Genomic DNA, 72,089 nt, shown 5'->3' with positions numbered 1-72,089 from the left:
GCTGAAGTTTCCCCCATTCTAAGTCAATGGGGTTTTTGGGCGTCGTTTTTTGCGAATTACGTCGCAATGGTAACGCGGATCGGAAAGAAAAGTAATAGCACACCATTCCCGGCCGAGCCGCACGTTTTGATGTATATATTGCGGCGGTGGCGTAAATTGTGCGGCAGTTATTACGTGCCGAAATTTGTGGGATCATTATTAAGTGTGCCTGCTATGCAATAGCAGAACACTTATTGTAATCCGCCATACTTAAGTCAGTCAGTCAGTCAGTAAGTAAGTAAGTAATGTTCTTGCAAATTGAATGGGGGAAATTTCGGCATGTAATAACTGCCGCACGATTTACGCCACCCCCGCAATATACACATCAAAACGTGCGGCTCGGCCGGGAATGGTGTGCTATTACTTTTCTTTCCGATCCGCGATACGATTGCGATGTAATTCGCAAAAAACGACGCCCAAAAACCCCATTGGCTTAGAATGGGGGACTCCGAAAAAAAACCAGAAACTTTGGCGCCACATAACTCTGCCATACTTTTGCCTAGCAACGTGATTTAAAGCCATACTGTGTAAGATGCCCAACTAGTGGTCATTAGCCCTATAGCAAACCGCGGTCGCGTCCGCGTCTTTCGGACGTTTTTCGTACCTTCAGACCCCCGCGTCTGCCTCCACCTCGCTGAGATCTATCTTTTAAGGGGTCCCTTGTTCCTGTGCGTTCAGTAATTCCAGAGATACGGACTCCTTCACCCTGCCTGGTAGGCGAAATTACCTAGAGAAGGGATGGTACAAACGGGCGACAACAAATATGGCTGCCATAGCGACCCCACTTCAAGATGCGCTGTGATTGGCCGGCAGTTGTATAACCCTCGCTGTGATTGGCCGGTAGTGTGATGACGCAATTTTGGCGCGAGATCCGGTCCACGGCAAGGATCTCAGTTTACATACAGAGAAGGCTTTACAGGCTGAAATTCACGGCGCGGATCTTCTAAAACTTTTGTGATTTAATAGTTAGGAGAATTTTAAGATTTGTTTTATAAAAAAAGTTACATAGTACAACTTTAAACTTTAAAATGCACACACAACTTTGGTCTTTTTCCGGCCAATAGGGATGAGCTGTAATTGATTAAGCCCCGCCCCCTCTGTAACAGGAAGTGCCTCTATAACTCATGAACCGTTTGTCGTACAGACTCGCGGCTGGTGTCATAATTTTTTTTTTTTCTCAAAATTTTTTTTTCTCAAAATTTTTTTTTCTCAAAACATTTTTTTTCTCAAAACATTTTTTTTCTTAAAATTTTTTTTTTCTCAAATTTTTTTTTTCTCAAAAATGTTTTTTTCTCAAAAATGTTTTTTTCTCAAAATTATTTTTTTCTCAAATTTTTTTTTTCTCAATTTTTTTTTCTCAAAACATTTTTTTTCTCAAAATTTTTTTTTCTCAATTTTTTTTTCTCACATTTTTTTTTCTCAATTTTTTTTTTCTCAATTTTTTTTTCCTCAAAAAAATGTTTTTTTCTCAAAAAACTTTTTTTTTTCTCAAAAAACTTTTTTTTTTTCACAAAACTGTCGTTAAAGTGCGACCCGTGATAACGGCCAAAAATGCGCCAAAACGCCACTAATTAGTCGAAATGGCTGACTTCCTGTTTGGTTTCTGATTGGCTGCTGGCCTTGTGACGTGGGTAGAGCTGCGAGGGCCCGGTCATCGCTGCTTGCAGCTTTAATTCATTAATCGTCCATGACCTTAATTGGGGCCTATTTCGCCAAACAGGAAGTGCCCCTCACCAAACAGGAAGTGACCCTTGATCTCGTGAACCGTTTGTCATACAGACACGCGGGTTGCGTCAAATGACAAGATTAAGAGTCCTTAAACTTAATTGGGGCCTATTTCGCCAAACAGGAAGTGCCCCTCACCAAACAGGAAGTGACCCGTTTTCTCGTGAACCGTTTGTCGTACAGACATGTGGGTGGTGTCATATGAAGAACAATAATGTTAACGTTTATGCAAAAAAATGCTAATGTTAATAACGCTAATGCTAACACCAACCGATACACAAGGTTGCACAGACTTAGCGAGCTGCAGGCACACTTAAAATTTCTTAGAAATTTTCTTTTCTAGTTATTATTATCATTAAGTATGGCGGATTACAACTAGAAAAGAAAATTTCGAAGAAATTTTAAGTGTGCCTGCAGCTCGCTAAGTGTGTGCAACCTTGTATGTGTTAACATTAGCATCTTTGTTAGCATTAGCATTTGTTAGCATTAGCATGTGTTAGCATTAGCAATATGGTTTCTTGTTTTTAAGAAATAGGCTCCTCCCACAAGTTCCGCAAGGCGATTACGTTGTCCCGTCGCTCCCGAGATCGTTTGTGTTTCGTTTTGAGAGGGTCGTTCCCCCTGAAAAAACACGTTTTGGCATGAAACGGTTACGTTTTGTGCGTTTGTGGTGCCCCCTATGGGTGGAAGTGGAAATGCTTTTGGGTATATGTTCAGTATAGCGCCCCCCACTTGTGGTTAACATTTGGTGTTGACTGGATGTTTCGTTTGTGATTTATGGCTACTTCTTACAAAACGGGCTCCTCCCGCTAACTTTGGAACCCTGTTACGGAAGAACGGTATGGACTATCAAAATATCGTTTAAATATGTTTATCGCATGAGTGCATAGATCGTGTGTATCGATTTTTGTGACATTTGGAGAAAATATGTAGGAAAAGGAGCAAAAAGTGTGTTTTGAAGAAAATTCAAAATGGCGGAAAATCTATCCTGACGCAAATGGGCGTGGCCTATATGAGGAGATGCGTCATGACCCAAGGAATCCGACCCACGGTTCAAGAGTTACAGGCCGAAAGGTAAAGTGGACTGTTATAGCGCCACCATGAGGCCAACTGACGAAATTATTTTTTATTTAATCCTTGATATCATTATAAATCTCCTCTCCAAGTTTTGAAACTGTAGCCCCTATGGTTTGCGAGAAAAAAAATATTGAATGTGAGTTTTTGCGATTCCCATTATAAGTCAATGGGTAAAATTCATTCACTAATAAATTAATATCAATTAAACGATACAACTTTTCTCTTAGAAAAGTAATAGCACACCATTCCCGGCCGAGCCGCACGTTTTGATGTATATATTGCGGTGGTGGCGTAAATCGTGCGGCAGTTATTACGGCTCCAAATTTGTGGGATCATTATTATTAATTAATTAAGTATGGGGGAGTACAATAAGTGTTTTGCCATTGCATGGCAGGCACACTTAATAAGTGTTCTGCTATTGCATAGCAGGCACACTTAACTAGAAAAGAAAATTTCTAAGAAATTTTAAGTGTGCCTGCAGCTCGCTAAGTCTGTGCAACCTTGTGTAGCGGTTGGTGTTAGTGTTTCGTTTTGAGAGGGTCGTTCCCCCTGAAAAACACGTTTTGGCATGAAACGGTTACATTTTGCACGTTTGTGGTGCCCCCTATGGTTCGAAGTGGAAATGCTTTTGGGTATATGTTCAGTATAGCGCCCCCCACTTGTGGTTAAAATTTGGTGTTGACTGGATGTTTCGTTTGTGATTTATGGCTACTTCTTACAAAACGGGCTCCTCCCGCTAACTTTGGAACCCTGTTACGGAAGAACGGTATGGACTATCAAAATATCGTTTACATATGTTTATTGCATGAGTCCATAGATCGTGTGTATCGATTTTTATGACATTTGGAGAAAATATGTAGGAAAAGGAGCAAAAAGTGTATTTTGAAGAAAATTCAAAATGGCGGAAAATCTATCCTGACGCAAATGGGCGTGGCCTATATGAGGAGATGCGTCATGACCCAAGGAATCCAGGGAAAAAGGATTGGGGGGGGTCGAAGTGGGGGGGTGGGGCGCGGTCGAAATGGGGGGGGTCGAAGTGGGGGGGGGGGGGGTCGAAGTGGGGGGGTGGGGCGCGGTCGAAATGGGGAGGGGTCGAAGTGGGGGGGGGGGGGGTCGATTTGGGGGGGGGGTCGAAATGGGGGGGGGGGGGCGAAATGGAAATCTGTCCCCGGCAATTACATCTACTATGTTAAATATTTTCTGGGGGAGGACCCCCAGATGAGAAGTCATTATAAAGGATGTCTTACTTTGCTTCAGTCATCAAATCTGTACACCTACATTTGGCATTTTAAGGCTGAAATTGTAGCCATGCTAGTAAAGCAAGCCTGATAAAAGTATCAAACATGCACAAAATTCAACAGAACACAGGAAAATATATCTGTTAAGATGTTTTGGGGGAAGGACCACCAGACCCCTGTTGGGGAGTTCCGTGCACCCCCTAAAAAATAAATTTCCTGGATTCTCCTGGACTGACAGTCCAATGTTGACAACCCTGCTCATTGGCGAGGTGTCTTAGCAAGTTGATTTGGCGAGTTGGAAATTTGGCGAGTGGACCTGTATTCGCGGGAACCAATAGTGGAATGTAGTTTTGGGAACGTGTATGGTGAATGGAGGGTTTGGGAATTAATAAGGAGGAGATGTAAGATGGTGATTTTTTTAATAAGGCTTTATAGATAGGTATAGATGTACCAGTGGTGGTCTCGCCTCATAGAGAGAGAGGGCCAACCGACTGTTGTATACAGGGTGCAATGATTAAAGACTACCCCTCACACTATAAGATTTGAAAAAGACTCCCCAAAGACTGTAGAATGATTTTTCAAAGATTTCAGTTGTTAGATGTGAGATGCCTCTAAAGATTTTGTAAAGACATGGTTCAAGATTCCCTTTTATTTGCTGAAATATGCCTATTATATAGCCTTGTGTTCCTAAATAAATTATAATATTATTATAAAGCATTAGGCTAACCATAAATGAAAATAGCCGATACAAGCTCAGTCACAGCACGTCGCATCACAGTATTGCAGTATTGATACTTTTACTTGATTACTTTTTGCATCACTGCACATCCAGTGCACACACACACACACACACCACCCACACACACACACACACACACACACACACACACACACACACACACACACACACACACACACACACACACACACCGAGCTCCGCCTTCCTCCCTCAGCCCTCAAGAGGGCGATTGATTGATTGATTGAAGAATTTATTAGAAGTTTGCAATAGAAAAAAGTACAGTTTCATGACAGTACAAATCACTGGTACCAGGTCAACTAAAAGGAGATCCTAGAAAGCCGAGGCTTATTTCCACAGGAACCACATCTCATATAACATTGAAAGACAGACGGATAGAACATAGTACTTTATCTAGGATAATATCAGTTTCAAAAGCATAACATCAAATACAAAGGCAGAAAAAAGAATAATAAAAAAGGGGGGGGGGGGGGGGCTTAGTCTATTTACAAGTCACGGGTAGCAGCTGTCTGAAGGTGACTTTTCATACCAATTTTGAAGGAGGCTAGGGATTTGCTCTCCTTTAGGGCTTGAGGAAGGGCGTTCCACATGTTGATGGTGTAGCAGGAGAACGAGTTAGAGCCTTGTTTAGTGTTAAATCTACGTTGATGATGATTAGTGGAGCTGCCTCTGGTGTTGTGGTCGTGAACATCCTTGACCTTTAAGAAGTAGTTTGTCAGGTACATGGGAATCTTGGAGGTGTAGTGTATCTTGTACACCAGGCCCATTGCAAGATGCTGTACTCTGTCAGCTACTTTGAGCCATCCCACGCTTTCGTGGTGATGATCAGTAAGGTGGGTCAGAGGAGGGAGACCAAGCACAACCCTAATTAGTTTGTTTTGGGCTGTTTGAAGCTTTAACTTTAAGGCGGCTGGGGCGTCGCGATACCAGACAAGGACTCCGTAATCAATGAGGGGCCCAATAAGAGCTCCTCCTAGTGTCTTTCGGGATTTAGTATTGATCAGCGGGGCAACCCTTTGCAAGAAGCGAATTCGTTGGTTGACTTTATTGATTACCTTGGTGGTCATTTTTTCACTGGATAGGTTAGCCTCCAGTGTAGCTGCCAGTATAATGGTTTATTTCTTATTTTGGTTGTTAATTTCCCATTTTGGTTCTTTATGTTCATATACCCATGTTTATGCACAGATCATATGTAGAAGTTATAAGAAGCATTTATTTGTACCGGAAATGGTTATGCATGGAACCCCTTATATAGTCTGGATGGGACTCGAACCCGTTAGTGGTTGCACTTCCCCCCACTTGAAGTGGCGATGCGGGAGGAAGGTACGTTTGTCCTTGATCCTTAAAGTGAATATTCAACATTATATGGGTTTGAACGTATGGTTAATGAAATGACTTTTATTGCAGTTGTGTTGCTGTATGAGTCTGTCCCTGGGCATCATGTTACGCCATCCCTTCTAAAGTCAATGCAGCCAGCAAGGTATATTGTTTGTTTGTTTGGCATTTGTATGGTTTCATTGTTTGCTTTGTACAATTGTTTTGTTTCTGTTTATTAATGCAAGTGTTTGTTGTTTTATGCTTTATTTATTAGTTCGACGGTTTGGATTGTTTAAGCTGTGAGAGCGCTTGAATAAAACGATCAGTATGCAGAACTATGGTGTCGTTCATGACTGGAGGGAGTGACATCCAGGATGCAACCCAGGTAGCAAGAGGGTGCAAAAGACCTGTACTTCCCGTTTCTGTGTGACGTAGGTAGATACCTTTTTAGGAGGCGGAAGCGTGTTTGGAGTCTATTCATTTACAATGGGAGAGCTAACGTGAACACAGAGCAAAATAATAGTTCAGAAGCTATAGTCACTGAACTAAATGTTGGACCAGATCTTCACAAGCCACATAATATTAACAACATTGTCATACTAAAGTGGCTTTTTTCAGCGACACAACAACTGAGAAAATCAACTTTATTATTGCTCTTTAGCTGTCCCAGCCAATAGCACCCACACACTCTCGCGGGATCTATAGCACCAGTAAACAGGACGTGCGCGAGATTTGCCGTCAGAGCCGGCGCCCACTTAGGAGTCTATTTGTAGGATTTGTGTACCATGTCGCACTCTAGTGGATCCAATGAGGATGAGCTATCTTCATTAATTAAATATCTTTGGCAGTGCTGAACCATGAACCCCCAGCTCGTGGCCGGAAACGCTCGGCCGGGAACGCCTCCGACGCGTCCCCGGTGGAGCGCGATACGTCATGTCCGTATTTTCCCTTAACATGGGAGTGAATGGGGGTTAGGAGCCGAAGAGCCGACTGAAGGTCGACTGAGGGCAGGACGTGACGTGGAACCTGTGGCGGTCGGTTACCCCAGCAACAGTGAGGCGCGAGCCGAGGAGGACGGTTTGAGTGTTTGGTTATTACATGGACATAAGTGACTTTCAAATAAACGACTACGACTTGTTGGATTTTGACATTTCGGGACTTTGTAGCAATAGGACTGGGTTGTGGGAGGAGGGTGGAGGAATATCTGCCGACGGCCTGTATAGGTCCGGTGGTGTTCTAAAACCTATCCGAACCCTGTCGGCTCAGCAAGATAGCAATAGCATGGCTACTAACGGAAGGAAAGGAGGGGGGGAAAGGGGTAAAACTTTAAATACACAAGAAAAGAGAAAGAACAGGTCTTCTGACAATGAGAGTGGAAGCGAGGAGAGTGGGAGGAAAAAGCAGTTTGTTGGCGAAGGTGAAATCAAGTTTGTGATAAAATTTAAGGATAGGAGTGATAAAGGATTGAACCCGCTAAAGCTGTCTGCTGACATCAAAGAAAAACTGGGAGATGTGCTAAATGTAAAGCTGATGATGAACGGGAACGTGCTAATATTCTGTAAAAGTGAAAGTCAGAGACGGAAAGCAATGCAAGTTAACACTTGTTAGGCAGGCCAATTGAATGCTTTATCCCTGGCGGAGGTTTGAAGAATGTCAAGGGGGTTATATATGCGAACCAAGATATCACAGAAAAGGCTATTGTGGAAAAAGCAATTGGAGAGAATGACGGTGAAGCAGTAGTGGAGGAAGCGAGGAGGTTTAAAAAGGAAGGAACTGCAGTGTTGCTAACCTTTAAAAGCGAAGTAAAAGTAATGCCAACGAGGGTGTATCTGGGATACATGAGTTACAGAGTAAAGGAATATATCCGGCCCCCAATGAGGTGCTACAAGTGTCAACGTTTCGGGCATGCAGCTGCTGCTTGCAGAGGAGACAGGAGATGTGGGAAGTGTGGAGGTAGCCATGAGTGTTCAGAGTGCAAAGCAAAGGAGGCTAAATGCTGTAATTGTGGGGGCAACCACAGTACATCATATAGGGGTTGTGAGCACCATCAAAGGGCCTCGGAAATTGAGAGAGTTAGAACAGGAGGGGAAATGTCTTATGCAGAGGCTGTAAGGAAAGTGAAGGAGGCAGGGGGCGCTGCCAAGGCAGCGAGAGAAGGGGAGTCGTCTGCTAAACCAGTGGGGAAGGAGGTTAGTGTCCAGGTAGTGGAGAAACATGCATTCTTGGCATTTATGACAGATGTCCTATGTGCAGTCACCTGCAGAGACCCAAAAGAAAAGTTGTCAAGGTCAAACGTCATGCAAATTGTGGTAGGAGCAGCAGAGAGGTTTTTGGGCGAGCCCCTACAGGTGGACCCCAACTACTTACACACATTCATGAGGGACCAGCAGATCAGGCAAGGACAGGCTAAAGTAGGAGAGAGAGAAAGGAGGTGCACTGACAGGAGCGAGATGGAAGAGGGAACTGAAGACTTTTTGGAGGATGATGATCATTAAATTGCTAATGTTTTATTTATTACAATGGAACGCAAGAAGTCTGATAGCAAATGGGCAGGAGTTTAAAAAGGTGGTAAAAAATCATTCTAATAAACCTGACATAAGTATACAGAAGACATGGCTGAGACCGTGTTTAGAGGTCAAGTATACAATACAAAAGGGTGGAAATTAAGACCTCACTAGAGTGTGTGGTATTGAGGGTATGGGAGAAGGATAAGTGGATAAATATTGTGAACTTTTATAACCCATGCTGTACACTAAACATAAGTGAGCTAGAGGAGGTTATGGAGCAAATAGGAACACCTGTGATATGGGTAGGGGATTTTAATTCACACAACCCACTCTGGGGCAGTAAGACGAGGGACAGTAATGGGAGCACGGTGGAGGAGTTTATGGACAGATATGGGTTGGTGTGTGTAAATAATGGGAGGCCAACGAGGTTCGATATCAGAACGGGGGCAGAGTCTTGTATAGATCTAACTATAGCATCCAGTGAGTTGGCAAGGGTGGGAGAATGGGATCTCCTGGACACAGGACAGCACAACACATTAGGCAGTTTCGGGAAAACACTGGGTGCTGAGGAGCAAGCAAGACCAGGGTTCTTTGATTACAGTAAGGCAGACTGGGGGAACTTTGTAGAAAAGTGCGACAGTACCCTAGACAGTGTGAATAGTAATGGAACAATAGATGAGTGGAATGATAGCCTGTGTGCAATGATATTGCAACAGGCACATGAGTGTATACCGGCTAAGAAATCCCCTAAAGAAAGAATAAGTGTCCCATGGTGGAATAAGGAATGTACAGCAGCAATACGTGAAAGAAATGTAGCATATAGAGTACTTAGAAGGAGCCTGACAGAGTATAATTCAATAGAATACAAAAGGTTGAGAGCTAGAGGTTTAGGAGTAGATACCTCAGTAGGGGAAATCTGGGCAGCAGTGCACCGGATGACAGGGGTGAAGAGGAGAAGGAAGATGCCAGTGTTAGAGGAGGATGGGGTGGTGGCCAAAAAGGATATAGAGAAAGCTAAAATGTGTGAGAGCAAGTTTAAGGCTGTGCACAGTGGAACAAATATTGGGGAATAAGGAAAAGGGGTGAAACATTAAGGCAACACATCTCCAAACTCAGAGTAAACGAGGAGAACACAGATGTGGTTAATTTGTACTTTTCTATGACAGAACTACGAAGGGCCATAAAGAATGGGGGGAAAACTGCACCAGGGAAAGATGGGCTAAGCTACCAGCTATTTAAGGGACTAGGAGATTTGGTGTTGGATGAGATACTGGCTCTCATAAATACGATATGGGAAGAAGGAACCCTTCCCGCAGCCTGGAAGCAAGCAGTCGTTGTCCCAATCATAAAGCCAGGGAAGGACCCTGCAAAGCCTGGATCATACAGGCCTATTGCCTTAACAGCAGTGTTATGCAAAATAATGGAGAGAATGGTGACTGACAGGCTAGTATATAAGCTGGAGAAGCAGGGGTGGTTCAATCCAGTGCAAAGTGGGTTCCGTAGAGGTAGGAGCACGATGGACGCAGTGATATCCCTGGACTCGGATATTAAGAAAGCCATGATAAATAAAGAAGGACTGGTAGCAATGTTTTTGGACATAGAAAAGGCCTATGATATGCTGTGGAAGGAGGGGTTAGCCATAAAATTATATGACGCAGGAATTCGAGGGCGCCTACTGAATTGGATTCAGGACTTTTTAAAGAACAGAGTTATACAGGTTAGAGTGGGAGAAGCATTATCAGATGGGACAGTTATTGAGAACGGAACACCGCAGGGAAGTGTAATCAGTCCGGTGTTATTTAATGTTATGATCAATGATATATTCCAGGAGGTAGGACCAGGCTTCGGGCTCTCTCTGTTCGCAGACGATGGAGCTGTGTGGAAAAGAGGGAGAGACATCAAGCGCATAATAAAGAAAATGCAGGGAGCTATAAATAAAATAACAGACTGGGGAAGCAGGTGGGGATTTAAAATATCAGTGGAAAAAAAAAAGTTGTGTTCGGCAACAAGAGGAACAAGGGGGAGGGCTTGACTATGTATGGGCAGGAAATAGAGAGGGTTAAGGATTTTAAATTATTAGGAGTACATTTTGATGAAAGGCTCACATGGAAAAAACATATTGACAGCATAATAGAGAAATGTGGAAAGATGATTAATATGATGAGGTGTCTATCTGGAAGCTCATGGGGTGCAGACCAAGTAACCCAAATCATGATATATAGAGCAATGGTGAGGTCAAGAATAGACTATGGATGTCTTTGTTATGGATCAGCAGCCAATACTCATTTGAAGAAACTAGATGCCATACAAGCTAAAGCTCTGAGAGTATGTTGTGGAGCCCTCCGAACAACCCCAATTCCGGCACTACAAATTGAGATGGGAGAGACACCACTGGGAATGAGGAGGCCAAAACTGGCCATGCAGTACATTAGTAAACTCAGAGGGTGCCTAGGGGAAAACCCAGCTAAAGTAGTGGTGCAAGATGCATGGGAGTGGGGAGGGGCAAAAAGAAAAAAGGAGTGTTTCATCTTCAAAATGAACAAAGAGATGGAGAAGCTGGAGTTGGGAGTGGTTGGGATGGCTCCTATAGTTCACTGGCCAGTGGTACCACCTTGTTATTACCAACCCCAGAGGTGGACCTAGGTCTACTCGAGGCAGTTAAAACACAGGACAGCGCGACATATAATAATATGGTAGAAGGAAGGCTAGAAAGCACCTGGGCACAGCATCTGCAGATATTTACAGATGGGGCCAAAGACCCTAAGTCAGGGAAGGCAGGTTTTGCTTATGTAATCCCAAACTTAGGGATGTCTAAGTGTAAAAGGCTGTTGGAAGGGGTGTCAGTGTTCACAACAGAGCTGATGGCCATAATTTGGGCACTGCAGTGGGTGGAGGAGGTGAAGCCAGGGCAGGTAGTTGTGTGCTCAGACTCTGCAGCTGTGCTTATGGCCATGGGGGAAGGAGGGCTGGGGGCCCGGTCAGACGCCAAAAGGTCTCTCAGAAAGGAGGTGGATATAGACCTAGCAATAGGAGCTTATGAATGTAGGTCCATCATTAAAAGAAAGGTAACGTCAGAGTGGCAGAAGCACTGGGAAAGGGAAAAGAAGGGAAGACACTACTTTAGTATCCAGGACAGTGTGAATAAAGGGCCGCAATACTTAGGGGCTGAGAGAAAACAGACAGTGACAATGACAAGACTGCGACTGGGACACTGTGGACTGGCCTGGGACTTGGCCAAAATGGGGAAACACCCAGACGGACTATGTGACACCTGTCATGAAGAACAGACTGTGAAACATGTAGGCCTACTCATGGAGTGCAGGCGGTTTGCAGAGGAGAGAAAGACTATGTTTGCTGCAGTGGCAAGTGAGCCCACAAGGGAAATAACTCTTAAGAGTCTCTTGAACCCGACAGAAAACCAGCCAAGGGCTGTGAAAGCAGTGCTCGAGTTCATTGCCGCTACTGGCCTTGGAGTATAGACAAACGACAAAGTGAGGACTTTTCCCGACCAGAGGGAGGCAGCAATGTGCCGCAAGGCATCTAGTCTGCCGGAAACCACACGAAGAAGAAGAAGAAGAAGAGCCGACTGTGTGAGGTCCGTGAAGTGAGCTGCATTAGCGTTTCCGGCCTGGGAGTTGGCTGCATTAAGCGGAGCTCCAGCCTTCAAAATAAAAGTCAACTAATGTTTATTTAAAAGACACAAATGTATTTTAAAAATATGTGTATGATGTATGTCTCTATACTAGTGTACTTCTAATTGTCCTAACACATTTTCCAGGTTCTTTCAGATTGAAATTCGTGATATGCGAGCTATTAAAGGCCACTTAACAAGTTAATTCCATTCTTTCTATTGTAATCCATAGAAGAGCTTCAATTGGTTGTTAACACAAGTAGGCTACATCTAATGAGGTCCAGTTACTTAAAGGGGAAGACCACCCATTTTCAATATTGAACTATGTCATTAATTTATACATTTATTGCATGTTCTATGCCTTTTTACATTTGAGTGATGTTTGCACTTTGGTACAAAGCATGTTGTACTTCATTTATACATTTATTGCATGTTCTATGCCTTTTTACATTTGAGTGATGTTTGCACTTTGGTACAAAGCATGTTGTACTTCATTTATACATTTATTGCATGTTCTATGCCTTTTTACATTTGAGTGTGTTTGCACTTGTTGGTACATTGCATGTTGCACCTTTAATTGAACAGTTTTGTGTGATTTGTGTTTGAATAATGTTTGCCATTATTAGCGCGCACACACACACATAGTAAATTGATCAAAACTGTGATTACTAAACTATTAAAGTAACCTTTCAGTCCAAATGTTATGTTTTCCTTTCCAGTGAAAGTGTACACTGTTATTGACAATGAGTAATAAAAGGGTATTTTTTTAACTTTAAATCGTCTGTATTTGTTTATTCTCTGCTAAGCCGTATAAAGAAGCGTGGTGTATAAAAATGACTAGAATCTGAAAATGTCACTATTTTGAGCGAGTGGCTGCACTGGAAAGCCAACAGAAATTGATTTTACACCTCTCCTGCTTAGCGGAGAGTGTGGAGTGATAGAGGAGGTCTCCCCGAACGCGTGCGTGTCTCCAAAGTGCCGACGCAAAGAGCCGTCTGCTCTCCAGCGCCAACTAGAGTTTGAAAATGCCTGAAAATGTCATTATTTTGAGCGAGTGGCTGCACTGGAAAGCCAACAGAAATTGATTTTACACCTCTCCTGCTTAGCGGAGAGTGTGGAGTGATAGAGGAGGTCTCCCCGAACGCGTGCGTGTCTCCAAAGTGCCGACGCAAAGAGCCGTCTGCTCTCCAGCGCCAACTAGAGTTTGAAAATGTCTGAAAATGTCACTATTTTGAGCGAGTGGCTGCACTGGAAAGCCAACAGAAATTGATTTTACACCTCTCCTGCTTAGCAGAGAGTGTGGAGTGATAGAGGAGGTCTCCCCGAACGCGTGTGTGTCTCCAAAGTGCCGACGCAAAGAGCCGTCTGCTCTCCAGCGCCAACTAGAGTTTGAAAATGCCTGAAAATGTCACTATTTTGAGCGAGTGGCTGCACTGGAAAGCCAATAGAAATTGATTTTACACCTCTCCTGCTTAGCGGAGAGTGTGGAGTGATAGAGGAGGTCTCCCTGAACGCGTGCGTGTCTCCAAAGTGCCGACGCAAAGAGCCGTCTGCTCTCCAGCGCCAACTAGAGTTTGAAAATGCCTGAAAATGTCACTATTTTGAGCGAGTGGCTGCACTGGAAAGCCAACAGAAATTGATTTTACACCTCTCCTGCTTAGCGGAGAGTGTGGAGTGATAGAGGAGGTCTCCCCGAACGCGTGCCTGTCTCCAAAGTGCCGACGCAAAGAGCCGTCTGCTCTCCAGCGCCAACTAGAGTTTGAAAATGCCTGAAAATGTCATTATTTTGAGCGAGTGGCTGCACTGGAAAGCCAACAGAAATTGATTTTACACCTCTCCTGCTTAGCGGAGAGTGTGGAGTGATAGAGGAGGTCTCCCTGAACGCGTGCGTGTCTCCAAAGTGCCGACGCAAAGAGCCGCCTCCTGTCCAGTGCCCAATTTGTAAAGGCTATGCACTCCAGTGAACTGCATTTATCCATTTATAATGTTTTTCTAATGTTAATAAAACTTTTTTTTTACCCAGAAACACAATTAGCATTGTGTGTGTTCGTTTTAATGCTTAATCTATATTTTGAATGTGCATATCATGGGACAATTACTCGTTTTTCAACATTTTTCAATTGCCTCAGGGGTACTCTTATTCTGAAGAGATCGGCACCGGAAGTCTTATTGCAGCTAACGCTAATGCAGCTGACTTCACATAGGCGCGCGAGACACGGAAGAGACTGGTTTACGAGTGCTGCTCACTTACTACACCTAGTTCATCTCTGCAACTTCTTTCAAATCATGATGTGGATAAAGATCAACACGTTGCTGGTGGTAACATTATGGACAAGCTCCTACAACACTTCTGTGTCAGGTAACGTTAAGTTGTGTTAGAGATTTGTCAAAAGAACAGCGCAGTAGTAGACAAACTAGCTTACGCTGCTACCCAGCTAGTAGCTCTGGTCCATACCCAGCTAGCAGCGACAAAGTGACAAACTGAACTATTAGCCTAAAAAACTTGAGCCAAATATCCCCAATGCGTTGCTCCAGCTACGACAGCAGTTTATTTCACTGTGTATCATATAATAGTAGGCCTATAGCGATGTTTAAATTAATTGCAATGTCTTGCATTGATTCCTTGGTTGCCAATGGACAAAAAATGCAGGATTTATTATTGTCTTATATTATTAAGGACTGGTCGCATCATCAAAGACCATAGGTTATCTGATATATCCGTCTGGTAAGAGACACTATTACATTTTCTATATGATAAATTAAACTTATCATATTAAAAAACGAAAAGCATTAATTAATCAATGATGTTTATAGAGCACATTAATTGAATTCCAGAGGCTACAGCCATTAACAGCTTGTTATCATGCAAGGTTTTACACACTGACAGACACACAACACAAGCCTATCCTATAGTTTCAAACCTGCAGAAAATACTTTTAAAACATGGCAATGAATAGTCACAATAGTGTGTAAATCCAGCATGATGTTAATTAACAAGGCATTTTGCCAAACTGGCGTTGATCCTGCCATATATTCAACGATAAGGTCTCTAAACTACTTGAATTCACTATGACGTGTTCTGTTAACATCATTGACGACTTAACCGTGTCAGGCACATTCGCCTATGATTTTTTTCGCCTACATGCATTTGGTCCTTTCGCATGGCACTTTTGCTGTGGAGGAGAGTCTTTTCACCTATCCTGTCTGGCCCATTCACCGCAGTTGAAGAGCCATTTCGCTTGCCCTAGATTTGTCCATGTTTGCATGACAGTGGTGTTACCTCACCTATCAAACGGTGACCATTACTCATGGCTATCCTATGCACGCCATAGAAATCACAATAATACAGATTAGAGCTAATGGAATCAGGTGCGTCCAAATAATTAAATGCTCTTTTTTTAATTTGCTCTCCTTTAGGGCTTGAGGAAGGGCGTTCCACATGTTGATGGTGTAGCAGGAGAACGAGTTATGAGCCTTGTTTAGTGTTAAATCTACGTTGATGATGATTAGTTGAGCTGCCTCTGGTGTTGTGATCGTGAACATCCTTGACCTTTAAGAAGTAGTTTGTCAGGTACATGGGAATCTTGGAGGTGTAGTGTATCTTGTACACCAGGGCGGGGTTGCACCAGCTGCTACTAAGTTATAACGTAGCCTAATTGTAACGTAAATGGCTTCTAAGTCAAGACTTACGCATTACTAAAATGTCAGGTGTTGCACCACACAAATTTGTTCTTACGTATCTCTAAGTAACAACTAAATATTTACACCACCCCTTGGGCAGCACTAAGTTTTTACTAAGTAACCTAACTTCACTACTAACGTGGCAGACAATATTATATCAGCTATTTAATTAATTCAACAATGAAACGACCCATCTGTTTAAAACATACATTAAGCCCTATACATTTCGGACATTTGAAAATAGCCGATCTACAAGCTCACGATGTGTCTGCTATTAATAGTATTTCTATATTGCAGGATTGATACTTTTTTAATTAATTTGAGTACTTTTCAACCACTGCATATACAGCACAACAGCGAATTGAACGGTGTGCTCTCTCCCCTGTGTCTCCAAATATGCGTTGCCCTGTATTACTTCACTACAGGGGAAAATGTATGAAGCCAATATAATTTGTGATACAATCCGTTTGCAGGGCAGTGCGCAGGAATGCGCTCACCCTGTGCACGCATATCAGTGACTTGTGTAGGCTACATGCCAGTGGAGAGACGGAGCTCTCTGTTGACAAAAGACGATACAAGCTTTATTTCCTTACGAGAAACAGTTCGTTTTCATTGGATTCGGGAGCTATGACGTCATTTTATGCGACTATACATTACTTTAGGAACAGTCTACGCATTACTAGTTACGTTATGCCTTAAGCAGTCGTGGTGCAACACCTGTTAGTAACTCTCTTAGTTACAAACTAACTAGTAGTTACTAAGCCTCTAGTAAGGACTTTACTCCCTAACTTAGGGCAGAACTTACGTTCTGGTGGTGCAACTGGCCCCAGGCCCATTGCAAGATGCTGTACTCTGTCAGCTACTTTGAGCCATCCCACGCTTTCGTGGTGATGATCGGTAAGGTGGGTCAGAGGAGGGAGACCAAGCACAACCCTAATTAGTTTGTTTTGGGCTGTTTGGAGCTTTAACTTTAAGGCAGCTGGGGCGTCGCGATACCAGACAAGGACTCTGTAATCAATGAGGGGCCCAATAAGAGCACCTCCTAGTGTCTTTCGGGATTTAATATTGATCAGCGGGGCAACCCTTTGCAAGAAGCGAATTCGTTGGTTGACTTTATTGATTACCTTGGTGGTCATTTTTTCACTGGATAGGTTAGCCTCCAGGATGCAACCCAGGTAGCAGATGTAGTTTTTTTTTTCTATCACAGTGTCACCTACTTTAATTGTGAAGTTCTCAACTAGGCTAAGTTTCTGACTAGATCCAAAGAGGATACATTCAGTTTTGCCGAGGTGAATTGAGAGTCTGTTGTCATTGAGCCAGGTGCAGATCCTGTTAAGTTCACAGTTAAGGGCCTTTTCAACCTGCGATATGTCTCTGCCTGAGACTAGGAGAGCCGAGTCATCCGCGAACAGAAACAGATTGCAGTCACAAGCAGATGACATGTCGTTTACGTATATTAAGAACAACAGTGGTCCTAGTATACTCCCTTGAGGTACTCCACAGTTAACTGGGAGGGGGGGGGGGACAGGGTTCCGTTGACTTCCACCATCTGTTCCCTCCCCACCAAGTAAGAGTGCATTCATCTCACTGCTGTGCTATCAAGACCAATAGCTTTGAGTTTTTCAATCAGAATAGAATGATCGACGGTGTCAAATGCCTTCTGGGGGTCCAGCATGACCATGCCACAATATTTGCCATCGTGAATTTCACGTTTGATGTAATCATTCAAATAGATGAGGCATGTATCTGTGGAATGGGACTCTCTGAAGCCAGACTGGAACTCGTAGATCAGTTTATTCTCTTCAAGATATTTAGCCATCTGTTCATAGACAATTTTTTCCATTACCTTAGAGATGGAACTAAGGATTGAGATTGGCCTGTAGTTACCAGGGTCAAGTTTACTGCCTTTTTTGTGCAGGGGGGTTACCTTAGCTAATTTGAAGTCCTGGGGGACATAACCCTGCTTGATAGATAGATTAATAATATGGGTAAGATTGGGGCAATGGTGGCAGCTGAGTCTATGAGAAATTTGGGGGCGATTTTATCATGGCCAGCGGCCTTGAATTGAGGTAGGGTGCGCAGTTTTTTAAACACTTCATCAGTTGTCACCGTGGCAAGTTTAAAATTGTCTTTGCATACCCCAAGGTTGCTGTAGAATTTCAAGATGTGCCTAACACCAAACAGCCCAGATGGAGCGGGCAGTTTATTGACCAGATTTTTGGCCATGGAGGTGAAGTAGATGTTGAGATTTTTGGCTACATCAAGACTGTCAGTGAGGAGGATTATGGGAGTTTGAATGGATATGTTGCTGGCTATGGATCTAAGTTTAGCACCACAGCCTAGCTGGGTTTTAAATAGCTTCCATAGGTCTCGTGGTTTGTGGATGTTTTCCTCAACTTTCTCATCCAAGTAGTGTTTTTTGGCAGAAAGGATTAAGGAGGTTGTCCGATTTCTCAGTTTATTAGCCTCTAAAAAACGGACTATTTCTAATTTGGCTTCAAGGTGTTTATTGGGGCCTTTTTTTAGTTTGTGATTATATTTGCGTTTCTCAGAGTATTTTTTGTCTCTGAGTTTCATTGATTCACAGATTTCCGAATTCCACCATGGCTGTGAGCGGGCTTTAACCCTGACCCTACGCAAAGGAGCCACTTCGTCTAGGGTAGTGTTGAAAATGGATTTAAAGCCCAGCCAGGCTTCATCGACCTGAGTGCTAGCTAGTACTGGGGACCAGTCAGATTTCTCCAGTTTGTGATTAAAGGCTTCACTAGAGTAGGTTTTGAGGTTTCTAGCTTCAACTGTTTTGTGGCCGTCAGCTTTGGACTTATGTATTTTACGGGTGCAGTAAATGATGTCATGGTCGCTTAGGCCACCACATTCAATAATCCCACTCGCTCAGACTTAAGATTTGTCTGTGGTTACAATGAGATCTATGGTGGTTTGAGAGTTATCTGTAACCCTAGCAGTGATGTTAATAGGTTTTTAATGTAATGAGTCCCGGGACCCAAGAAGGGTCTTTCGGATGAGTCCCAGGGATATTTTATGGGTCCCACAAAAATTCAACGCGTCATGTCATTTTTGAAGTGCAGCATTTAACTTGAATTGGTTATTATATGGTTATTTACATTGTTTATCTTACAAAATACATACAAAAACGAATGAAACAATTAAACTATAATAGTACCTTGAGATGAAGAAGCACTAGGGATGGAGCTCGTTAATTTTTATTGATAATGAGCACCTTATCGATGTTGCTTATCAAGCCGGGCTTTTATCAAGCCCACTATTGAGCTTTTTTCTGTTATTTTGTGGAAAGACATGATGAGACACTAATATATATATATATATATATATAATTACAGTACTATTCATGAATTAATAATAATAGCCTACTGTAAAACTATACTATAAACTATAGGCTAACATTTCCATGTCTCTCCTTTTTTTTATTTTATTTTTTTACAGTAAATGCATATCTATTTTTTCCATTAAATACATTTGACCAGGGCCTTCAAATACAGTACTTTAACAGACAGAAGGCAAGTCAACCTTTTTATTTTTGGAAAATATTTGAAGAAACTAAATGTGTACCGTCTCTTTAACAGTGTAATTTATAATGCATAGTACGACGGTGTCACGCAACAAAAAAATACCCAATCAACAAGCTCAAACCGTGTCTGCTCGCACCGCGTTGTTATCTTGTACATCTGCTATTTTCGGAAGACTGAGAAGAAGTCGCGCTAGCAACGCTACGGATTCATTCGCACGGAGCGATACATTATAACTCTATGGCAGTGATTTTGAGTGTCCCAAACGGATTATTATCGATGGAATCATTCATATTTTCAAGCACCACGTACTTTGGGTGGAAGAGAACGGTTGTCGCGCTGCTTCAACAGCCCGCGTTGGAGTTGTTTCAACTCGTCTCAGACTACGCTCTGGTCCATAGCGTTAGTGGAGGAGAACTCCACTAACGCTATGGACCAGAGCTAGTCGCAGACGTGCGAAGTTATTGATTGCACTTGGGTCTTATGTGATGCACTATGGACAAGTGCTTGGCTCCGTCTGCATTGTCGAAGTGTTCCCTGATGTAACAACCGTGCTGCATATAGCCCATTGTATTTAGCATACATATACATACCTTGTGTTGTGGCATATCTTTTTTTTATTCATACGGCGGAGCGCGGGCCGCGTGGACTAAAACCGAAAATGAAACTATTTTACTTTTTCCATCGCGTCGCACGTTGTGCCCCGTCCGCGCGTCGGCGATTTTATAACCTTTTCTGTCAAGTCTTGTAACTAAAACCTGTATATAGCAGCACTCAATCACTGCGATTTGAGAGTTGAGACGTGACGTGAGTTTACAGAATCACTGTACACGATCTGACTACCCTTCCTCTTCTGGTTTGTTCACACAGCTGTTTGTGTCTGAAAAGCCCAAGTAGCTAGCCTACGTTACTATGGTAAATTGGTAACCCGACAGTGCAGATCTAAAAGCTCAGAACGCGTCGCGGATGCAATGTGTTGTGAGCTTGTAGATCTGCTCCTTTGAAAGCCAGACCCGCTGTGCTGTACGGAGACGTATAACTCGGGCAGTCAGGCTGTACAGTGGAGAGGCGACTTTTGGGAAGATGATTGCAATATTTTGGCTTATCGCCGAATCTTAATTAATAGATACGGGGGTGCGGTAATTACCGCAGTACCGGCGGTAAATGGGAAGACGGTAATCGCGGTAACAAAATGTCCATACCGCCCCAGGCCTACTCACTTTGGGCTTATCAAGTGGTCCATGGTCGGTTCTCAAAGTGAGGTCGGGGACCCTCAGAGGGACACTTTGGGCTTATCAAGTGGTCCATGGTCGGTTCTCAAAGTGAGGTCGGGGGACCCTCAGAGGGACACTGTGGGCTTATCAAGTGGTCCATGGCCGGTTCTCAAAGTGAGGTCGGGGGGCCCACAGTGTCCCTCTGAGGGGACACGGCACAGACCGTGTACACGAAGGGCAGGAGCAAGTGTTCAAGTCCCATAGAATCTATGGGAAATGTCACCAGTAGTTTTACATGAACCCTCAGAGGGACACTGTGGGCTTTTCAAGTGGTCCATGGTCGGTTCTCAAAGTGAGGTCGGGGACCCTCAGAGGGACACTGTGGGCTTATCAAGTGGTCCATGGTCGGTTCTCAAAGTGAGGTCGGGGGACCCTCAGAGGGACAGTGGGCTTATCAAGTGGTCCATGGTCAGTTCTCAAAGTGAGGTCGGGGGACCCTCAGAGGGACACTGTGGGCTTATCAAGTGGTCCATGGTCGGTTCTCAAAGTGAGGTCGAGGGACCCTCAGAGGGACACCGTGGGCTTATCAAGTGGTCCATGGTCGGTTCTCAAAGTGAGGTCGGGGGACCCTCAGAGGGACACTGTGGGCTTATCAAGTGGTCCATGGTCGGTTGTCAAAGTGAGGTACATCCTCAAAGTCCCTCCTTCCCAAACAAAGACGAACCAACCAAGGGTGCACAAGGCAGCGGTGTGCGATGGACTAGAAATATCCATTTCAAACTATTGGTCATGTACACACAAACTAAGGCTCCTGTACACAGTGTTTGGTCTCAATTGTGTGAGCAGCTAAAGGGCAGACAATGGCCTAGAACAACCTAATGGTGCCTATTAAGACTCTAGTACACCCTTTGGCCTCGACAAGCCTGATCATCCTACTATAGCTAGTACCCCCCTCACCAACTTTGTGCTCCCACTTGATAAGCCCACAGTGTCCCTCTGAGGGTCCCCCGACCTCACTTTGAGAACCGACCATGGACCACTTGATAAGCCCACGGTGTCCCTCTGAGGGTCCCTCGACCTCACTTTGAGAACCGACCATGGACCACTTGATAAGCCCACAGTGTCCCTCTGAGGGTCCCCCGACCTCACTTTGAGAACTGACCATGGACCACTTGATAAGCCCACAGTGTCCCTCTGAGGGTTCATGTAAAACTACTGGTGACTTTGTACACGCCTGTGTACATTTCCCATAGATTCTATGGGACTTGAACACTTGCTCCTGCCCTTCGTGTACACGGTCTGTGCCGTGTCCCCTCAGAGGGACACTGTGGGCCCCCCGACCTCACTTTGAGAACCGACCATGGACCACTTGATAAGCCTGCAGTGTCCCTCTGAGGGTTCATGTAAAACTACTGGTGACTTTGTACACGCCTGTGTACATTTCCCATAGATTCTATGGGACTTGAACACTTGCTCCTGCCCTTCGTGTACACGGTCTGTGCCGTGTCCCCTCAGAGGGACACTGTGGGCCCCCCGACCTCACTTTGAGAACCGACCATGGACCACTTGATAAGCCCACAGTGTCCCTCTGAGGGTCCCCCGACCTCACTTTGAGAACCGACCATGGACCACTTGATAAGCCCACAGTGTCCCTCTGAGGGTCCCCCGACCTCACTTTGAGAACCGACCATGGACCACTTGATAAGCCCACAGTGTCCCTCTGAGGGTCCCCCGACCTCACTTTGAGAACCGACCATGGACCACTTGATAAGCCCACAGTGTCCCTCTGAGGGTCCCCCGACCTCACTTTGAGAACCGACCATGGACCACTTGATAAGCCCACAGTGTCCTTCTGAGGGTCCCCCGACCTCACTTTGAGAACCGACCATGGACCACTTGATAAGCCCACAGTGTCCCTCTGAGGGTCCCCCGACCTCACTTTGAGAACCGACCATGGACCACTTGATAAGCCCACAGTGTCCCTCTGAGGGTCCCCCGACCTCACTTTGAGAACCGACCATGGACCACTTGATAAGCCCACAGTGTCCCTCTGAGGGTTCATGTAAAACTACTGGTGACTTTGTACACGCCTGTGTACATTTCCCATAGATTCTATGGGACTTGAACACTTGCTCCTGCCCTTCGTGTACACGGTCTGTGCCGTGTCCCCTCAGAGGGACACTGTGGGCCCCCCGAGCTCACTTTGAGAACCGACCATGGACCACTTGATAAGCCCACAGTGTCCCTCTGAGGGTCCCCCGACCTCACTTTGAGAACCGACCATGGACCACTTGATAAGCCCACAGTGTCCCTCTGAGGGTCCCCCCACCTCACTTTGAGAACCGACCATGGACCACTTGATAAGCCCACAGTGTCCCTCTGAGGGTCCCCCGACCTCACTTTGAGAACCACCACGGACCACTTGATAAGCCCACAGTGTCCCTCTGAGGGTCCCCCGACCTCACTTTGAGAACCACCACGGACCACTTGATAAGCCCACAGTGTCCCTCAGAGGGTCCCCCGACCTCACTTTGAGAACCGACCACGGACCACTTGATAAGCCCACAGTGTCCCTCTGAGGGTCCCCCGACCTCACTTTGAGAACCGACCACGGACCACTTGATAAGCCCACAGTGTCCCTCTGAGGGTCCCCCGACCTCACTTTGAGAACCGACCACGGACCACTTGATAAGCCCACAGTGTCCCTCTGAGGGTCCCCCGACCTCACTTTGAGAACCACCACGGACCACTTGATAAGCCCACAATGTCCCTCTGAGGGTTCATGTAAAACTACTGGTCGTGAACACCAACTAGGGCCTGTGTACATATGGCTCTCTGCTGCCCCCCATTGAGAAACTATAGGCGGCACAGACCGTGTACACAAAGGGCAGAGCAAGTGTTCAAGTCCCATAGAATCTATGGGAAATGTACAAAGTCGTGTACAAAGTCACCGGTTGGTACACGAGCCATAGTTTTTTCCATTGTAGCTCCCTACAGTGTACACAACTTTGATTATTACCCATATGCTGGTGAAATTGGCTTGGCAATCCTTTCTGTTTTTATACTGTCATCATCAGTATCCACAAGCAACCCCCCTGGTTGCTTGTTTCTCTCTCAAAAACAAAACCTGGCAACATTGGGTGATCAGACTCAGAGGAGATGTGTTTATCTTAGCACAGGACGCCAACAAGCAGGCTGCAGTGGACACATGCTGCTCATGATTAAATGCATTTATTTCCATTATTCCAAAAATAGACGCAAAATAGACGATTCCACGGAAAATAAAATAGACGCTTCACGGACATTTTTTAGCGCTTCTTCAGCAGCCTTTGATTTTAGCACTTTTGCGGGAATAGCATGGTGCCCTGTCCTTCAGCACGTAAAGCGTGTGCATTAATCTGGCCGTTCTTTGGCATTATGTGAGTTTGTATGCCTCTTAGATTAGCTCACACAGCCACCACTAGCTGCAGTTCGTTGTGTGTGTGTGTGAGAGAGTCAGAGTGTGTGTGGAGGGACGAGGGAGGGAGGGACGGACGGACGGGGAGAGAGAGAGAGAGAGAGAGATAGACGGAACACTATGCCCCGTTCAGCTCGCATCGTTGTTTTTGTTCAGATGAACTGTAATGAGATGGAGTTATTTATTTGAGCGAGCGGACCTGTTGTTGTCGAGAGTTAAATAAAAGAAAGAGAAAATAAGCCACCACAGCTCGGGAACGCTCCAGCTTGCATGGCCGTACCAAACTGTAAAACGTAGTATCGATACTACCGATACTACGGAAAAGTCGTATTGTACCGAATGGATTTTTTCAGTATCGGTATTTATCGATATACCGATATTTTTGACAACACTACATATACGTATACTTTACATTTTCCAAATATTTTATTATTTAACATTGTGGACAAAATATACAATTTTACATCGAGGTGCCCACTCTTGCTTAGTGCCCGCTCTTCTCGTGTCCGCCAGGACACTACATTCTAAATGCCAAGTGGTGGTCTACCATGTGATTTTAATGCTACAGTACTTCCACCATTGTGTTACTTGTAAAGTAAACAGCACTATAGTGTTGTTTTTATTCATAATATATATATATATATATATATACACACACACACACACACACACACACACACACACACACACACACACACACACACTCACACAAATACATACATACCAGTAAGACTCCCTAATCGGGAGATAAGCCAAAAGTTTGTTTTACCAATTATCAAGACATACGGGCAGTTGACAGTTTGCCATGGTTACTCATTGAAGTTGAATCTCCATATATGGAGATAACCTACGCATCACACTAAGTCTGACCTCACCAGCCCATATTTGGGCATGAGCAACTTATGTCTCCATATATGGAGATATGATGACATCACACAGTCCTCAGCCGATGATGTGGTGTGATGTCATACAATACACAAACGAGCCCTACAGTATAAAGGGGCAATTCTTGCCAGGAAAGAAGCATTTCTTCGACTCAGACCTTATCGCCAGGGTTGGCTTATAGCAGCTGTCGGTAGGACCATATATGGATTCTGTTAGTGTGGATCTCCTAACAGGGCATCATCTGGGATACAATCCCTTTTATGCCCATATATGGAGATCCCTAACAGAATCCCTTTCATGCCCATATATGGAGATCCCTAACAGAATCCCTTTTATGACCATATATGGAGATCCCTAACAGCATCCCTTTTATGCCCATATATGGAGATCACTAACAGCTAACAGAATCCCTTTTATGCCCATATATGGAGATCCCTAACAGAATCCCTTTTATGCCCATATATGGAGATCCCTAACAGAATCCCTTTTATGCCCATATATGGAGATCCCTAACAGAATCCCTTTTATGCCCATATATGGAGATCCCTAACAGAATCCCTTTTATGCCCATATATGGAGATCCCTAACAGAATCCCTTGTATGCCCATATATGGAGATCCCTAACAGAATCCCTTGTATGCCCATATATGGAGATCCCTAACAGAATCCCTTTTATGCCCATATATTATGGAGAAATCCCTGCTCTGAGTATCTGACATCAGTGTGATGTCACCTGTTTATGCCCATATATGGAGATCCCTGCTCTGCGTATCTGGTTGCTATGGTAAACAGTTGGTTGCTAGGGGGAAAAAACATGGTTGCTATGGTAAACAGTTGGTTGCTAGGGTAAACAGTTGGTTGCTTGGGTAAAACCATGGTTGCTAAGGTGGTTGCTAACGTACACTAACAGACCAGCAACAACAGACTGTTGCCACAGCAACGTACACAAAGGTTTGTGTACACATGTGGTGTGATGTCATACTGATGCGGAGATATGAGCAGGGCAAAGGTGTGACGTGTGACGGACGGATACATATTAGTGCTCCTTATATTTTGTTGGGTGCTCCTAATATTTTTCTGGCGCTCCGACGACTTTAAACTGGTAGCACCAGTGCTACCAAGTAAAATTGTTCATTTTGAGCCCTGGTTGCTGGGTCCCAGGGACGCGTGAGTGATGTTGTTGCCATCATAGTCCATGTTAGAAATAATTTGCGCCACGTCGCGGTAAGAACAAACATTTAAAGACCATGGACACCACCATTGTTAATGGGTGGCTGTATCCTACTTTACCCTACCTTATAACAAATAAAATCTGTGTATAATTGAACAGGCTTAGTAAAACAATGGAAACAATAATAATAGTGCCACGGCCGCCGCCATATTGCGGGGTCGGCGACTTGGCATAACCGAATTATTTAGGGCACATGTTTTTGTGTAATGCACAGGGTTCCCATAGACTGAGCCCTGCCGCCCCACAATGCACTGTGCTGCGGCTGCTGTCTCGCGCTTTGAGCACGCACATGCACTATGCACACTGCAGGCATTTCTCTGGGCAGGAGGCAACGAACACAGCTAGCCGTAGCCACCTGTTGCTGAGCAAACGCAACAGAGCCGTCCATAGCAGAACCACAGGCTAAAAAAAAAAAAATCGTACAAATGTCCACAGCCTTGTCACCAGAGAACAAATTATGAAAAAATCTATAAAGTTGTTTATGAAGAGAATATACGATAAAATAAACACATTATTTTATTGATTCCGATAAATAACAAGAATTGACACATTGTCAATACATAAGCTGGTCACATTTGGGTTAAAAAGGCGGGGACGTTTAACAATGTTACCATAATGCTTTGAATGAGCATGACAAAGTGAACATATAACTGACTGACTATATTGTGGGATGAAATCTGCAGTAGACGGCTGTGAATTGCTGTAAGTGGCAAAGTACCGGATTTGAAAAGTACTTTTGAAGTAAAAGTAAAAGTATTTTACCGTATGTTTCTGTGCAAAGCCAATAGAATTTGAAGGATATTAAATTGAAGTAGGACTGTCATCTAAGGGGTAGCCTACTGTCATTTTAAAAAGTAATCTTACAATACTAGTTAATATGTTTATGATGTCATTGTGAGAATGTGCTATAGTGTTGTAGTCGAGTCCACCTAAAGTGTCCAAGTCAAGTCCAAGTCCTAGGGGGTTCGAGTCCGTTTTGTCTTATTAAAAAAAAGGACAAATAAGACTTGGACTTGGACTATATGTAGTACAATATCCCAAATCACAGACGATAATTATCCAGTCTAATATCATGATATGGATACAAAAATAATATGAATTAAAAAAGAATTATAGATTATAGGTCTACTACTGTAATCTATAACATTTTTAAACATTGCTGTTATAGCTGTGTCATTGTAATAAAGCTGCATGATTATGGCAAAACTTATATTATCAAACAAAATCTTATTTTAATATTTTTTAATAAAAGCTAAAATAAATAAATAAGGTTTCCCTATTCAAACACATAGCAGTACGTGCTAGAGCTTAGAAATTCAGCCCGAGCCCGACGGGACCCGACGGGTCGGCGCGGCGCGGGCTGGGCCGGGCTCAAATTTCCATGTATATGACGGGCTATGGGTCGGGTCGGGCTTTTATAATCCGGTAGGCAAGCGCAGCGCAGTATCATGATGTCTCTGTGACTGTGTAAACTGCGCGCTCATGACTCTATGGCTGCACCGCTGCGCTGTTTCGCAACTTGACAGTTGAGCGTGAGTGTGTGTGTGCGTGCGCTGTGTGTGTGCGTGTGGCTGGCTGCTCGCTGCTGTGGCGTGTGCAGTGCATGCATGCGCTGCCAGCGCTGGTCGAGCAGAGCAGAGCGGAGGACATCGTTGAAACAGTCCACAGACACTTTTTGTATCCTAATAATCATAATAGACGTTGTGTGAACGTTGTAGCTATAATAGCCTGTGCGCCTGCTGTCTGATTTAGCGGCGGCCGTCTGCTGTGTTTTCCAGCAAGGCTTTTTGATTGATTGAAGAATTAGGCTCCGATGTTTATTTGTTCCATAATTAGCACGGTACTTGCTACAATGTCTTATATAGGTCTATATAAAGACAGTTGGAAAAGGACTCTGTTCTTAACAAATCACCATATGAGAAAAAAGGCTGCTGCAGCAATTAAGCTTGTTTATAATGTCGGGCTGCGCGCTGTGTCGGTCTCCAATTGTCAATTATGTATCGGGCTTTGGGCCGGGCTCGGGCTGCCGTTCTGTGGGGGTGGGTTGGGCCGGGCTCATTTTTTTAGGCCCGATCTAAGCTCTAGTACGTGCATGTCTGCATTTCATTGTTTAAGGTGAGAAATGTACCTTATGTCATTAGTCTGATGCCTTCAAGTATATGCAAAGCAAAAAAATACCCCATGTTACTGCTTCAAGTTGTTTTGATTCGTTTTAACCTCTCTACAGAGACTTACAATGTTACACTTCTCTCTATTGATCAGTGCACTTAAAACGTTCGGGCGAGGCTTAACGAGTTGTAATAGGCTACACCTGGAAAGACAAAAAGAGAAAAGACGTCAATTCTTAATCCAGCGGTACGGGTGGATTAATGATCACAAAGGCTGTTTTTGGAATTGGAAGCTGTGTAGGCCTACTGTTTAAATAAGGACTTATTTATTTGGGAACACTGCAGGCTGCAGGTAAGAGGAAAGCAGACAGAGAGAGTTGTCTGTTGGCGAAAAAAGAACTTTTGGGAACTTGCTTGCTGCTGCTGCTGCTGAGCGGAGGCAGTGGCGTCAGTTCAGAAAAAGGTAAGGTATGGCAACATGACGGTGTCGGTGTCGCGCGCGTGCAAGACACCACTCATGTTGCCAACAAGCACGATGAAAAGTACATTTTTATTATTTCCCCCTGCAGCCAAGGTATGGCAGCTGCATACCCCTGCCATACCCAATTGACGCCCCTGAGCGGAGGGGCTCTGCGTGTGTGCCTGTGTGTGTGTGCGTGCGTGCGTGCGACTGTGTGCCTATCAGATGCGCATCAGATAATTCAGATATGCTCCAGCGCAACATTAATAGGCTATATACCATTAAAACCAAAGTAATGAGCCTGTTTTGAAAATGTAGCAGAGTAAAAGTACAGATACTTGTGTTAAAATGTAACGGATAAAAGTAAAAAGTACTCAGACAAATAACTACTCAGTAAAGTACAAAGTACTGAAAAAAGTACTTTGTTACAGTAACAAAGTATTTGTACTTCGTTACTTCCCATCTACATCTACAGTGCAGTATTGATACTTTTACGATACTTTTACTTAAGTAAAACATTTGAGTACTTTTTCCAACAGCTAATTTTCCCCATAGCCTGGAGGAGCGGTTCTTTCCCCCCATTGTCTAGAAGGGCACTCCTGGGGTACTGTCCTGCGATTGGCCCTTAGCTCTACCATGTGACATCAATAGCCTATCCAGAAGAGGTAATCAATGGTCGTCAAAGAAAATGAGCTGATTACCGAAGCTGGTGGCCCAGCTTAAAAACATAATTATATAGGCCTATTTCTCATAATAACACTGCAACATGTTGGTATCAGAGATTGCGTTAGACCGGGAATTGCCGGATTTGACCGATTTTTTTATGGCCAAGACCGAAAAATAAAATTCCTCCCGGACATCCTGACCGATTGAAAAACCAATGGTCATTTATTATTATCGCCGTCTGCTCCTCATGCGCAGGCTGCCTGCCTCTCTCTCTCTCTCTCTCTCTCTCTCTCTCTCTCTCTCTCTCTCTCTCGCTCGCTCTTTCTCTCTCGCTCGCTCGCTCGCTCGCCCGCGCGCTCCCCCGTTCTCTCTCTCTCTTTCTCTCTCGCTCGCTCGTTTCAGTGTCAGTTTGCGATGCACGCACAGCATGTAAAGCCATGGGAATTAAGGAATGCATGCACGGTCAGCAATCAACCCATAAACAAACATTATACACTTGATTGAAGTTATGAGGAGAGGAGATGGAGTGGAGACAGTAGGAAGAACAAAGCCTTTTCAACTCTCCCAAAGTTGCATAACATGGACGCACTGTCACCACTCGACAGTGAGTATTGGATTAATTGCTGGCCAGATGAGTCTATCAACCTTTTCATTATTCTGAAGTCAAGACATGGTATTGTATTGTTGGCAATGATGCAACAGAAAGACGTAGTGAAAGCAGTGTGCGTGTGCCACATGCAGACAGCCTGCGCGAACAGCGCGATTAGTCCAATATAATTAATTAATTCCCTTATGCAAGATTGAAACGTTTTTTTCTTTTTAGCCTATTTTCATTCAATTCGTTTTCAGTCCCAACTATGCAGTAGGCCTAATACTTTAACTGTTGCTATTGGCTGTTTGTGCACCTGCTTGTAATGTATGCATTAAAATGATTATGTCCGGTATATTCTTCAGATGTCCGGTAAATTTTAATCATGCCGGTCACGGTGACCGGCAGTTAAAAATCCTAGCGCAATCACTGGTTGGTATATGTTATTTACAATCCACAAGCATTGGGTATTTGGGGAGTTGATCTACAAGCTCACAACACGTCGCTATGCGCCATGTTGAGAGCTTGTAGATCGGCTATTATTTATTGCTCCAAAAGCCAGTGCTCTGAGCGTTTTAACTGTGTGACAGCGATGACGCAACCAGATGGTGACGGAGTAGTGTCCGAAATGCGCTGATGAGTTCACTACTGTAGTACACTACATCTGGATCCCTCATTTAGGGTTAGGGAATAGGGAACGTGTTCCGCATTCCGGACGAGGACGGGCCTCCATTCCGAAACACCACCATTCCGAAGATTGACTTCCATTATTCGGAATGGTGGGGTTTTCCATTGTTCTATAAGACCCCACCATTCCGAAAATCAGAAACACCACCATTCCGAATAATGGAAGTCAATCTTCGGAATGGTGGGGTTTCGGAATGGAGTCTGTGCACTACACGAAAACACGTGCCCTAAATAATTTTGTTCCATAAGGAAAATGTACTTACATTCTTTACTTAAAGGCCCTCTGACACGCCCCAAAATTATAATAGTATGATACAGTAGGTCATGTGGTCTCTCTGAAAACGCTCTGAAATAGTCTGAAACTCATGTCACAGTGTAATCTGCCCCTCGTCCCCCAACAACAGCTGACCTGTACAGTAAGTAGTACAGTCAATTAATTTGATTGGCTTATAATTGCGCATTCTCACAATGACATCATAAACATATTAACTAATAGTTTAAGATTACTTTTAAAGTAGCCTCGGAGTAAAGTAGCCTTCAACTGCGATGCTCTATTGCCAGAGACTCGCGGAGAGATTCGCCGCGCCCGCCCATCTGCCTACACAAACTGTCAGCGTTAGCTCAGAGTGCTTTTGAAGTGATCCCTTTAGATGGCAGTCCTACTTTAAGTAAAAGTATAAATACTGCAATGTACATTTACTATATTACAAGTAGAAGTCCGGTATTAACCTCGCCTACCAGGCTTTCTGGGGGAAAGCCTGGGGTAGTGTTCGTTCACAACAGGCCGTTTGGTTTCCGCCCAACGCGCGGAAACCACTAGAAGAAGCGGCGGCGCTTTGATTTGGTTCCCTCCGTTTGTTTCCCCAATCCCTATTAAAATGCTTGAGTAGCCTAGTGTAGTCTTGCCAGTCACTAACAGTTGGACTAAAAGATGCATATACCAAACAAATTTTTCTAAAGCAAAACTACTCCGCATCAAGGAGTTTATTAGGGAGGACCTAAAAGTATGTCCTTGAGCGCAGGGGAATTATTTTGGGTTAAAACTGTTTGGGTTAAAATTGTAGTCTTTGAGTACTACAACATGACGTGTTGTGGTTTCCGCTCCAGACCGGTTACAAGCCCGAAAAGTGAAGTGATCCCAGACTAGTCCGGTATTAAAAAAGTACTTGAGTAAGCTATCAAATCTATAAAAATATTTTTTTTTAAATAGCAGATCTACAAGCTCACAATGTGAGCTATTTTCAAATGGCCAAAATGCATATAGGCAGTTGAAGTGGTTTTGTATAGGCTAAATCAAAATCTAAAGTAAGTACAAAGTAAGTTTTGAAATAAATGTAGTGGAGTAAGAGTTTGGATCTGAGATGTAGTGGAGTAGAAGTAAAAGTATTGGAAATTGGATTTACTCGAGTAAAGTACACAAAGTCTAAGTACTTAAATACATTTACTTAAATAATGTTACTTTACCTCACTGGTCTTTATTTTATTTCACTTTATTTATTTGTTTAGGTGCTATTTCATTTTGCATACACTTTGCACTGTTCTATGTCTGCATATAGTGCAAATGTTAAAGGGTTAGGGTTAACACAAGTTAAATGCTGCACTTTGTCAAAACTTGACTCGTTGAATTCATACAATGTCCCTGGTACCCATCTGAAAGACCCTTTAGTGGGAGAAATATGTGAAAAAGGTGTTCACTTCCGGCAGAAAGCGTGAAAACTTGCACCTACGGGTATTTTTGTGCGCTGAATTCAAAAATTTACGGTTTAGCCTATTTTTGTTACATATTTCTCCCACTACTTCTTGAGTCACGAGACTCATTACATTAAAAACCTAGCAACATCACTGGGTTAGGTTAATGTATGTGCCGTTAGTTTTTATTGATCAATGTCTGACAGTTTTTTACAATGGGTTGTCCTACTAAATTACTTTCGCAGTCCTAGACTGACAATTGTTTATTAGGGATGTTCCCAGCGGTTAATTTCACTGGCATGTACACAAAAATGTTTAAACCGAATATTTGAATGTCCGAAAATTAATGAATTCATTCATTTATTGAAATGAACACCCAGAAAATAGCCAAAATCGAGCACATTTCGATCTATTAGGGCAAACCTCATTTGAAAATAATATCAAGAGTATATGAAAGCTTTTTAAAATTTTTTATACTAATTGGAATCTTGCTCAAATAATGAATTACATCATGCTAGTGAAAACATGCAATCTAGGTCAAACAAATGAAGTCCAGCGCAGCTGGTGTGACTGGACTCACGCTAGTAGGTGGACCACTAACCAGCTCAGCTGTCCTCAAAGTTACAATAACCATAATCTTTTTATGGTATTACATTATCGTTCAACTTAATGATTACCGGTAAGCCTACTCTGCATTCTCCATGTTCTCACCTTACTTCTTCAAATCGACAGAGGCAGCGGGCAGTAACCCACTCGAGGTAACGAGTGATTCACAAGTAGGTCTTTATTCAAAAAACTTGCAAAACGCACTGTAGCAACTTTAAAAAGTGATGAATGATGCTGGGCAGAAGCAGCAGACACGCAGACAGCCTACTTGGTGTACTGCAGGTCGCTGCGACCACGGTGCACAACAGTGTGACAGTCAGGCTCCCAATCAACCAATACTTAATTTGCTTATTTTACTTGTTAAAAGCAACCGTTTATTAAGACATGACAACAATACGGGTGCAACACGTTTAATAACGTTTATATCTCAAAAATATATAGGCCTATGAATATGTTATTATATTTAATAGAATAACCAAATAGTATTTACAAACCGAATAGTGGGGGCAGCCCCGTTTATTCGAATTCCAGAATATTCTTGCACATCCCTGTAGTAGCCTGACAGCATCAGACTCCTTATAAAGACACATATAAGTGGGAAAATAAATCTATATTGCAGGTTGACATTTGTCATGACAACTAGTATTTTTAACTATTACATTTTGATATTGTCGTATTCACCAACAATATTCACTTTGATACCAAACCATGTCAGTCCAAAGATGCTCAGGCTTTAGATCAGTGGTCCTCAATCTTTTCAGACCGTGACTCCCAAAATAACAATAATAATATTTTAACTGGGGACCCTCCACCCTAACAAGCACTAAGGGTGCGTTCAGAAATGCGCACTCAACGCACTGGTGTGCCATGTTGTCGTTCGTTTATTCGGTGCACTTGGTGCGTTGTCGTTCGGAAATCCAGTGCACTGCGCACCAGTGTGCTGAGTGCACGCACTCACCGACCCTACTCAGAAGATGGGGTTTGACGGTGTGGTGCGTCAGTGCAGTGTTTTGATTGGTTGGTTTTTATGGCCATGTCTCGAGCGCTTCTCCGCTATGAACAATGGAGGAAATGACCGCAAAATGCATCATTTGCAGCTTAATTGGTCGTTTGGGCTTGACCAGGGAAATCAAAATATTTCAATATCAATGTTACATTAGCAACTGCTGCTTTTCAGAAAGTTTACCTTCAGAGTTCAGAGTGAAAAAGCTCACAGTTGCCTCTCAACTGGTCATTCATAAATAAGCCACACTGAACGCACTCTACAACGTCACGCCCACTGCAGTCACTACACTGAGCACACACCCGGTGCGGGTTTCCGAACGCACCCTAAGAGTTGAGGCATTACATTTTGTATAACACAGTTCTATTGTGAAAATAGCAGACGTGAGGCGTTGCGAGCATGTAGATCGGCTATTTTCACAATTTCTGCCTCTAATATTTGACAATTTGGCCAATGTTTAATTGGTCATTTTAGAGGTATTGAAAAGTCCTTCAATTGTCACTTTAGAAATGTGCAGATACGTCTATACACTTAAACTTTATGTTGGTTTGTTTACAGTTGAGTGAGAAAACAATGTTGCACATTAAGTTAATCATCTGGGGACCCCCAAAATAATTGTGGGTCCCAACCCACAGGTTGAGAACCCCTGCTTTAGATGATGCAGTCATAACATGTGTCCTGAAGTGAGCAAAGGTGACCACTAGGGGGAAACAAAACTGTAATAATTATGTATTTTCTATTGCTTCTGAACACTGCTGATCTCAGAGCAGTGGTTCTTAATGTGACCAACGTGACCTGTAGAGTGTACAAATGGAACCAAATGGACCCTTAAAGGGTAACTCAGAGTGTACACTGCAGTACAGTACAGTGCTGAACAGTATTTGTGCCAGGTTTGGTGAGGATTGGAGTAACGGTGCACCTATTGCACCCAGGGGCCGCCAGTGCCTTTGATGTGGCACCCAAGGCCTCCATTTAATTATTGCCCGCATACTGCATAACACAGGACACCGGCTCAATCCTACTTAACACTAACGTGTACACGTGAACAGCATACGAACATCTGCAATATCTAATGAATCATTTGGTTTCGTTTTGAAGGTCAATCTCAGGTCATCGGGTCTTCTCAGCCTGTGCTGGTCAAAGAGGGAGATGATGTCATCCTTCCATGTTCCATTGATCCACCTGTTGACATGCAGTACCAGACGGTGGAGTGGACCAGACCTGACCTGAAGCCACCATATGTGTACCTTCACCAAGATGGACGTTACGCAGTCGGCCTTACCAACCCGTTGTACAAACAGAGGACAACCCTGTTTGAAGAAGAGTTGTCTCATGGTAACATCTCACTGAAGCTGTCCAGGGTTAGGCTCTCAGACCAGGGGACCTACAAGTGTTCTGCAATAACCGACGGCGTTAAACATCAGCCCAGCAGCAGGTTGATCCAGCTCATTGTTGGTAAGATTTAGTGTTCAAACATGGATGGGGAAATAGAAAGCTGTCATTTACCCTTCATCCCCCATCCCATATAGAGCTATTTAACACTGTTACTGAACAAACACTCTATAGCAATGATTACTGTCACAATATAGAGCTATTTAACACTGTTACTGAACAAACACTCTATAGCAATGATTACTGTCACAATATAGAGCTATTTAACACTGTTACTGAACACTCTATAGCAATGACTACTGCAGTGATGTTACTAGGTTTTCAATGTAATGGGTCCCGGGACCCACAGGTGGTCATTCAAATGGGTCCCAGAAAAGTTTTATGAGTCCTCAATACAATGTTTTCGAGCGCTGTGAGCTTGTAGATCGGCTATTTTCAAAATGTTTGCCTATTTCTTATATTTATTTTACAATTTGGCTAATGTTTGAACTTAGAACTACTAAAACTACTAAAACATGTGCCCCTAATGAATTCGGGCGCGCAAAATGGCGTCGGACATCGGTGGAATGAAAACATTGACGTTTCTATCGCCTGTTTAAGACTTTCTACGTGGATTTTATTTGTGTTAACGTAGGGTAAAGTAGGATGCTTTCACGCATGAACAATGGTGGTGTCTGTGGAATTTTAAAATGTTATTCTTTTACCGCGACCCGGTAAATTATTTTAACATGGACTCCAATGGAGGCGCATCCCCGGGACCCCAGGACCATGACATGAATGAGTCCCTGGGCGACTTGAATGAGTTTTTGATGCAGGATGCGCACGTAATGACATCACTGCTACTGTCACAATATAGAGATATTTAACACTGTTACTGAACAAACACTCTATAGCAATGATTACTGTCACAATATAGAGCTATTTAACACTGTTACTGAACACTATAGCAATGATTACTGTCACAATATAGAGCTATTTAACACTTACTGAACAAACACTCTATAGCAATGATTACTGTCACAATATAGAGCTAGTTAACACTGTTACTGAACACTCTATAGCAATGATTACTGTCACAATATAGAGCTATTTAACACTGTTACTGAACAAACACTCTATAGCAATGATTACTGTCACAATATAGAGCTATTTAACACTGTTACTGAACAAACACTCTATAGCAATGATTACTGTCACACTATAGAGCTATTTAACACTGTTACTGAACACTCTATAGCAATGATTACTGTCACAATATAGAGCTGTTTAACACTGTTACTGAACACTATAGCAATGATTACTGTCACAATATAGAGCTATTTAACACTGTTACTGAACACTCTATAGCAATGATTACTGTCACAATATAGAGCTATTTAACACTGTTACTGAACAAACACTCTTTAGCTAGATAGATAGATAGATAGATAGATAGATAGATACCTTTATTATCCCAAGGGGGACATTTAGTTGTCCAGTAGTAGCACAGCAGTATACAGTTATTTACAAAGTTACAGAGACGTAAGAAAGATAGATAAGAGGGGGGAAAAAAACAAAACAAAGACAAGAGCAGTACAGTACCAATAAGGAGAAGGTGCATCAATAGAGGGGGCAAATAATATATAAGAATATATACATAAAGTGTCTTGCAAAAGAGACCATAGCAGTCAATGCTAGTTAGTGCAAACAAGTATCTCACTGTCAATGTTAAACAAAGCAAAAATACTCAGAAACTACCAACACTAACAACCTAATAGTGCAGTGTCAAAAATCAGTGCGAAAAAAAGAAGAAACTAGGAAGCGTGTCACCGCAAGGCGCACATGAGCACTCTTCCTGGAAGGTCCTTAGAGGTCAAAGTCAATACAGCAATGGTTCCGTAAGTCTAAGTTAGGAAGGGAGACCTTTTCAAGCGTCCGTTATGTGTCTCGTTGTACAGCTTAAGGGCAGCCGGTACAAAAGATTTTCCTAATCTCTCACATCTCCGTACTGGGTAGGTAAAGCGGTCTTACTCCAGTAACTGGTGATCTCTAGATGGAGGGGGTGGGAGGAGTTCTCCAAGATGGAATCTAGCTTCTTCGCAGTGCGCACCCTGGTTACTTCCTCCACCCCCTGCAGAGAGGACCCAACGACAGAGCCTGCTTTCTTCACCAGTCTGTTTAGGTTAAACGTGTCACCTGCTCTGTTGTTGCCACCCCAGCATGTTATGCCAAAAAAGAGGACACTTGCCATGACAGACTGATAGAACATCTGTAGCATCCTATTGCACACCCCAAACGATCTCAGTCTTCTCAGGAGGAATAGCCTGCTTTTCCCTTTGCTGTGAATCGCCTGCGCGTTGTCCGACCAGTCCAGTGAACTATTCAGGTGTACTCCGAGGAATTTGTAGTTATCCACGAGCTCAACCACCTCACCGTTAATGGTGCTTGGCACCGGGGGGACTCTCTTGGAGGTGCGGAAGTCCACCACCATCTCCTTAGTCTTGCTTGCGTTGAGCTTGAGATGGTTGTCCTCGCTCCACTGCACAAAGTCCCTAACCACACCATCGTGCTCAGCCGTGTTGTCACCCGAGATCTTGCTGATCACTACGGTATCATCTGAGAACTTCTGCAGATGACAGGTCTTGGAGTTGAAGCGGAAGTCCGATGTATAGAGAGTGAACAGGAAGGGTGAGAGCACAGTTCCTTGAGGGGCCCCCGTGTTGCTCACCAGCACATCGGACCGACAGCCCTGCAGTCTCACAGACTGTGGTCTTTCTGAAAGGTAGTCTGTGATCCATGCCACAAAGCCCTTGTCCACCCCCATCAGCGTAAGCTTCTCCGCAAGCAGAGACGGTTGGATAGTGTTGAAAGCACTGGAGAAGTCAAAAAACATAATTCTGACTGTGCTGCCCAGATCTTCCAGATGGGTGAGAGACTTATGGAGCATGTAGGTGATGCAATATCAGCCTGATAGGCAAACTGAAGGGGGTCCAGGTGATCACTGACCACCGGTCTCAGTAGGTTCAGAACCAGCCGTTCAAAGGCCTTCATGACCTGTGATGTCAGGGCGACTGGTCTGTAATCATTGAGGACCGAGGGACGGGTCTTCTTAGGCACTGGGACAATGCAGGAGGACTTCCACAGCTGTGGTACCTTCCCCGTCCTCAGGGAGAGGTTGAAGAGATGCGTGAGGGGGACAGCAAGCTGCTCCGCGCAAGCCTTAAGCACCTTAGAGTTGATGTTATCAGGTCCCGCTGCTTTCCTGGTGTTGACTTTTCCGAGTTGGCGCCTCACTTGCTCGGTGGTGAGAAACGGGGGGGGGGGGGGAGATGGTGCAGGGGAAGAGAGAGGGCGGCAACCGAGGTCACCGTTTGACCCAGCCGCTGCTTGTTGAACATTAACAGGAGCACCGTCAAACCGATTGAAAAAAACGGTTCATCTCGTTTGCCAGCTCCTCCGTGCCTGACACAGTAGAGTTGGCAGAGCCGTACCCTGTGATCTTCCTAAAACCACCCCACACTTGTCTCGTATTGTTCTCCCTCAGAGAGTTCTCCAGCTTAGCTTTGTAGCTCCCTTTTGCCTGAGCCTTGACTGTTTTAAGCTCCTCCACCACCACCCTCACGCCCTCCGAGTCACCTGCATGGAACAGATCCCTTTTTCTCTTAAGGAGGTGAATGATTTCTTTTGTCATCCACGGCTTGTTGTTAGAGAAGCAGCAAACCTTCTTAGTAGGAACACACACCTTCTCGCAGAAGCAGATATAGTCAGTGATAACCTGACAAAGGCTATCTACATCATCCCCATGTTCACTGAAAAATGATTCCCAGTCTGTCATTTCAAAATCAAATCTGAGTCTCTCCTCCGCCTCCCCCGTCCAACACTGAACCTCCCTGATGAATGGAAGCACTCTCTTCACGACAGGAAGATACGAGGGCTCCAGTTTCACCATGGAGTGATCAGAGCCACACACAGGGGGGAGGGAGACGCAACTGTATGCGTTCCTAACATTAGCATACAGGAGGTCAAGAGTGTTCTCACCTCTTGTTTTGCAAGTGACATACTGGGAGAAATCAGACAGGCCCTTAGCAACATTCACCTGGTTTAAGTCCCCGTTCAGCAGAATAAGGGAGCTAGGGTAGTGCGTTTGAAAACTGGCCACAGTAGAAAAAATAGTGTCCCGAGCTCCCGCTGCATTGCCACTAGGTGGACAGTACACGGTCAACAGGACGACGCACGAGAATTCCCGTGGTAGATAAATTGGTCTCAAAACGACCCCCAGTAGTTCGATGTCTGGGTTACAAATTACCTTTTTCACTGTGGCGTGTTCTTCCCTGCACCAGGTCTTACTAAAGTAAACAAGTATCCCACCCGCTCTTTTCATTTTGCCATTGTTTTTCACTATCTCTCGATCTGCTCTTATCATACAAAAACCATCTACAGAGATAGAGTTATCTGGACATGAACTGTTCAGCCATGATTCTGTAAGACAGATAATGTTGGCATTTTTGTATTCACTCTGAGATAACATGAGAGTTACCAGTTCGTCCGCTTTATCAATATCCTGAACTGATCTAACATTCCCCAAAACAACAGAAGGGAGACAGTGCTGTGTAGAAGAGGGGGGGAGGGGAGGGGAGCTAGAGGGGGGGAGAGGGGGGAGGGGAGGGGAGCTAGAGGGGTTTTTGATTCTCCACAGGGCACGCTTTTTCCCTTTGTGAATTCCACTGCTCTTCCTCCTTCCATTACTCTTCCTCCTACCTCCAGTCTTCCTCCTACCTCCAATCCTCAGGTAGGGAATAATGTCTTTACTGGGTAAAGAGTATTGATCCTTGAGTGAGAGAAGTTTCTCACGACTGTACTGCAAGCGAGCGCCTCCGTGTGCCGGTTGTTGTCGTACGTATCCATGCGCCGTCTGCACCCCGTGCGTCACGACGGTCCTATCCGTCCACAACGCCTCGCTCCGCGGCTCCTTGTCTCCCGCGATAATGTTCATGTCCATGGTTCACTCCGTGAACCGAAAGTGTGCACCGTGTACCTTGTAACAGTCCAGTTCCACGTCTTTAAAAAGAAAAAAACACACGGCTACATCCGCAAGTCCGCACGTAAAAGTAGTCCCAGCGGTGATCGTGTCCTTAAACTCCCGGGCTGTTCCAGCCCAACCGGCCGTCGCGGATCGAATCCAACGACCCCCACCGGTCGATTCACGGCACCGAGAGCCGTGTACGGCCCGACTCACTCCTTTATAGGGTAAAAAAACACGGCACCGTTCGGGTACACCACGCGCTAAACAGGCTGGGCCTAGAGGTTCATTGTTCACGGTCGCTGACCAGCCGGTCAGAACAATGAAAAAAAATAGCAATGATTACTGTCACAATATAGAGCTATTTAACACTGTTACTGAACACTCTATAGCAATGATTACTGTCACAACATAGAGCTGTTTAACACTGTTACTGAACACACTCTATAGCAATGATTACTGTCACAATATAGAGCTATTTAACACTGTTACTGAACAAACACTCTATAGCAATGATTACTGTCACAATATAGAGCTATTTAACACTGTTACTGAACAAACACTCTATAGCGATGATTACTGTCACAATATAGAGCTATTTAACACTGTTACTGAACAAACACTATTGGGCACAGCAGTGGGCATGGTGTACTGGTGCCACACAATATGTAATTCCCATAGATTTTTACACAAATATTTATCAATGATTGTAAGCCTAGAATCAACTCATCCAGGATTCTTGTGAATTGTGACCATAAGACTTGTCATTCGGTGAAAATGTAAACCACTAAACACGTGTATTTAATAAATGTAGTACATCATAATTCAATATTCAAAAAAGAAATCTCAACAGGCCTGGTATAGACTTAAAGGAGTCATCCAGACCAAAACACATATAGGGTTAAATCTGCCTTCTATCATACTCCTTTATACCTGCTTTAGTCCATTTTTTTCATAGCTGCCCCTGTTGCTAGATTTCGCAGGCCCTCTCATAACTAACAGAGTAGAAGAGACTTTATACTAGTGCGGTTATTTCTTCAGCTTCAAAGTTAGTATTTTTTTTATTGGATCGTGTTTACACAACGTCCTGAGACCAACCACACCGCTGTTTTGACCTCACAGGCACCCTTACTTGTCAAACCAACCCCTCCCTCCCCTCCCTTTCTAGCCTCTCCTCTCCCTGCTCTGGTGCAGAGCAGAAGCCGTTTGACAAGTAAGGGTGCCTGTGAGGTCAAAACGGCGGTAGTGAAGCATTTAGTGTGGTTCTCAAACCTTTATAATTTCAAGGACCCTCATAACAACCCTCAATACAAATGGATGAACCCGTAAGGCAGGGGTGTCCAAAGGGGGCCAGCCACATTAGAAAATATTAACACCCAAGGGCCGACTATATGTCCTGACAAAATGTACTTTCAGTCAGACCATACCAAGTTACATAGGACATAATGCATTGCAATTAAAGTGGTTATGGCATTGTTGATGATGTCACGCAGCGCCTCTACCGTACTAACTGTACTCTACTGTCTGTCGCCCGGAGGGGGTGTAGTTTAGCATGCATAACATTGCCACAGAGAGCTGGCTGCAGTGAGAATGTGAATTGTGATAACAACAATGAAAACTAGCTGTTAGTGTGTGTGTGTGTGTGTGTGTGTGTGTGTGTGTGTGTGTGTGTGTGTGTGTGTGTGGTCGTGACAGATAATAACCATGCTACAAGCTTACAACGCAGCGTGGGTGCGACGTGTTGAGCTTGTACATCGGCTATTTTGTATGTGCGTGGTCCCGTACGACGGACAAAGTATACTACTACCCAGTCACTCGTTTCAGACCGTTTGTAGAAAGACCACGTGACCTACTGTCTTGGGGCGTAATCATAGATTTTTATTAAAATGTAATGTTTATTTAACTATCATCATCAGGGCAGGAATTTCATGGAGGCCATGAAGGCCATGGCCGTCGTTGCCCCTCAGTTTGGCCTTGTGCTCCTCAAACCAATGGAATGACCCGAGGCCACAGTGGCCTTAATGCCCCAGCTGTACCACTTTCTCCTCTGTCTCTTTCTGGTCAATATGTAGACAGTAGACACCGGTGTCTCTTTCTTGTCATGTAGACAGTCTAGACACCAGTGTCTTTTGTTGAGATTCGTAAATCTCCCCAGAGTCCCCATCTTTAAACCAATCCAGTGACTTTGATTGGTGCAGGGCTGAGCATGGATCAAAATAAATACCATCATTTACCTATTTCACTGCAGATTAAGTTATCATCCCTAACCCTTAAATTCAACAAATTCTTTCAGTGGACTAAAATATTGTTTTATTTGATGGCCTTCCTGCCCTGGCATTTGGCCTTTGTGCCCTCAAAAAATGGACAACACCAAAGGCCAAGTGGCCTTGACCCTTAAATGATGGGTCTGATCATTATCATCAATATTTAATATCAATTATCTTTTGTCAGGTGTTTGCTCTGAACAAAACACAAATAACTCAACTTACCACATAGTGCTGTCACGATAGTGGATTTCTAACTTCGATTATGGATGGTGGCGCCAGATGGGACAGATCCATTTTGATGACATGACTGTAGAGATACTGTATAGCGTGATTTTAGGGCAAAATCTGTATGAGCAGTGTCCAAAAATTAGTTTTGCAAGTGTAGCCCATTCTATTTGCCGACGCTCCCTAAAGATGTTAATGCTATTTGTTGACGCTCCCTAAAAGTCAACGGTCCCTGCACAGGGTGATTGCGTCAAAAGCAGCGCGACTGCACTACTGGCGGGAGATCTGGTGTTTTGATGTGATGTGATGTGATACCAGTACAGAAAAGAGAGATAAAACAACCACGGAAAGATAAAGTTAATAAAGCTTGGAAGTGAACGTCAGGATTTGAAGGTTGAACAGTGAGTGACGTGATGAGTGAACGAGAGGCTCGGCTCTCCAAACAGTAGGACTAAATAGGAAACAACGTGAGTTGAGAAACTAAATGCGGACAGAAGCGTGAATTTTAGATAAAAGAAAAGAACGTTGCGGGAGAAAGAAGATACAGAGGAAGAATTGAAGAAGATTTCGGTGAGTTGCTTGATGTTGATAATGAGGTCAAAGGAATACAAATAAACCAGTCAGGATATGGAAAGATAACGTGTTGTTTATGGTCGGCAAACAGCATTGGAGTGGACACCCGAGGAGAGAAGACCACTCATCTCTGAGTGAGAATTGAACAGAAGAATCCTGGTGAGTCAGCACCAATGACTCGCTCTTGAGAAACTAAATGCGGACAGAAGCGTGAATTTTAGATAAAAGAAAAGAACGTTGCGGGAGAAAGAAGATACAGAGGAAGAATTGAAGAAGATTTTTGTGAGTTGCTTGATGTTGATAATGAGGTCAAAGGAATACAAATAAACCAGTCAGGATATGGAAAGATAACGTGTTGTTTATGGTCGGCACACAGCATTGGAGTGGACACCCGAGGAGAGAAGACCACTCATCTCTGAGTGAGAATTGAACAGAAGAATCCTGGTGAGTCAGCACCAATGACTCGCTCTGTCAATTCAATACATGTCAATATACTGTACATGATAAAAGTGACTGAAATGATGCTGTATATAAAAGGGACATAACAATGTTAAAGTTGTGTGGGGTTGTGTAAATAGTTATGGAGTGTTGTTAAAGGGGAGTTTCGGTCAAAAACGACTTTCCTACCTTTGAAATGATGATCCAGGAAGGCTCTGGGCTGATCCAGGTGTTGTTTTACCCAAAGCAGCATTTTGTTCATTTTTCGATTTTCTCCCCTGCACCCCATGGCTCCAAAACGGCACCTTTTGGGTCAACCCGTAATCCGGTTATTATTCTCGCTCAAAATTCACTTTTCTTGCTCGGTCTCAGTCCCTCATACTGTAGTTAGCATATCCGAGCTACATCAGCTCCTGGTCGCCGCCATGTTTGTTTACAACAAGCTCAACTCTGAACTCTGAGCCCAGGAGAGAAACACTGGGAAATTGGGAAACGCGCGTTCACGAGCTGCTGCTGCTGCTGCTGCTCTCACAGCTCCACCTCCCTCCCCCCACAGCCTGTTACCTGTTGAGGCAGACAAGAGGCTACACCATACATCACTCTGCAGACTTTGTCGACATAGTTACATCTTTTTTCTTTGGCTAAGAGCATTTTTGTGTTTTATTGTTCGTCGCGCGTCGGGGAGTCACGCGATACAAAACGGGATTTCCCAGTGTTCTCTCCTGGGCTCAGAGTTCAGAGTTGAGCTTGTTGTAAACAAACATGGCGGCGACCAGGAGCTGATGTAGCTCGGATATGCTAACTACAGTATGAGGGACTGAGACCGAGCGAGAAAAGTGAATTTTGAGCGAGAATAATAACCGGATTACGGGTTGACCCAAAAGGTGCCGTTTTGGAGCCATGGGGTGCAGGGGAGAAAATCGAAAAATGAACAAAATGCTGCTTTGGGTAAAACAACACCTGGATCAGCCCAGAGCCTTCCTGGATCATCATTTCAAAGGTAGGAAAGTCGTTTTTGACCGAAACTCCCCTTTAAATCATACTGAATTATTGATTATACTGTACGTTTCTGTGCAGATTTTTGTTTTTGTTTTTGCACACCCATTCTGAGAAGAGCACTGAGCCACGTTGAAACTTCAACCACAATCAACAGCTTCCCCACTGTCCCTAGTGGTAGCGGTAGGAACGACACCCCCTTTGCCCTTTGAATTGAGTGCACTCAAATAGACTGAAAAGATCGGGTTCCCATTTTTGTTTGTTTTATTTTGTTTTATTTGGTTATTGTTCATATTGGACTTTTTTCTTTGGTCCACTTGTACCTGTAAAAAAAAGAGAACAATTGATCTATTTTCAGAAAAGAAAAGAGAAACAAGTTCATTGATATAATTATATATATATAAGGTAAAAAGTACATAACTGTGTCTGTGTGTGTTATTCCTCCAATCAGAGAATTGTACAAATATACAGCTGGTCTCTTCATAACCTGAGATTGATGTACCACCACAGCTAAGTATTGTCAGAAATACACAGTGGGTTACACAATAATTGGCCTCATGGTGGCGCTAGAAGAGAGCCATGTGAGAAATGACAAATGGGTGGAGGTTGTGGTTTGGCAGCCAAGGAGTGTGTGTGCAAAGTTTGGCATGGATCGGGGCAACGGTGGCGGAGATATGAGAAGGGGAAAAGTGTGACGTGACGGACAGACTGACTGACGGACAGACAGCCGTGGAGGTTTTGATAGTACCTGTGACCTGTCACCATTATACAGTATGCTAACTGTGTTCAATGAACATGAATAAAAACAATGCTCTTGAGATGTTGCACCTATTCAAAAGCAGGCATTTTAGTTTGGGTAAAAATAAATTAATAAAATCTAAATAAAATCTTTTAATTAAAAATGTCAACATTTGTTTTGTTTGTTCTCTTTGAATCTGGTCTTTATGCTGCATTCAAACCTGAAGCTATTTACCAGACTGTATACCACACTGTATACCACAAACTAGAAGTTTTTAATCTGTTAAATTCTTAATTTCCCCCTCCCCCCCTCATTTTGTTGAATTAAGATTTGTTTACGTAACTCATATATATTAGGAATTATAAGACAATATAAATAGGGCTGTCTTCGACTCAGGATTTATCAAGTCGACTCGAGTTGCAGGGGTTAATCGGCCTTGTCGAGGAATCGTTTATGTTAAAAGAAAAAGAAAAAAAAATCAAGTGCTGCTTTAAACCACGTCAACATAATACAATAAAACGGTAATATGAACATTGTTTTAAAGGGGATGACCTCCCATTTTTAGTAATCAACTATATATTTTATATATGTTAATGTTGATGAGTGAACATTAGCCCAAGTGCCCCCCCTCCTGTTGTGAGGGGAACGGAGTTTGGACGATTTGGGGGTCACGTGACCAGTGACGTCGTCAAGTTGTGAAATGCAGCCTGCCTCCATACGTTTCAGTGGGATATCAGAAACAGCGCGACTTCAATTTAAATACAGAGCCTTTTCAGCCATGTCAGTTGTATTATGTACAAGGGCTGTGTCTTGTGAGCTAGAATATGTATCCATATGCCATCCAAAACGAGCAGGATCTACTCCTTCTACTCTTATTACTTTGTTTACACGGAACGAGGGAAGTAGGGCGGAAATACATGCCCATATTTGGCGGAGCGTGATAATGTCGTTCAGCGAGCGACCGACGGCCGCATCAGCGCTCTCGGAGCTCAGATGGAGGAAACGAGGCGGACAGAGAGAGAAACGAGCACAGACAAAGTGAGAGAGAAACACACTTTCTCCAAAAAAATCTTTTGAGGAGCATGGTGAGGAGCTGGATCTGTCTCCTAGATTGTTTTGATTTTCGCATTTGACTTCCCTCTTCTGAGCGCCGTCCGTCGCTCGTTGAAAAACGTCATCACGTTCCGCCAAATATGGGCATGTATTTCCGCCCTACTTCCCTCGTTCCGTGTAAACAAAGTAATAATAGCAGAAGGAGTAGATCCTGCTCGTTTTGGATGGCATATGGATACATATTCTAGCTCACAAGACACAGCCCTTGTACATAATACAACTGACATGGCTGAAAAGGCTCTGTATTTAAATTGAAGTCGCGCTGTTTCTGATATCCCACTGAAACGTATGGAGGCAGGCTGCATTTCACAACTTGACGCCGTCACTGGTCACGTGACCCCCAAATCGTCCAAACTCCGTTCCCCTCACAACAGGAGGGGGGGCACTTGGGCTAATGTTCACTCATCAACATTAACATATATAAAATATATAGTTGATTACTGAAAATGGGAGGTCATCCCCTTTTAGCCTTTAAAGTGAATTAGATCCATAAACTACCGTGCATATTGAGACATGGTAGCGATGCGCCACAGATGTTAATGACGATAAGATTGCGTCCAGCCGTGCATAATTGTGAATTGTGGAGCAGAGTAGAAAGACGGAGACGAGAATAATGCATCTCTTTGACAGCACAAATGCATGTTGTTTATTATTTCCACAGGTTGTATTTCACAGCGCTGCTGGTATCAAAAGAGCCCCAGGGACTCTCAGCCACGTCGTACATTCCCGGACTTTGTCTTTAAAACCGGAATAAAAGCTTTTGATCCGAAAATCGGCGATCGTCTAACCTTCCCTAGTCACCACTCGTGCACTGATAGCTCATGCAGACCGTGCATGAAGCAGAGGTGACGTCAGCGCCTCTCCTTCTCCAAGGCTACTCCCAGCCATCCGTTTGCTGTCTGCACACTCGAGCTCCTACAGCAGCCATGCTTGGGGCTATGCTAGCGAAACTTTTCAGTTCTGTTCTTCAGTCACACATGGACTATTTGCGGGGACATTTACGTGAAAGGATCGCGCACGCGAAACGCACGGGGACATCGACGATCGGCCAAAACCCCCATTCTATCCCAACGGAAATCGAGAAAATCATGGTGAGTTACTGGCCTGGGGAAAAAAAAAAGAAGAAAAAACAGCGGCGCTGTTCAAGATGGAGGGGCTGCGGGGTCATGTTTATAAACATAATATTATGTCTCAGATCACAATACAATAATAGAAATGTCACGGCTAATCTACCAACCACCATTCTATTTCGGACGTCAAGGTGTTAATCGCGCGATTAATCGCATAATAAAAATATATTTTTTATTGGCTCAAACTTGCATAATATGTTGTATATTTGGTGCAGGATGCATCCAAATAAATGTATTTTTTATAATTATACTATATGTATCCAATACATTATAAACTCAATGTTATTTATTTCATTATATTATAAATTATAACCCCTCTGCACTACATAATTTAAGGCAGTGGTGGTTTTCAACCAGTGGTCCTTGAGGGGGTTCCAGCTAAACATTGGTGTAAAGTAACTAAGTACATTTACTTAAGTACAATTTTGAGGTAATTGTACTTTACTTGAGTATTTCCAATTTTCCAATACTTTTACTTCTACTCCACTACATCTCAGATCGAAATATTGCACTTTTACTCCACTACATTTTTTTGTAAACTTTAGTTACTAGTTACTTTTCAGATATAAGTTATAATATTTTAAAACATACATGAACCACTTTAGCCATGTTGTATACTAGGCTGTTTGAAAATAGCCGATCTACTAGCTCACAACATGTCGCATCGTGACGCGTTGTGAGCTTGTAGGTCTGCTATTTTCAACACTTTCATACTTTTACTCAAGTACATTTTGAATTCTGGGCTTTTATAATTGAAACAGAGTATCTCTACATTGTAGTATTGGTTTTACTTAAGTAAAATATGTGAGTTTTTTTTCCACCACTGCAGCTAAATGATGGAGAGTTGGTAAACCAAATGGACCCTTATAGATCTTTAACTCTTATTTTTGGGGTCTGGGAGAATAAATCTAATCAAATGGTGGACACACAGTGAGCTTGAGCTCCGTTCCTGACTTTTTAGCTGAGCTCTGCTCTGGGCTCACCACGCTAATGTTGACAAACGATAGATGCGGAGCGCAGAGGGAGCGCTACGGAAGCCTCAAAGGTTACAAAAAAAAGGCAAAAAAAAAGAAAAAAAAAACTTTTTTATTTTTTTATTTTTTTTGCGTTAAGCGTTAAAATAATTAACGCCGTTAATAGGTTGATGCGTTAATTAGTTAATAATGCGTTAACTTGGACAGCATTAATATATATATATATATATATATATATATATATATATCTTACAGTTAGTTTGGGTAACTCAGTTAGATTGGGGTAGGAGCGCTTGTTTTTGTTCACCTGGATGTGGAAGAAGCTCATGTCCCAGTGGTAGAGCATTTGACTGCATGCTGATGAATGCTAACCTTGTGAATGCTACTATATATATATAGACTTAAGACTGTTGTTCGTCTCAGGTACTCAATTATTCTCTTTGGATTATTCTCCAAAGATTTGTGGAGAGAATTAGTGATATGGTTAATAATAATGTGAAAAATATGAGATCTACAAGCTGACAAGGCATCTACTGTTGTACTGTTGTACTGGGAGCTGACCAGTACAACCATAGTCTAGATTTTCTGCATTGCTAAATAATAAGTCCCTGTAGGAAGACTCTTTTCTGACAGTTGCTGACTGCTTTAAATGTTCAAATTTACTGAAATAATCTTCTCAACAACCAGCTCAACGAGGTGTGATATACATTCCACCACAAGGAGTCCTTCGCCTGCTTCCAGATACCAGCTCTGTTGCTGAAAACATCACTAGCATCCTGTGGAAACATGGACTCAATAAAGCTGCAGAATGGGATCTGGTTCCTAGTCCTGTTGTGGATTACTACGGGACATTTAAAAAACGTGCAGAACTGAATAATGAAACTGGACAGTTGGTCATCAACAATATGACCATAGAAGATGGTGGAGATTACTCTGTGCACATCAACGGTCGACTGCTGAGTAAGACTTACACGGTTAAACAGATGAGTGAGTATGAACTGTGACCTTTGAAGGTCATGTGTCATCATGGGTCTATCATAATATACAATGTTTTCTGTCCACAGAAATGTTCATTTGAATTGAAGTTTTGGTTGCGACCGTCAAGTTGCAGTTACAATCAAAACCTCCACTAGCTGTCAGTCTGTCTGTCTGTCTGTCTGACAGTCTGTCAGTCACACGTCACACTTTTGCACTTCTCATATCTCTGCGACCGTTGACCCGATCCATGCCAAAATTTGCACACGCACTCCTTGCCTGCCAAACCACTACCTCCACCCTACCTCCATTGAGAATCTCAATTCTCACATGGCCCTCTTCTAGCGCCACTATGAGGCTGATTCTTGCAAAACACATTTTTGGACACTGCTCCTACAAATGTTGCCCTAAAATCACGCAAATCGATACACACTTGGTCTACACTCATTTCTTCAACATGGATCTGTCCCATATAGCGCTAGCCTGATAAATCAGTCCGCACATTACCACCCCCTGTTTGTGGGTGGTGTGTAGTGTGGACTGACCCCGGAGATTAATTATTGTATTTCTTCTCGCCCGAGGAGCGGGCGAATTGAATGGGCCAATCAGGGTTGTATGCTTGGGGCACGTGGTTTGGCGTCTGGTGGATTCCCAAGGCTGGTCCGGTCCCAGCCCCCCCCAGCCCCCTCCTTTCAGAACTCTTCTGCCCACGTGAGAGTCCCTAGTGGACTCTGATTGGTGCTCTTCTGCCCACGTGAGTCGCTAGTGGACTCTGATTGGTCTGTCATGGCGGAGTCAGGCGGACGCCCGCTCGACTCAAATTCTTTTAATAAACTATACAATAGTGCCGTTTCATTACGTTTTAATACCATTTTGCACTAACGTAAACATGCAATCATATAATATGTTATAAGAAATAACGTATCTTTGCCATGTCACGCCACGCCAACAACAAATCACCACCCGGGTTCCGATCAGGGAGACCGTTCCTCCCAGTCACGCCACTCCAAGTATCTCTGTCATTGCCCAAAAACATACAACCTTTAATAATGCCACTAACCACCCAATGCACCCAATGCTTCTATACAAAATGAATATAAATATATCTGCACCATAACCCTTACCTGAGAAAGGTCACACAGCCAACATGTGTTTAGTTTTAACTGCAGTCTGGAGACAACATCAGCACTAAGTTATTATCTTTGCTCAACAGAGAAAGTCCCAAAGCCAGCGGTGGTCACCAGGAAACCTTGTGATTCTGACTCCACCAGCTGTGAAGTGCACTGTGTCCTACTTGACGACGTTACAGAGTCCGGTCCGGTCACCTATCTCTGGAAGAAAGATGAAGGGAAATGGATGGAGTCTGACTCTGGACCAAACTCTAATCAGCTGATTGTCACCAAGGATGAAGATGGGAAAGTTAAAACATTAACCTGTGAAGTGAAGAACGAGTTCAGCAGTGAGCAGAGTGATCCTGAACCCAACTGGCTTTATCATGGAGGTATGTAGTTTACTACATCATGTGAATACATTGAATCACTGTTACAGTCTTTATCATGAAGGTATGTAGTTTACTACATCATGTGAACACATTGAATCACTGTTACAGTCTTTATCATGAAGGTATGTAGTTTACTACATCATGTGAATACATTGAATCACTGTTACAGTCTTTATCATGAAGGTATGTAGTTTACTACATCATGTGAATACATTGAATCACTGTTACAGTCTTTATCATGAAGGTATGTAGTTTACTACATCATGTGAATACATTGAATCACTGTTACAGTTTTTATCATGAAGGTATGTAGTTTACTACATCATGTGAACACATTGAATCACTGTTACAGTCTTTATCATGAAGGTATGTAGTTTACTACATCATGTGAAACATTGAATCACTGTTACAGTCTTTATCATGAAGGTATGTAGTTTACTACATCATGTGAACACATTGTATCACTGTTACAGTCTTTATCATGAAGGTATGTAGTTTACTACATCATGTGAATACATTGAATCACTGTTACAGTCTTTATCAAGAAGGTATGTAGTTTACTACATCATGTGAATACATTGAATCACTGTTACAGTCTTTATCATGAAGGTATGTAGTTTACTACACCATGTGAACACATTGAATCACTGTTACAGTCTTTATCATGAAGGTATGTAGTTTACTACATCATGTGAACACATTGAATCACTGTTACAGTCTGCAGTGTTGACCTTTTGACATGTTTAGGCTCCTAACACAGACATCATAAAACCTCTCCTTAGGACCTCCACCTGAACCTACATCCACGGGAGCCATTGTTGCTGGCCTCTTCGTTGCTCTCATCGTTGGTCTCATCGTTGGTCACATCAGTGGTGTGGTGCTAGCGGAGACATATCCTGGTACGTTTTTCATCAGATTTGCAGTTCCACATAACATACTACATGCTTACTGAGTTACTGCTCAGCAATGACATGCAATTAACCCATTAAGACCTGTGGACCATTCTAAAACATGTCTTTTAAATCTATCAGTTTTCTGGAAAACATACATCAGTTGTGCTAGTTTCATGTCAAGGACCTCTGAAATGATATGAATTTGGCCATGGACCACCATCTCAAAATATGTTGTTCCACTGACCCAGGACCCCCAGAAGCAAATATTTGAGTAAAAAAAACACATTGGACCTCATTCACCAATAACTTTGTACATTTTGTGAATTCGAGAAATCGAGTCAGATTCATGAAACGTTCTTATGAAGGCAGAATTGTTCGTAACTATGTTCCTATAATGATGTGTCAGTTATTAATCCTAATTATCATAGGTAGACGCCCCACATATCCTAATTAGCATCCCTATTACCATAGAGAGCCACCCACAAATCTCCAGATAAGGCATGACTGCATGGCCCTGCCTGCAGTCACACCCGTGTGTGTGATTGCTGCTCACAGAAGAAATGAAGCTGAGAGAATGATGTCAAGACTCCAAACACTCTACAGTAGTGCTTCTCAATCATTTTTATGTCAAGAACCCCCGAATGTACATGCATTCTGCAGACCCCCACCTGAAAATATTTACTGCCAAGGAAGATTTTCAAGATTTATAAAAATGGTCCCAAAAAAGCCGATCTACAAGCTCAAAATGGGCAGTAATGGGACCCTTTGGGAGCTTGTAGATATTTTCAAACAAAGAATAACAGAGGGTTAAAGTGATAAAACCCTTCCTTGTTTTGCTGTGGACCCCCTGGAACCTCCTCAAGTACCCCATGGGGGTCCCCATACCACACTTTGAGAAGGAACTGCTCTAAAGATATGAAAAATATATTATTGTAATTTAAATCCTATATTAAACAACTGTAGAATTGAAGAAATGTTACACTTAAGAACCCAAAGTCATGTCATGTCATGTTGTCACTGTGTTTGAATTTCTTCCCAGATCGTATAAGGAAGATGTTTTCATCACCTGAGTCCAAGAGTGAGCGTGATCCTGAAGGTGAGTGAGTTTGAGAACTTTATTTAAGCAGTTGAACCTCAGACTAATTAATAATAATAATATAATATAGGAATAACGTGTTCCTTCCACACACTACGTCCTTACCGGGGAAATCCCCACTGTCAGGTGAAAAGAAGCAACTTGGACTCCTCATGCACAGAAGGAAGCATGAGGTCAGTCTGTTGTCTCCCCAGGCGCGGCAGAGGGAGAGGAGAGCAGAGCCCAGGATTACATAGGCAATTGGCACTGGGTGAAAATGGGTTACAAAATTGTGGGATAAAAATGAAAAAGAAAAACAAAATAATAATAATACAACTCAACCTTTATTTATTTCTCTGAAAACACACTGAGGGCTGGGAGCCTCTTGTTCAGTGTCGAGATTACAACAACAACAACAATATGAAATGAAAAAAATATATACAAAATATGTAAATGAATAAAAATAACATGATTAAGAGAACATTTCATCACATACAGGAACAAGAGAACTATACTTATTATATGTATTGGTGTAATTTATACTTAAAGACAGAGTAGCACCATGGCCTCTACTTTGTCCCAATTTAATTGTTAGGTAGTTGCCAATGCGACCATATAGTTATATTGCCTGTTTTCAGAGTTGTATTCAGACGGAGATTCCAACATCCCACTTTCTCAAAACTCCTCCATCAACTCAGGGAAACACGGAGCAAAATCATGACTCCTTGCACTGATCTACATCACGTGATTCTCTAAAATCCCATTGAAGCGGATGGGGAAAATGCCTTGGAAATTTCAATATTTTACACTCTTTATAATAAAGTGAACTCTTAACCTTCTTAATTGACATGACCAACAACGTGTCTGCTATACACTTGAAAATTTTCTTTAAGAATCAGCTGACCTTTTTTTTCCCGTATCCATTAAGCTAGCCTGGGGGCGTGTCTCTTCGCGACCCGGTTCTCTAGCGGGGCACTGAGAAACAGTAAGCCCAGATGGGCGCTTGTTTCGGCCAAATTCCATAGTTGCCTCGGTGCCTGACTGTGGATGTTTATTTTTAAGTTTAATAAATGACTCATTCTCGCATTCGCAGACGGCCCAAGCGAGTGACGAGCGTGCGGTGCGAGAATATAGGACGGGTGGGAAAGATAATCACATACTGTATATTTTACTTAAGTAAAAGTACTCTCATCTCATTCTCCCATGGACAGTAGCCTAGGACGCGACACGCTATGGCCAATCTACATGCTCACAATTGTGACCTTGCAGATCGGCTAGTTTCAAACAGCCAAGGTATAAAATAGGGCTAAAATAGTTCATGTATGTTTTATAATATTATAATGTATTTCTGTAGTAACTCTTTCAAATTATTTTAATACTACAGTATTTGCCTCAGAGATGTAATGCAGTAGAAGTGAAAGTATTGGAAATTGGAAATAACCAGGTAAAGTACAAATACCTCAACATTGTACTTGAGTACAGTACTTGAATAAATATACTTGTAGTTACTTTACACATGCGGACATGTCCGGGTGTGCGGCAAGCACAAACAGTCACGCAATCAAACAGTCTGCAATGTATCTCTGCTACTACTGAAGTAGGCTAAAATACACACAATCAGAACATTAAAGGGATCCCTTGCTAATATGACAAATATGCATTAATACATTATAATTGTCCTCTATAACTACAATGTAAAATTAAAAACACCTCAATTATTTTATTTCTCCTAGAAATAGCTAATCTTTCACTCAACAGGGGACATGCCCGTCGCAAGTTGATGATGTCATAAATGTCATGTGTGATCTATCCCTATGGAATTTATGACATGCATGTGAAAATAAAATCAAACTTAATACTTCCTATGGTTAATATGAGCATCAACTCAATATTTCAAATGTGTTTTTTGCACATGCATGCCATAAATTCCAAAGGGATAGATCACACATGACATTTATGACATCATCAACTTGCGACAGGTATTTCCCCTGTTGAGTGAAAGATTAGCTATTTCTAGAAGAAATAAAATATTTAAGGTGTTTTTAATTTTAAATTGTAGTTATAGAGGACAATTATAATGTATTAAGGCATATTTGTCATATTAGCCAGGGATCCTTTTAAACAATTATTTCACTAATCGTTCACTCTCTCAGTGCAGACTGCAGATAGTCCTGTAGGAACAGGCAGAGGGGAGGGGGGTAACTGTCTGTCTGTCTGTCTGTCTGTCTGTCTGTCTCTCTGACTGAAACGAGCCGAGGCATTATCAGCGCTGTGACGGAACGGGACGTCACGGAAGAGGCGTGGTCCCGAAGTCGAGGGAAATAGAAGAAAGAAGATGGGTGTAGAGGGAGAAACTGATTATAAATTCAAATGTGCCTATGTCTTTTGTGTATTTATTTATTTTAAATTTATTTGGGTTAGGGTTAGGGTTAGGGTTAGGGTGAGAGATATGTGTCATTATTTAGATGAAGAAAGATTCCTGCTCCCCCTTCTTTAAAGGGCAATTCCAGCATATTCCCCCCTTACATTGCCTTTTATCATGATTGTTCCTAACTGGTTTTGTGGATTTCTGTTTTAGTCGCCCCCCTTCATAGATCTCCCGAGTTGTCCCGAGCCCATCCTCACAGCGAAAATTCAGCTAAATATACTTAGACAAAAGCACTAATCGTTCCCGTTCCAAAGTTACTTTGACGTGCTGTTAGATCCACCACTTTCCACAGAGCTTAGGCAATTTCCGTTTTAACTTACGCTTCTGGAGTAGTAAGCTTCTAGAATACCTTTAGTTTGTACCTACGTTACGTATATGCGTATGTTACGTTAAAAATGGCCATAACTCCAGTTACCTCCACCGTTTATGGGTACGAGGAATCCAACCGTAAAGTTTTGAAATCGATCCCACCACTGGACGTCGGTCAAATTGTCATTTACCCCCATTATATTAGTTTTATTTGACCCTACCTCCAGAACACAAGGTCACACAGACTTAGTGAGCTGCAGGCACACTTAAACATTTTTCATTTTCAGCTTAGTTTCCCTCATCTGAAATGTGTACGGTGTGTTTATGATCCCAATCATATTGGATATGTTGTTAGATAGATGAGTAGTTTGGTCCAGTCTGATCCATGAACATTTCATGAAGGTCTACAGTCATCTACTGTGATGATTTAATGCTCTCTCTCTCTCTCTCTCTCTCTCTCTCTCTCTCTCTCCCCAGGGGATGCTGGAGAGAACAAACCAGTGCAAAACGGTAAAGGAATATTTATTAGTCGTTGCCCGTTGTTGTGTTGTGTACTGAGGTGAAAGTATCACTTGTAGGATTTAAGATGTATCATTAATGTCAGTCATCACAGCATCCTCACAGCCTCCACAGGAAGGTAGATAGATGAGTAGTTTGGTCCAGTCTGATCCATGAACATTTCATGAAGATCTACATTCATCTACTGTGATGGTTTAATGCTCTCTCTCTCTCTCTCTCTCTCTCTCTCTCTCTCTCTCTCTCTCTCTCTCTCTCTCTCTCCCTCCCCCCAGGGCGTGCTGGAGAGTACAAACCAGTGGAAAACGGTAAATTAATATGTACTAGTCGTTGCCTGTTGTCGTGTTGTGTACTGAGGTGAAAGTATCGCTCATAGGATAGTAGGATTTAAGAGGTATCATTAATGTCAGTCATCACTGCCTCCTCACAGCCTCCACAGGAAGGTAGATAGATGAGTAGTTTGGTCCAGTCTGATCCATGAACATTCCATGAAGCTCTACAGTCATCTACTGTGATGGTTTAATTCTCTCTCTCTCTCTCTCTCTCTCTCTCTCTCTCTCTCTCTCTCTCTCTCTCTCTCTAGGGGATGCTGGAGAGCCCAAACCAGAGGAAAACGGTAAATTAATATTTACTAGTTGTTGCCCGTTGTTGTGTTGTACTGAGGTGAAAGTATCGCTCATAGGATGGTAGGATTAAAGAGGTATCATTAATGTCAGTCATCACTGCCTCCTCACAGCCTCAACAGGAAGGTAATAGTTCAGAAGGTTAAGACTAATCAGCCAGCAGTGTGCGCAGTAAATTCCCCTAAACGTATGTGTGAAATTCTCAAAATGTTCAAAAAGTATTGTAAATTGTTTAAGCTAGCTAAAAGCCTATGTGGTACGTGTTGTTGTGGTATGATTCAGGCCTGAATCATTCTGCACTTAAATGTACATTGTTAATGTTACTTTCTCAGAGATATTTAAAGTGCAGGCACCATGCAATTTACCTTGTAAAACTGTTGACACGTGTCTCTTAAAGTATTTTTAACATATATTTGAGTCATATTAGTTTGAAAATACATAGTTACATTTGAGCTTTATAAACTAATAAGATCAACTGTGGCCATTTTGCGAAATAACTTCGGAATTAATGTTGTCGCGTGAAAATGACAAGAACCAGCGAATCTCTCTTGCCTCCCTTGTCTCGTGAAATGCGAGCTGGACACGCCCATTTCCTTTCATCCATCAAGCTGCACATTGTAGAGTAAACAGTCACGGGCAGCGGTGGAAAAAGTACTCATATTTCTCAATAAAAGTATCAACAAGTAAAAGTATCGATAGAAATACTCTGATACAAGTAACTGTCCGCAACGCATTGTGAGCTTGTAGATCGCCTATTTAAAAAAAAAATCGAAATTGTATATATAGTTCATGGGATAGAGCCCAGAATTTCAAGAAAAGCAATAGATTCTGGTGGCAAATTCTAATGATTATTTTTATGTTCCCACATGCCCATGGTATCATTTAAGCCCTGGTAGCATTACCAACCTCGTAGTTTTCTACCTGTTACCACCACTTTTATATGAGAAATAACCGAAATTCTTGTTTTTTATTAATTTCCATATAGAATACTTATAATGCAATTGAATATGTCAATATGTCAATATGCCTGGAATTGATTGTACTGAATTATAAAACATTGTAATGCAGAAAAATATTATTAGAAATGCAACAAAGCAGTATACAGAGAAATTATTAAAAAAGGGTCAAATTTGATACATTTTTGTTTTTTTGAAGGTAACAAAATGTGCTATATTTTCCTAAATATTTAACATAGAGACTTGCATTTAGCATTAAAGTGTGCACATAAGACTCCATAATGTTGTGGAATATAACTATTAAACGGAAGAGTTTGAGCTTAGGTAATTATGACATCGAAAGACCTTGCTTCATTACATTATTATCATTATTATCTTCAGTGAATGGTGTCATATTCAGAGATAATTAATCAAAGTTATCATAATCACCTAGATCAGTGTTTCTCAAATGGGGGTACGTGTAACCCTAGGGGTACACAGGGGTACTGCAGGGGTGACTGCTATAGTGACTGTTATTGAATAAAAAGCAATGTTTATTTGCCATTATGCTATTTTATTTTGAATGTAAATCTTGCTGTAGTCAGGGGAAGGGGGTACTTGGCTTCGGAAATCAGTGTAAGGGGGTACTGCAGCCAAAAAAGAGAACCACTGACCTAGATCATCAGGAGCATTCTGGCAGTCCTTAAACCAACACATTTGGGTGCATTTCAGTCCATTTACAAAGCAAGTGCAGATTTAGCATGGTTTCAATAGATCTCTGTGACTAAATTGAAGTGATCCAATCACTCACATAACCGTGGTTACAAACATATCGCTATATTGGACCACTCCAATATATGATAGTACACTACCAGATCAGTCATTGATCATCAATAAGAACTCCAGTTCAACTCACAGGGACGAGCCCACTGTCTCGAAGGAGCAAAAGCAACCCCCATGCGGAACAGCTTGTTCCACCCGATTCTCAGGGACCACGTTGACACAGTAGAACCTGGTAAAGGTACTTGGCGATGTCCAGATGGCCGGGGCAGATGGGGAAAAGGGGAAACCCCCTGAACTATATTCCCAAGAGGTGGCCATACCCTGAATGGAATGTGCCACTACTGCGGATGGCAGAGTCTGTCCAGCCAAGCGATATGCACAAGAAATGGCATCAACAAGCCAATGTGAGAGTCTCTGTCTCGAAATCCTTCAGCCCAGGACTCTATCACCATAGCATATAACAAGAGCTGATCAGTCAGCCTTTGTCCATATGACATACTGTAAGTGTCCAAAGCCCTCACCGGGCAGAGGACGGGCAGAGCATCCCCCAAGCCGTCAAAACCCATGGGAGGGATATAAGCTGACGGGTACAGAGGCCAGTTCACATGTCCTACGGAGAGAACCTTTTGGCAGAAATGAGGAAATGGTTCGCAAGGTGACACTCGACTTGTCGTGTCCCATCTGAAGACACTCCTCTCTCACCGAGAACGCATGGAGCTCACCAACCCTATTTGCGGAGGTGATTGACAAGAGAAATAGCACCTTCCATGAAAAGTGCTTAAGAGAGGCAGTATACAGGGGCTCAAAGGGAGGCTTCCCGGGTGCTGAGAACACCAAGCCAAGGTCCCAAATGAGAACCTGAAGAGTCTGGATGGAGGCACCTTACTCCTTTCATAAAGCGTGACAGCAACGGGTTCTTACCCAGCTGTCTGTCAGCTCCACCAGAATGGCATGCAGAGATAACTGCAACATACACGTATGTTTTGTAATAAATAAGTAAATGTACTTAGTTACTTTACACTGACTGCACTCAATGCAGGCGAGCCAACTAGAACGAGAGCTGGTCGTGGCTTTCGCCGCATCAAAGTACCTCAAATTGTACTTAAAGGAGCTATAGTCAACTTTTTCATTGTAGGGCCGACACTTTGTTTACATCCTAGTCTATAGACTAGAATGTAAACAAAGTGTCGGTCTGACAATGGCCAAAATGATTATTTTATCATTATTTTACGCTTTTTGTGGTCATTTTTGAATAGAAACACATATATGAAGCTTATTTTTTTATAAAATATTTTCGAAACATTATTTTTATTTTAGCATCCGTTTTTCAAGAAAAAGTTGACTATAGCTCATTTAAGTACAGTACTTGAGTAAATGTACTTAGCTACTTTACACAGCTACTTTACACTGCGCCCTCACTGCAGGGCAGCCGAGAGCTCGTGCTACTCGCGTCTCATCCTCTCATAATGTTCAAGAAAGCCTCGGTCAAAGTGCTTGGTGTAATGTTTTATTTTAACTCCATCTTCTAATTATTATTAACTTTCCCGCACAAATAGTCGCCCTGTCCCCTATTTATCGTTTTGTGTCATGATTTGTCCCAGGAACGGGAAAGAAATCCTCCATATAAATGTTGCTCCCACTGTATAAGCCCTCCTTCTGGCCATGCCAGCGCACAGCAGCCGCTGTCTTAACACAATAACTGCCGGGCGCCGCTAGGTGCCGCTAGAGTGCCAGCCATTCTCCCGTAGGCATTCACTATCACATCCGGGTCGCCAGCCTGAACTGGCTTGGCTTTTCACTCGAATGAGTGCTATGCTAGCGAGCCGGAGGAAGTTAGCTATCAGTTAGCAATCGACTATATAATTTTTTAGAAGAGCGATCTAAAGTTATTCAGCCGCCAAAATAACTTGTCTGCTGGCCTCGGAACACAATCCGGAGAAAATCCGCTGTAAAGATGTGTTTTTCTATTGGAGTGGGCGGCGTGGCGCGGCCTTTTCTTCCCATTACGGGCCGTGTAAACAGAATCGCGGCCTTGTGCTAGGATGCTAAATTAGACCGGGGCTTCGTTGATGCCTCCGATTATTTAATTCATTTTACTAAAGGAACCGAAAAATGTCGGTTCTTGTAATCCTTAATACGTCTTGCTGAAACAGCGTTTTTTTGGGGGGGCTCTAAACTTTTTTCTAAACCATTTTCAATGGAATAAATCATCGGGACAAGTAGAATGGCTCGTTGGGAAGCGGTGGAGGAGCCAGGACCACCCACGTCGCTACTAGCAGCTCAGGGTAAGCGAAATAGATTAAAAAATTAGTATTGGAATGGAAAAAATAACCGATATTATTCGGTTTTCGCACAGAAAGAGTTAACAAGCCAGGAGCGAAGTAAAGACCCGCCCCTCGCGAGTGTGCGAGCTCTGTTTCAGCATGAATACAGCGAAATCAGTCAGGTTAATTACAAAAAAGTGGGATAGCATACATATCGTTGGTCATGGTCGCTGACAAAGTTTACTTTATTATTATTAGATTATATAATATCGTAATTCCCACAGCCTGCTTCCCCATTGACTTCCATTGGGTCACTGGACCAATATTTTACAAGTGACACACTGTTTTGGCTCGTCACTTTCCGAGCTGGTTGGGCGGTGCTTCGGGAGTTGGGACCACCTTCTTCCTACAGCTCCCAATATTAACCCTTTCAGGGTAGAGTTGCATTGGCAATTATTTTCACAACTATGTCACAGTTCTATTGACACAAAGTAGAGCTCCCGTTACCCTTCCTTTAATACATGTTGCTCTTTGTTGGACAGCAATCTGTGTGTGGGTGGGTGGGTGGGATAATAGATACCTATTTACCTATTTCCTCCCGTGAGGGAAATTCAGTATTTTCAGACCAACCCAGCTGATTCGCTGCCCACAAGGAGCACGTGAGCAATTAGGGGTTAAGACTAGAGTCTTGATCAGGCCTGGCCTCTGTGCGGCGTGATATTTTATAGTAACACAATCATTAAAAACGTTCAAATGGTCATCCTGTACATTAAGCAACCACCTAATAATAAATGTGTAAATATTGGAATATAGAATGTGTTCCAGGGGCTGGATTAGGCCTGTGTGCCACCAATTGAATATCATTCATAATATAGACTGATTTTATGTTACTATATAATGATATAACCATATGTAATGCCATCAGTGAATACTGGAATGTTCTTTTACATTTCACATTTTTTTTTACATACAGTTATTTTGCATTCACAATGTGATTATTTATTGATGATCTTGTACATTTTAAAGGTGCATCAGTGATGATGATAATAGTGTCTGATTATTATGAATGTGTTTATCTTTGATGAAGAGTTCACTCTAGTCCTCTGACTGCACTTATAGGGAGCAGGGAGTAATGAATTCAGATCATACCATAAGCTCCAGATATAGACAGTAATGAATTCATATCATAAGCTCCAGATATAGACAGTAATGAATTCAGATCATAAGCTCCAAATATAGACAGTAATGAATTCAGATCATAAGCTCCAGATATAGACAGTAATGAATTCATATCATAAGCTCCAGATATAGACAGTAATGAATTCAGATCATAAGCTCCAGATATAGACAGTAATGAATTCAGATCATACCACAAGTTCCAGATATAGACATCAATGAATTCAGATCATAAGGTCCAAATATAGAGTAATTAATTCATATCATATTTAAGCTCCAGTAAAAGACCCTCCAGTGCAGATCAATACACATGATTTAACTCCATCATTAAGTGTTCTTCTCTCTGCTGTTTCAGAACTGGATCTATTGAATCAACCTGCTTAGAGCCCAGCGCCCACAGGTGAGTTATCTGTTTTGTGTGTGTGTGTGTGTGTGTGTGTGTGTGTGTGTGTGTGTGTGTGTGTGTGTGTGTGTGTGTGTGTGTGTGTGTGTGTGTGTGTGTGTGTGTGTGTGTGTGTGTGTGTGTGTGTGTGTGTGTGTGTGTGTGTGTGTGTGTGTGTGTGTGTGTGTGTGTTTTAACCTGTGTAGGAGCCTGTGACTAAATAATAACTACACAGGATCCATTGTGTGTCTGTGTCTAACCTTTCTGTCTGTATTTCTCTCTCCTTTTAGCTCCAGACCCAAATAAGGAACGACACACCGCCTTGAACTTATAGATTGATTATTTCCACTGTACTTGTTTTTTTTTCTTTTTTTTTCTTCTTTTTTTTAATGATTCGATTTTCTGATTTTAAATACGATTGAAGAATATCGGAATTGTTTTTAATAGATCTTTTTAAAATTTGTTTAAACAATCTTTTGAAATAAGTTATTTTTAAATGTAGGAAACAAAAAGTAAATGTAGGAAACAAAAAGGATTTTCTTTTCTCTGCACCTTAATACCATATACAACATGGTTATATTTAAGTTAATACCATGTACAACATGGTTATATTTATACCGTAATACCATGTACAACATGGTATCTATACTATAATACCATGTACAACATGGTTATATTTATACCTTAATACCATGTACAACATGGTTATATTTATACCTTAATACCATGTACAACATGGTTATATTTATACATTAATACCATGTACAACATGGTTATATTTATACATTAATGCCATGTACAACATGATGATATTTACACCTTAATACCATGTACAACATGATGTTTATACCTTAATACCATGTACAACATGGTGACAATTATACCTTAATACCATGTAAAACATGGTATTAAGGTATATATTTATTATTCTTGTGCCTTAACTATCATCAGGTATCTATCATTTACAATCTAAACATTTATCAGACGCTCTTAATCCAGAGTGATTTACAATAAACAAGGACAAAACAAGGTAATATGACACAGTCAGAGAGTAATCAAGGATCATACTGTAGGTTAACCAAGAATTATGATTATATTCTCAGTATCTCAGGAAAATACTGGATAAATAGCCTAATATATGTATGTAAATATACATGTAAATATGTAGATACTCTCTCCTCCCCTTTCCCTTTATGTAAATAAGTAAAACAATAGAGCGTAAATATAAATATGTAAATATGTAGATACATTGTTGGTGTTTTTTATTGCGCTCTCTCTCTCCATCCCTCTCTTCTTCCCTTTCCCTTCTTTATGTAAATAAGTAAAACGATAGAGCTTAAAGTTTTACACTGTAAACCTGTGATGTGACAATAGGCCTACAGCTGCATTTTGATTCTTGTTACAATAATGTAGGCCTATTGTCTATTTTTTGTATTCACAACACTCTGGGAGCTTAACAATCCAAAAGAATGTATGTTGATGATATGCATGAAGTGTCCTTTTGACTATTATTGTTGTGTTGTTTTTGTTTTTAATTTTTCAAAAAGAATAATTGTATTTTGTATTTTTTAGCGGTGGTCAACCACTCCTACACACATCTTTTTCCATGTGGGTCTGTTACTATCTATAGGCGCTTTTCCACTGCAAGGTGGAACCAGAACTTTCGGGAACCAGAACCTATTTTTTTGGTTCTGGTTTTGTTTCCATTGCGAACGGCCCGGTTCCAGACAAGGTTCCTGGAACCTCCTGGAACCTTTTTTAGGTCCTGCTCCTGATGTAGAACTAAACTTGAGTTCTGGGAACCTATGGGCGGGGCTAGCAGCGCTCCGGCTCTCGATTGGTCGAGCGGAGGTAACGACACAGAGGAGAACGGGGAGAAATCTCTCACAACACAACAGCGTCATTTTTAAAATCCCATTCCGACAGACAGAAACACAGAAACACTATGGACGCGACGCCAGACGACAGCCACGACACATTGGTCAAGTGAATGTGATGATACAGGCTCTTATTTGTGTCTGGGAGGGAGAAGAAAATATCCAGAAGGAGCTAGAAGCATCCGTTCTAAATGAAAGGATTTTCAAACAAATTCCGTTGCCGTCATCTTTCTGAAATGGGCGTCGAGTGCACAAGCAAACAGACACGGTGCCAAGCACAAATAAAGAAAATGTACGTCGATAGACCAACAACAAACTAAAACAGTGGAGATGAGCATTTCTACATTCGCCCGTCCATTGGTGACTCGAGTCAGCACTCAGCAGCCGAGCCGTGCGCAGCGCTGTGTTCAGGACACGCCTGCTTCGTATCGTGCGTGTGTGTGTGTGTGTGTGTGTGTGTGTGTGCGTGTGCGTGTGCGTGCACACGCGCGCACACACACACACACACACACGCGTGCACGCGCACACACACACACACGCGTGCACGCGCTTTTTTTCTCCCTAGAGCAAAGGCAGTGTACCAGCTCTGTACAGTTAGCAGCTTGTTTGAACGTTCTATTGTTTATTTATTTATATCCAGAAATTAGTAACTAAAGACGTATTTCTTACATACAGCTGTTATTTTAGATTTTAGATTCCCGAATGTGCTGCTGTTCAAATGACCAGCTGTTTTGTCTTAGCCAAATCAGGCTGACCAGTGGAGCTTCCCGGTTGGGTCTGGTTATATGGAAACAAAAGCAGAACTTGGTTCTGGAACTTCACAGGTTCTTGAAAGTTCTTGGTTCTGGAAAGTTCTGGTTCTGGCTTGGCCCTGCAGTGGAAATGCGCCTTATCTATGCATGTAGCCTGAACTGCAATACCACTGGTGAGTGGTGACCAAGTGCAGCTATTGACACACACACACACACACACACACACACACACACACACACACACACACACACACACACACACACACACACACACACACACACACACACACACACTCCACTGCAGAGAAGAAGCATTTGGGTGTGATTTTTTTTTTTAATATTAAAGTGTTATTTTTTTTATCTTGCAACATATTATCTGAAGATGTTTTAAATATTGTTTCTTTTTAAGCATTGTGAAGCATAGGCAAAGAATCAGCATTGTGCTTCCGCCTAATCCTGTTTTTGGTCAAGATTTCAATTTTGTATGTTTTTCATTTGTTAACGAGTACCAAAGATTTAAATCATTCATTTATACCTTGTGTTTATTTTAGTCTGGAGGTTTGTCATGGTGAGGTACAGCCTGTGAACAGCAGAATGATTAGAGCTTGGAGAGATATACTTCTAGGTCTGTTTTACCAGAAATGTTACCTTTTCCTTTCTTTATTAAGTGTGCCTGCCATGCAATGGCAAAACACTTATTGTACTCCCCCATACTTAAGTCAGTCAGTCAGTCAGTCAGTCAGTAATGTTCTTGCAAATTTCTGCTCGTAATAACTGCCGCACAATTTACGCCACCGCCGCAATATATACATCAAAACGTGCGGCTCGGCCGGGAATGGTGTGCTATTACTTTTCTTTCCGATCCGCGTTACCATTGCGACGTAATTCGCAAAAAACTACGCCAAAAAACCCCATTGACTTAGAATGGGGGAAACTTCGGCACGTAATAACTGCCGCACAATTTACACCACCCCCGCAATATATACATCAAAATGTGCGGCTCGGCCGGGAATGGTGTGCTATTACTTTTCTTTCCGATCCGCGATACGATTGCGACGTAATTCGCAAAAAACTACGCCCAAAAACTCCATTGACTTAGAATGGGGGACTCCGAAAAAAACCCAGAAACTTTGGCGCCACATAACTCTGCCATACTTTTGCCTAGCAACATCATTTAAAATGTAAAATGCTCACACAACTTTGGTCTTTTTCCGACCAATAGGGATGAGCTGTAATTGATTAAGCCCCGCCCCCTCTATAACAGGAAGTGCCCTTCACCAAACAGGAAGTGCCTCTATAACTCATGAACCGTTTGTCGTACAGACTCGCGGCTGGTGTCATACATTTATTTTTTTCTCAAAAAAAATTTTTCTCAAAAATTTTTTTTTCTCAAATTTTTTTTTCTCAAATTTTTTTTTCTCAAAAAATTTTTTTTCTCAAATTTTTTTTTCTCAAATTTTTTTTTCTCAATTTTTTTTTCTCAAATTTTTTTTTTCTCAATTTTTTTTTTCTCAATTTTTTTTTTCTCAATTTTTTTTTCTCAAAATTTTTTTTTCTCAAATTTCTTTTTCTCAATTTTTTTTTCTCAAATTTTTTTTTTCTCAAAAATTTTTTTTTCTCAATTTTTTTTTTCTCAAACATTTTTTTTCTCTAATTTTTTTTTTCTCAATTTTTTTTTTTCTCACAAAACAATTTTTTCTCAAAAAACTGTCGTTAAAGTGCGACCCGTGATAACGGCCAAAAATGCTCCAAAACGCCACTAATTAGTCGAAATGGCTGACTTCCTGTTTGGTTTCTGATTGGCTGCTGGCCCATTGTGACGTGGGTAGAGCTGCGAGGGCCCGGTCATCGCTGCTTGCAGCTTTAATTCATTAATCGTCCATGACCTTAATTGGGGCCTATTTCGCCAAACAGGAAGTGCCCCTCACCAAACAGGAAGTGACCCTTGATCTCGTGAACCGTTTGTCATACAGACACGCGGGTTGCGTCAAATGAAATAACGCTAATGCTAACACCAACCGCTACACAAGGTTGCACAGACTTAGCGAGCTGCAGGCACACTTAAAATTTCTTAGAAATTTTCTCTTCTAGTATTTTATACTATTGCCAGCTGTTATTTTAGATTTTAGATTCCCGAATGTGCTGCTGTTCAAATGACCAGCTGTTTTGTCTTAGCCAAATCAGGCTGACCAGTGGAGCTTCCCGGTTGGGTCTGGTTATATGGAAACAAAAGCAGAACTTGGTTCTGGAACTTCACAGGTTCTTGAAAGTTCTTGGTTCTGGAAAGTTCTGGTTCTGGTTCTGGCTTGGCCCTGCAGTGGAAATGCGCCTTATCTATGCATGTAGCCTGAACTGCAATACCACTGGTGAGTGGTGACCAAGTGCAGCTATTGACACACACACACACACACACACACACACACACACACACACACACACACTCCACTGCAGAGAAGAAGCATTTGGGTGTGATTTTTTTTTTTGAGCGGTGGTCACACGTCTCCATAGCGTGGCCGTGTGTGTCTGTGTGTGTGTGTGTCTGTCTGTCTGTATGTAGCCTCTGGTGTAGCCTGAGTACCCTGGGTGACCAGAGAGGTGCTGTTGAGTCTAGCCTGCCCTGAGCATCAACTGCAATACACACACACACACACACACACACACACACCCCCACCCCACACACACAGGCACCCCCCCCCCCCCCCCCCACAGGCACCCCCCCCCCACACCCCCCCCCCCCCCCCCACACACACAGGCACCCCTCCCCCCCCCCCCCCCCAGGCACCCCTCCCCCCCTCCCCCCCCCCCACGACCACCGCTCAGTTCACACGGGTGTGATTTCATATTAAAGTGTTATTTTTTTTATCTTGCAACATATTATCTGAAGATGTTTTAAATATTGTTTCTTTTTAAGCATTGTGAAGCATAGGCAAAGAATCAGCATTGTGCTTCTGCCTAATCCTGTTTTTGGTCAAGATTTCAATTTTGTATGTTTTTCATTTGTTAACGAGTACCAAAGATTTAAATCATTCATTTATACCTTGTGTTTATTTTAGTCTGGAGGTTTGTCATGGTGAGGTACAGCCTGTGAACAGCAGAATGATTAGAGCTTGGAGAGATATACTTCTAGGTCTGTTTTACCAGAAATGTTACCTTTTCCTTTCTTTATATTTTATACTATTGCCAGCTGTTATTTTAGATTTTAGATTCCCGAATGTGCTGCTGTTCAAATGACCAGCTGTTTTGTCTTAGCCAAATCAGGCTGACCAGTGGAGCTTCCCGGTTGGGTCTGGTTATATGGAAACAAAAGCAGAACTTGGTTCTGGAACTTCACAGGTTCTTGAAAGTTCTTGGTTCTGGAAAGTTCTGGTTCTGGCTTGGCCCTGCAGTGGAAATGCGCCTTATCTATGCATGTAGCCTGAACTGCAATACCACTGGTGAGTGGTGACCAAGTGCAGCTATTGACACACACACACACACACACACACACACACACACACACACACACACACACACACACACACACTCCACTGCAGAGAAGAAGCATTTGGGTGTGATTTTTCTTTTAATATTAAAGTGTTATTTTTTTTATCTTGCAACATATTATCTGAAGATGTTTTAAATATTGTTTCTTTTTAAGCATTGTGAAGCATAGGCAAAGAATCAGCATTGTGCTTCCGCCTAATCCTGTTTTTGGTCAAGATTTCAATTTTGTATGTTTTTCATTTGTTAACGAGTACCAAAGATTTAAATCATTCATTTATACCTTGTGTTTATTTTAGTCTGGAGGTTTGTCATGGTGAGGTACAGCCTGTGAACAGCAGAATGATTAGAGCTTGGAGAGATATACTTCTAGGTCTGTTTTACCAGAAATGTGCGTGTGCGTGCGCACGTGTTTGCACGCAGTGTAATAATAATGTAAATAAAAATGTAATATCTGGAATTTATATAGCGCTTTTATGAGTACCCAAAGTCCCTTTACGTGTGTGTGCGCGCGCGGCAGGTAAAGGCAACAACTTCATTAGGAAAATTTAGATAGAAAGGTGGGTTTTCAAGGCGGTTTTCAAGGTAGGGAGGGAGGGGGCGTCCCTGATGTGTTTAGGGAGTTCATTCCAGAGGGTGGGGGGGCAGCCACTAACCTCGCGTCACCAGGTTTTCTCGGGGGAAAGCAGGAGGCCACAGAGAAGGCCCTGTCACCCCAGGTTGGGTGCTTGACCCTGGGGACCTCGAGGAGGCCAGCTTCACTGGACCTGAGGACATACGGCTCAAGGAGGTCAGAGAGGTTGTGCATGTGCAATGCCTTGCAGAATAAGGAATATACACCTTAATGTCAGCTATAGTCTTTGTTGGGTCCAAGACATTAAAATACATGAACAAAATTAAAAAAACAAAAAGTGTGTGTATCACCTTGTCCAAACTCTCCTGAATGCAGCATCTTATGTTGCCCTCTCTGTGTAGACTATTGACTTGATTATGCTTAGTTCAGTGTGTTAACAAGCACCAAAATAGACGCGGCGTGGAGGTCTGCTTTTTCCGATATTCTCACCAAAGGCCCTTTTATAAATGTCAGCCCCTGCCTCTGTAACATTCTCTGCACGTCCCTGGACAACAGAGTGAACATAGATTCTCATACACAGGGAGAACATGACGGGACAGTTTACAGTTTAGGCATTTAGCAGATGCTTTTAATCCAAAGCGACTTACAATAAGCAGGTATACAGGACCAACCAAATAAATGCTCTGCTGCCATAAGGGGGTTCCACACTAGCCGCGGTCACCGCCTCCTAGCAATTCATTTTCAATGAGAGGCGGGCGGCTTTTTCAGCCGCGCAGCGAAGTTTTGGGGCGGCGAGGCGAGCGGGCGCGGTCCCGTGAAATCCCCCGCGAGCGTGCTCGTTTGTGCATGCGTACGCGGGCGGTGAGAGCTGGATTGTATTCATCTTTGTGAAATACCGCGTGGCGTTTACTCACTGAGCGAGTGTGTTTGTGTGGTAACCGGTCTTCTCGCCAAAAATCCAACTCGCCAAATTGTCCACACTCATTGGGCAGGGAACGGACCTCTATTCCGAAACACCGTTTTTTCGAAACACCGCTTTTCCGAAAATAAATAGAAACGCACCTCTCTTCCGAATATAGGACTCTTTATTTGTAAGAATTAACTTGGTAAAGTGTCTTTTCAGGTTGTGATGACACGTTGCCTACCCCAACCAACATCAAACACCTGTGTATTAATCCTTCATTATTCTTCCTTTTATTAAATATGGTACAATAAATGTCTACCTCTGTCTTGTCTGTATGTCCTTTCGTGAAAGCAAACGGAAAGTTTGAGCATATGAAGAGATTCCGTTTTAACCAGGAAAACATGTTGATATACAAGCTTGAAATGCATCACAGCGCGCACGCCTTGTGAACTAGGACAGTGTTTCTCAGTTTCTCAAAATTTAAAATAAGGTCTCCTCTTAACTCTGACCAGTAACGACTCCCCATGGAGCCCAGCGCAAGGTGGTCAGAGGGTCTAGACTAGAGCTATAAACGGAGGGAGAGGTTCCGATCGAGCTGAGTGACACAGGTCCAGACAAAAACGTTTTTATGACAAAATATAGCCCAAACCATGTACCAGTAGCCTGGAGCAGGCTTTGTCAAACCGGCTTTCCTTCAAAAGCCCCCAAGTCAATAAAGACAGACAGATCAGGACCATAGACAGAGGTGGAAAAAATACTCACATGTTGTACTTAGGTAAAAGTATCAATACTGCACTATATGTACTCCGTTACAAGTAAAAGTCCAGAATTCAAAATGCACTTGAGTAAAATTATGAAAGTATTGGCATCAAAATGTATTTAAAGTACCAAAAGTAAAAGTACAACATGTTTGAAAATAGCCGATCTACAAGCTCACAACGCGGCGCGCGTTGTGAGCTTGTAGATCTGCTATTTTAATAGGTATGGAATAGGGCTAAATGTATGGTTTATGTATGTCTTATAATATTATAATTTATGTCTGCAAAGTAGGCTAACTAGTAACTAAAGTTTTCAAATTATTGTAGTGGAGTTCAAGTACAATATTTGGATCCAAGATGTAGTGGAGTAGAAGTAAAAGTATTGGAAATTGGAAATACTCAAGTAAAGTGCCTCAATTGAGGAGCAAGCAACGCCAGTAAATCTTTTCTGTCATGTTTTATTTTTTAAGTTTTTAAATTATCCAACACCAGGACTCTGCCTCCACGACGATTGGCGATTTGAATGTATGGCGCTGCTATCTTCTTATTAGTGTTACAAATTTAATGAGACGCTCTTTTTTAAGTTGCCTATAACATTGTCAACGAGTGAGTACCTGTCTGTCTGTGATGATCTGTCTAAGGTGCTGATCTGTTGCTGATCTGTTAACAGATCAGCACCTTAGACAGCTTCTCGCCATCACGGACAGACAGGTAGCCTACTCAATGTTATTGGCAACTTGACATGCCAATAAAGTATTCAATTCGCCAAGGCCAATACGTTTGAGGCAATCTTGTACAGTACAAGATTGCCTCAAACTTATTGGCTTTGGCGAATTGGAAGCAGATGTTAATCAATCAAGTTCACGTCTATAAAAGAGCGTCTCATCAGTGATACATTCTCCTTTTCAACACTAACGGTCGGACTA

General features: G+C 42.7%; 1 protein-coding gene across 1 annotated transcript; it reads left to right on the top strand.

Moving 5' to 3' along the window:
• Nucleotides 1-14,519: 14,519 nt before the first annotated feature.
• On the top strand, nucleotides 14,520-51,279 carry LOC308301981 (myelin-oligodendrocyte glycoprotein-like; the record flags this gene model as incomplete). The annotated part of the gene is made up of 4 exons (XM_080746126.1): nucleotides 14,520-14,650; nucleotides 35,211-35,567; nucleotides 51,147-51,243; nucleotides 51,276-51,279. Exons 1-4 carry the CDS (start codon nucleotides 14,578-14,580, stop codon nucleotides 51,277-51,279), a joined length of 531 nt encoding a protein of 176 aa, XP_080602252.1. The 5' UTR covers nucleotides 14,520-14,577.
• Nucleotides 51,280-72,089: the final 20,810 nt, after the last annotated feature.

This window comes from Nannobrachium achirus, assembly GCF_963921795.1.
Source record: "Nannobrachium achirus genome assembly, chromosome: 17".
Taxonomy (NCBI): domain Eukaryota; kingdom Metazoa; phylum Chordata; class Actinopteri; order Myctophiformes; family Myctophidae; genus Nannobrachium; species Nannobrachium achirus.
This window is presented reverse-complemented; position numbering and strand designations above follow the sequence as displayed.